Source organism: Pristiophorus japonicus, chromosome 11 (assembly GCF_044704955.1).
Source record: "Pristiophorus japonicus isolate sPriJap1 chromosome 11, sPriJap1.hap1, whole genome shotgun sequence".
Classification (NCBI taxonomy): Eukaryota; Metazoa; Chordata; class Chondrichthyes; family Pristiophoridae; genus Pristiophorus; species Pristiophorus japonicus.
This window is the reverse complement of record NC_091987.1, coordinates 11,811,623-11,883,711: the sequence shown is the minus strand read 5'-3', so window position 1 is coordinate 11,883,711 and position 72,089 is coordinate 11,811,623. Positions and strand designations below refer to the sequence as shown.

The window sequence follows — 72,089 nt, the reverse complement described above, 5'->3', positions numbered from 1 at the left end:
ATTCACTCAATATATTCAAAAAGGAGTTAGATGTAGTTCTTACTACTAGGGGGATCAAGGGGTATGGCGAGAAAGCAGGAATGGGGTACTGAAGTTGCATGTTCAGCCATGAACTCATTGAATGTCGGTGCAGGCTCGAAGGGCCGAATGGCCTACTCCTTCACCTATTTTCTATATTTCTATGTTTCTATACCTTGGTGAAAATGCTCAACTCCGGGAAATTGCGCTCCATGTCCAACGTCTGCCGGGCAAAATGGGAAGCATTATTACTTCCCTTAGATGGGTCTGTACAAATTGTACGAGACACGGGGGAGAACCCGGCAGAGGGCCTTTTATCCGTGGGTGAGCCTCATGAGTGCCAGTCACAGGAATGGGAGGACTCACCGGGGCACATAAGTGAGATTCCCCTTGAAAACCCCGAGCTGATCCTGTACGTGGATGGGTCCCGGAAATATATTCAGGGGACCCCGCATAAGGGATGGGTGGTGGTAGACGAGGCGCTAAACACGGTCCGAAAGGGAAGGTTAGACGGAGGACTATCAGCCCAAGTAGCTGAACTCACTGCCCTGACTGAAGCCCTCCAACTGGCCGAAGGCCGGCGGGCAAATATATATATGGATAGCCGCTATGCCTTCGGGGTAGTCCATGACTACCTGACTGCCTGGGCCAGGAGAGAGTTTGTCACTTCGGGCGGGGAGGCTATCAAACATGAGGGCCGAATCAGACTACTATTAGATGCCACCAGTAAACCCGCAGAGGCAGCAGTGATCAAGGTTAAGGCTCACCAGAAAGTAGTAAACAATGTCCAATGGGGCAATGAAGCAGAAGGTAAAGTGCCACAGGAAGCAAGTATATCCTTAGAAGTGCAGGAAGAAGTTGTTTGTAGTATCATTACCAGGGAAGATACAGACATTATGAGATTACATGCCGATGTAAGTGATGAAGAAAAGAAAGATTGGGGCACAACAGGAGGGAGCCAGGGTGACGACTTCGTATGGAGGAAAGATGGGAAGGTGATAGCCCCGGCTTGTATTAGACAAATGCTCATGGAACTACACCACGGCATCAATCATGTCGGACAGAACGTCATGATACCAAACATAACTGGGGACTGGTGGTGGCCAGGAATGGGACGGGACGTAGCTAAGTACTGACGGCAATGTATCACTTGTGCCCAGCACAACCCAGGAAAGGCCGTTAAGGTTAGAATGGCTCACCAACCACGACCAAGGGGGCCGTGGGAGTGTATACAGATAGACTTCACGGGACCTTTACCATCCTCAAGGGGCAAGAAATACTGTCTTGTAATAATAGATCAGTTTACGCGGTGGGCAGAAGCGTTCGCCACGCGAAACTGCACCGCAATCACGGTGGCCCGAATCTTGGCAGAGGAAGTAATCCCACGTTGGGGCATCCCTATCCAAATCGATTCTGACCAGGGAACCCATTTTACTGGACAAATAATGAAGGAGGTGTGTGCTATGTCGGGTATTAGACAGAAGTTTCATATCCCCTACCACCCGCAAAGCTGTGGGATGGTGGAACGTATGAACAGGACACTTAAAACAGCCCTAGCAAAGGTCATCCAAGAGACGGGACAAGCTTGGGCGGATTTACTACCCACAATCTTGATGAGACAACGGGCAATTTCTAACCGAGTGACGGGATTAACTCCATATCAGTTGATGCACCTGCCGGAAGGAATCATAACTGGGCGACCCGACGTAGGACCCCTGAGGGATCGGATTAGAAAGTACGTCTTGGAACTGAATAAGCAACTTAAGGAATTGAGGAAGGAAGTGAGGGAACGACAAGCAGGCAGAGATTAACAGAAGGAATTGGAGGACCAGGGGGAGGTCCCGCAGGTAGGCGCAATGGTCATGGTAAAATGTCTGCCAGGACGAACGGGGTTTGCTCCCCATTGGTCAGGCCCATTTGAAATCCTAATTAGTGGAGATACGTGCGCCTGCATAGCTATGGGTGGGGTTGGCCGATGGAAACATTGGTTTCAACTCAAAGCATATGAATCCAACGATCCCAGCACAAGTGAACAAAACAAATAACCCTGCCTTCATACACATTCTAGGAAACTGAAGGCGGACGCATCAGCAGAAAACGCCGGAAGAAATAAAGACGATCCAAGATGAATGTGTTACGCGATATTATGTGCAGTTTGCTTTTTTGTGTAATTGTAATATGTAGCCTAGTTAGGAATCAGGCCAGAGTACCCCCACGGACCAAGAGAGAGTTGTATGTGAACACCTTTTGTACATGTCATACACCTATGCCAAGAAAGCCAATGTTGCCAGCTGTTGGGTCTGTGCCCATGTCCCCACACACTCGGAGGAAGGAATCCCCCGACAATCAATCCCATTTAGTGACAATGAGACGGCCAGCTGGATGTTTGGAGTAAGAACAGGATCCACAGGCATTGGCTCTTATGCCATAGAGGCAGACGGCAGCACCATAATAAAACTTAAAAGTCATGGGTCTAATCCAGAACAGTGTAGTGGGTGGAGACGATCAACGTATAACGATTCCTATCTACCACCGTTCCTGAGAACAAGGTGTAAGGAGGGACAGGGAGGGGGGCTATGTCTCACAAGGCAGGGACGACCGGAAGATCCTATTGTGGGGTACAGTGACTGCACATATAGCCTTACCTTACCTGCTGAAGGGGGTAGGGTGACACTCCCGTCATTAAACGGTAACAGTGACTTTTCGGTCCAATGGGACCCCCAGCGATAAATAAGTATACACCCTGCAACGGGACTCATTTTGTGTACGGACACAGGGCCTACCCCTGGTTGCCCCGGGAATGGACCGGTTCTTGTTATCTGGCTTATATCGTACCCTACATCTATCACCTGGGTTCTCTGAAGGACCTCTATCAGAGAGCCAGACGAGCCATCACGGAGACTGAAAGATTCTGGGCCATTGCGTTTCCCTGGTATGGAGCGGGTAAATTGGCAAGGGAATCCATTAACATGGCTTCGGTCCTGGAACAGGTGGCCAATGATACAGCTGAAGCCCTAGTTAAGGTTAATGTAGAGCTGGTAGCCCTCCGCACAGCAGCTCTGCAAAATCGGATGGCCCTTGACTATGTGTTGGCAGAAAAAGGCGGAACCTGTGCCCTCATCGGGGTCGAATGTTGTCCACACATCCCAGATAGCTCGGGAGAAATTACCAATCTGGCAGAACGTATCCAAGAAGAGGTTAAAAAGCTTAAGCAACCACCAGCCTCCTCGTTGTGGGACTGGTTCTCAGGGTGGTTAGAATCTATGGGAACATCACTAATCCAAGGTCTGGTTACCTTTGTGGTGGTGGTAATAATGCTGTATTGCCTATATATGTTACTTAAATGTTGTATAAGCAAAACACTGTCATCTTTACTATCGAGCAGACCTGTAACCCAACCGCCCTCAAACTACGAGAACCTAGCGGTGTCTCAGAAGGTGGCGTACACACGCCCAAAACTCCTATATGATGAGGTTTTACAAGCAGCAGAATGAGGGGCGACAGGAGACGGGAACCTGGACCCCGGAGTGGAGACGCCGGAAGTCAGGAACCGGCACATCACATCACCAATTTCTGCATGAAGACCGGGTATAAGTTGGCCTAGAATTATGTATATGAAAAATTTCAGCCAAATGAGGGATTGAAGAGCTAATAGCGTTAGTGCGAAATTGCTGTGCTTCAGAAAATGTACTACATGCCAGAATGAGATAAGCAATTGTGAAAAGGTCACAAGACGCTGAGCAAGAAAGAAACCAGTCACACCAGACGCTGGCCGAAGATAAGGAAGTAAGCCGGCCAAAGATGAAACAAAACTCGTTGTGTAGACGCTTTTTGCAATGCCAGATGTAGAAGCAGTGACATGTGACCTTTGAGGTTTACGACTTTAAATGCTCATTTTTTTGTAAACCCAAATTGAGTTGTTGCCTGGTTGAGGGACCTACATACAACTCCCCTGGTACCTTGTATTAATAAACTGTGTGTGTTTTCAACTCTCTAACGTAGTCTCGGAGTAGATATATTTCTATCTCAGGGTTTTCCCCCAACATGACCAATATGTCGAGAAACTAACTAGAGGGCTGGCCATCCTAGACTGGGTGATGTGTAATGAGAAAGGACTAATTAGTAATCTTGTTGTGCGAGGCCCCTTGGGGAAGAGTGACCATAATATGGTAGAATTCCTTGTTAAGATGGAGAGTGATACAGTTAATTCAGAGACTAGGGTCCTGAACTTAAGGAAAGATAACTTCGATGGTATGAGATGTGAATTGGCTAGAATAGACTGGCAAATGATACTTAGAGGGCTGACGGTGGATAGGCAATGGCAAACATTTATAGATCACATGGATGAACTTCAACAATTGTATATCCCTGTCTGGAGTAAAAATAAAACGGGGAAGGTGACTCAACCATGGCTAACAAGGGAAATTAAGGATAGTGTTAACTCCAAGGAAGAGGCATATAAATTGGCCAGAAAAAGCAGCAAACCTGAGGACTGGGAGAAATTTAGAATTCAGCAGAGGAGGACAAAGGGTTTAATTAGGAGGGGGGAAATAGAGTATGAGAGGAAGCTTGCCGGGAACATAAAAACTGACTGCAAAAGCTTCTATAGATATGTGAAGAGAAAACGATTAGTGAAGACAAACGTAGGTCCCTTGCAGTCAGATTCAGGTGAATTTATAATGGGGAACAAAGAAACGGCAGACCAATTGAACAAATACTTTGGTTCTGTCTTCACGAAGGAAGACACAAATAACCTTCTGGAAGTACTAGGGGACCGAGAGTCGAGTGAGAAGGAGGAACTGAAGGATATCTTTATTAGTCAGGAAATGTTGTTAGGGAAATTGATAGGATTGAAGGCCGATAAATTCCTGGGGCATGATAGTCTGCATCCCAGAGTACTTAAGGAAGTGGCCCTAGAAATAGTGGATGCATTGGTGATCATTTATCAACAGTCTATCGACTCTGGATCAGTTCCTATGGACTGAAGGGTAGCTAATGTAACACCACTTTTTAAAAAAGGAGGAAGAGAGAAAATGGGTAATTATAGACTGGTTAGCCTGACATCAGTAGTGTGGAAAATGTTGGAATCAATTATTAAAGATGAAATAGCAGCGCATTTGGAAAGCAGTGACAGGATCAGTCCAAGTCAACATGGATTTATGAAAGGGAAATCATGCTTGACAAATCTTCTGGAATTTTTTGAGGATGTAACTAATAGAGTAGACAAGGGAGAACCAGTGGATGTGGTGTATTTGGACTTTCAAAAGGCTTTTGACAAGGTCCCAAACAAGAAATTGGTGTGCACAATTAAAGCACATGGTACTGGGGGTAATGTACTGACGTGGATAGAGAACTGGTTGGCAGACAGGAAGCAGAGAGTCGGGATAAACGGATCCTTTTCAGAATGGTAGGCAGTGACTAGTGGGGTGCCGCAGGGCTCAGTGCTGAGTCCCCAGCTCTTTACAATATACATTAATGATTTAGATGAAGGAATTGAGTGTAATATCTCCAAGTTTGGAGATGACACTAAACTGAGTGGCGGTGTGAGCTGTGAGGAGGACGCTAAGAGGCTGCAGGGTGACTTGGACAGGTTAGGTGAGTGGGCAAATGCATGACAGATGCAGTATAATGTGGATAAGTGTTTGGTTATCCACTTTGGGGAGCAAAAACACGAAGGCAGAATATTATCTGAATGGCGGCAGATTAGGAAAAGGGGAGGTGAAACGAGACCTGGGTCTCATGGTACATCAGTCATTGAAAGTTGGCATGCAGGTACAGCAGGCAGTGAAGAAGGCAAATGGTATGTTGGCCTTCATAGCTAGGGGTTTTGAGTATTGGAGCAGGGAAGTCTTACTGCAGTTGTACAGGGCCTTGATGAGGCCTCACCTGGAATATTGTGTTCAGTTTTGATCTCCTAATGTGAGGAAGGACGTTCTTGCTATTGAGGGAGTGCAGCGAAGGTTCGCCAGACTGATTCCCGGGATGGCAGGACTGACATATGAGGAGAGACTGGATCGACTGGGCCTTTATTCACTGGAGTTTAGAAGGATTAGAGGTGAACCTCATGGAAACATATAAAATTCTGATGGGACTGGAAGGTTAGATGCAGGAAGAATGTTCCCGACGTTGGGGAAGTCCAGACACAGTCTAAGGATAAGGGGTAAGCCATTTAGGACTGAGATGAGGAGAAACTTCTTCACTCAGAGAGTAGTTAACCTATGGAATTCACTACCGCAGAGAGTTGTTGATGCCAGTTCGTTGGATATATTCAAGAGGGAGTTAGATGTGGCCCTTACGGTTAAAGGACCAAAGGATATGGAGAGAAAGCAGGAAAGGGGTATTGAGGTGAATGATCAGCCATGATCATATTGAATAGTGGTGCAGGCTCGAAGGGCCGAATGGCCTACTCCTGCACCTATTTTCTATGTTTCTATGTTTCTCTTCTTAATTCAAAATCACTTAAATGCAGTTATCTGATCATTTAAATTTTTACACTCAATTCCCACTTTGCTGTGTTGCTTGCATTGCTTCATTCAAATTATCGAATCTCTTCAGCGCAAAACGTGACTGAATTATTAGAAGCAGACTGAACTGTAAAAAAACACTCACAGAACTGAATGGCTTTTTATTGGGAAAATAAAATTGAGGGAATGACATGATCTAGGGCTTCAAAACTGACCATTAGAATAGATGTTTTTTCAGAGTACTTTCTGTGTGCATGGAATGGATTTCCAGAAAGACAGTTAGAGTCCATTAACTACTTTAAGAAGAATTGGATCAGTAATTGTTTAAAATGAGTGTAACTCAAAGGTTGGATAGTGAACTGTCTCCTGAACAAATGATAAGTGAGCATTGTGAAATGGGCTCTCGGAGGTAGCTTCACACTTTGGAGGTAAAGAAAGAAAGTGATTGCATTTCTATAGCATCTTTCAAGACCTCAGGATATCCCAAAGCATTTTTGCAGCCAATGAAGTACTTTTGAAGTGCAATCACTGTTGTAATGTGAGAAACGCAGCAGCCAATCTTCACACAGCAAGGTCCCACAAACAGCAAAGAGATAATGATCAAATAATCTGATTTTTTATGTTCGTTGAGATAAATATTGGCTCGGACAGTGGTGACAACTCCATCGCTTTTCTTCAAAATAATTCCATGTACTCTTTCACATCCACCCGAGAGCACAGTTCGGGTCTCAGAAATGTCTCACCTGAAAGATGGGACCTCCAACAGTGCAGCACTTCCTCAGTACTGCACTGAAGTGTCAGCCAAGATTTTGCACTACAGGTCTCTGGAGTGGAGCTTGGATCCAAGGCCTTCTGACCCAGAGGCAAGAGTGCTACCCACTGATCCACAGCTCGCACCTTAGGTTGTATAACAACAACAACAACTTGTATTTATATAGCGCCTTTAACGTAGTGAAACGTCCCAAAGTGCTTCACAGGAGTATTATGAGATAGAAAATTTGACACCGAGCCGCTTAAGTAGAAATTAGTGCAAGTGATCAAAAACTTGGTCAAAGAGGTAGGTTTTAAGGAGCGTCTGGAAGGAGGAAAGAGAGGTAGAGAGGCGGAGAGGTTTAGGCAGGGAGTTCCAGAGCTTGGGGCCTAATCAACAGAAGGCACAGCCACCGATGTTTGATCAATTAAATAATCAGGGATTCTCAAGAGGGCAGAATTAGAGGAGCACAGACATCTCGGGATGGATTTGAAAATAAGGATGAGAATGAACTGGAAACCAACGTAGGTCAGAAAGCACAGGGGTGAGGGGGTGAGCGGGACTTGGTGCGAGTTAGGACATGGGCAGCCGAGTTTTGGATCACTTCTCGTTTACGTAGGATAGAATGTGGGAGGCCAGCCAGGAGTGTGTTGGAATAGTCAAGTCTAGAGTTAACAAGGACTTCAGCAGCAGATGAGCTGAGGCTAGGGCAGAGACAGGTGATGTTACGGAGGTGGAATTAGGCGGTCTTAGTTATGCTGCGGATATGTGGTTGAAAGCTCATTTCAGGGTCAAGTATGACACAATGTATAGTATTAGGCCAAGCTGAAGCTTATAAAGTATAAAGTTACCATCGATCCTTATTTTTCAATCTGCTCACTCTCTCCTATTATTACAATATAGCTGGTCAGGGAGCACAGACCTCCTTTCTCATTAGCTCAAGAGCGATGTACAGCCAGCAGTATAACCTGGGTCTGCCGGAGTCTAGGGATGGAATTTCTCTTCCCTCACCTGGGTGTAGTGGATGCAGCACTTAGAGGAAAATTGGGCGTGGCAGATCACACCTGGAGTAACCTGATCCTCTGAACATTTAAATGTAAATGGCCCAGGTCCCTTATGGCTGGGTAATGCCCCCTTCCCGCACCCCTTCGATTCTCCCCCAGATGTTGTACCCAGGCAATCTAACACATCCAAGTAACAGGAACAGGAAAATCTGCCTCTAGTTGTAATTGTCCAGTATTTGTCGTATAGCGTTACTACATTTGCCACATGAACATTAGTTACCAATCTGACCCTCAAAGACCTCCAATCAATAACCCGCCCTTTGCAAACCCACACCAGCTTGGAACCGTTACGTTTATCCTTGTTAAAACGCTCGTGACTTGTGTCATTTATAATGGACAACAGTGTTTTTCCCTCCAATAAATGTCAAGCTAACAGAGCTATAATTCTCAGGGCCAGGCCTCTGACTTTTGTTTTGTGCAGGATGCAGATCCCAGGAAGCTCTAGGAGCTTATCCAGTGCATTGACACACAATACAAACAGAACGGTTCGAGGTTTGAGCCCTGTTCTGTGCTGTGTTGCTTGTTCGCAGTCAAAATTGACACTCAGAACATTACACCCAGCTGCAATGTATAGGGAGAGAAAAATTGGTTAGGGCTCCCTGATTGAAAGAATGAAAGAATTTTCATTTATCGTGGATTTCACGATCTCAGGACCCCCCCCAAACAACTTCACAGCTAAAGAAGTATTTTTTGCAGCGTAGTCACTGTTGTAATGTAGGAAAAGCGGCAGCCAACTTGCACACAGCAAGATCCCACAAACAGCGTTGTGATAAGAACCGGATAATCTGGGGAGAACGCCCCTGTGTGCCTTCAAAATAATGTCACAGGATCTTTTACAGCCACCCGAGAGGGCAGATGGGGACTTCTATCCAAGTTGCCTCTCTGCTCCGTGTCTAGATGTCAGGTCAGGATTAGATTCACTGTGGCACTCAGACTGCAGTGAGGTATTGAAAGGTTTACTGGTGCTCATTAAGCCATCCCTCAGCTAGTGTTAAAGCCTTCAGAACAGAGGGTAGAGAAACTGAAATTGAAAACATCAGCTATTTCCCTAACTTCTGATTCTACTCCTGTATTTAATGAGCTGTGAACACCACAGGTCTTCCAAATCTATCCTCGTTTCCTTTAAGTGCTCTTAAATTATGTTCCACCTGCTCCTGTTGTCTTATGAATATTCCAGATCTTTAATGAGCCCTTAATTACTAATCTCTAATTTCTCCAAGATTTTCGCTGCTTCATGTGCGGCCTCTTCCCCAATTCCATCCTCTCTCTCCTTCTAACACCAGTTTCTCCCCTCTTATTCCCTCCTCTGAAGGGTATGACTTCTGTGGGATTCCGTCTCCACGAGAGTGAGTGCACTGTGATATATTCTTCACCACATCACTAACACAGGCATTACACAAGATGGCTCTAGCTGGAAACTGTCCCCATATGACCCACATGACCCTTTTATTATTATACATCAGCGCCATGTATGTATGCTTGGAGTTACTAGCCACCAGGTGGCGCCACTGTCGGAGGTCATTGGACCGTACGCACACGTGTGCGGCCCAGGTATAAAAGGCAAGCCATCATGTAATGTAATCACTTTGGGCCCTAATAAAACAGAGCCAGGTTTGTACCTGTGTTAGTTTACAGTATTCAGTCTATCGAGTTATTACATACATAACAATCAGGAGTTGCATTACCACAGGAGTCCACTGGGTTGAGCAGTAAGAACAAAAGAAATAGGAACAGGAGCAGGCCATTTAGCCCCTCGAGCCTGCTCCACCATTCAATAAGATCATGGCTGATCTGATCATGGACTCAGCTCCACTTCCCCGCCCGCACCCCATAACCCTTTACTCCCTTATCGCTCAAAAATCTGTCTATCTCCGCCTTAAATATATTCAATGACCCAGCCTCCACAGCTTTCTGGGGTAAAGAATTCTAAAGATTTACAACCCTCTGAGAGAAGAAATTCCTCCTCGTTTCAGTTTTAAATGGGCAACCCCTTATTCTTAAACTATGCCCTCTAGTTCTAGATTCCCCCACGAGGGGAAAACATCCTCTCCGTATCTGCCTTGTCGAGCCCCCTCAGAATCTTATATGTTTCAATAAGATCCCCTCTCATTCTTCTAAACTCCAATGAATAGAGGCCCAACCTGCTCAACCTTTCTTCCTAAGTCAACCCCTTCATCTCAGGAATCAACCTAGTGAACCTTCTCTGAACTGCCTCTATGACATACACCTCACCTGGACAGCCTTTCAGTGAATGCCAGGAGGTAGTTTATCCACGGAAATTATAGTATTGTATTGCTCACAGTTTCGGCGTCCTATTGACCCAGAGCTGAGCTCCCAACGCCGTATCCTCTCCATCACTAAGACCGCCTATATCCATCTCCGTAATATTACCCGTCTCCGCCCCTGCCTCAGCTCATCTGCTGCAAAAAACCTCAGCCATGCATTTGTTACCGCTATACTAGAATATTCCAATATTTTCCTGGCCGACCTGACACCTTGCACACTCTCCATAAATTTGAGCTCGTCCTAAACTCTGCTGCCCATATCCTAACTCGCACCAAATCCCGCTCACCCATCACCCCTGTGTTCGCTGACCTACATTGGCTCCCCATCTGGCAGTGCCATGATTTAAAAATTCTCATCCTTATTTTCAAATCCCTCCACGGCCCTATCTCTCATCATCATAGGCAGTCCCTCTGTTATATATGTGGACTTGTATTTACTCTGTACAGCCACCAGAGGGCTCATCCCCTGGAGTCCCAAGGGATCCCATAATCCCTTGGGAGCACAGGTATTTAAGGAGGCTTCACAGGTTGGAGAGGCGCTCTGGAGACCTGCAATAAAAGACTACGGTCACACTTTACTTTGAGCTCACAGTGTTCAGTCTGACTCTTTCTCCATACACAACACCCTCGAAATCGAGGAAGACTTGCTTCCATCTAAAAGTGTGTTCTTAGGTGACTGAACAGTCCAATACGGGAATTATAATCTCTGTCACAGGTGGGGCAGACAGTGGTTGAAGGAAAGGGTGGGTGGGACAGGTTTGCCGCACGCTCCTTCCGCTGCCTGCACTTGATTTCTGCATGCTCTCGGCGACGAGACTCGAGGTGCTCAGCACCCTCCCGGATTCTCTTCCCCCACTTAGGGCGGTCTTTGGCCAGGGACTTCCATGTGTCAGTGGGGATGTTGAACCTTATCAAGGAGGCTTGGAGGGTGCCCTTGAAACGCTTCCTCTGCCCACCTGGTGCTCGCTTGCCGTGTAGGAGTTCCGAGTAGAGCGCTTGCTTTGGGAGTCTCATGTCTGGCATGTGAACAATATGGCCTGCACAACGGAGCTGGTCGAGTGAAGTCAGTGCTTCAATGCTGGGGATGTTTGCCTGATCGAGAACATTAATGTTGGTGTGTCTGTCCTCCCAGGGAATTTGCAGGATCTTGCGGAGACATCGTTGGTGGTATTTCTCTAGCTGGGTCGCCGGACTCACCTTCCCTCCTCCCTTACCTCGGCCCAGGAGTTTCCGGATTCAGGATGTCGGAAAGATGTCCTCGGTCCCGAGGTTTTTGGATTTCGGACGCTCAACCTGTATAAGAAATATGAACAGGAGTAGGCCATTCGGCTCCTCGAGCCTGCTCTGCCATTCAACAAGATCATGGCTGATCTTCTACCTCAACTCCACTTTCCTGCACTATCCCCATATCCCTTGATTCCCTTAATATCCAAAGATCGATAGCTCTTTGCCTTAAATATACTCAATGACTGAGCCTCCGCAGTGCTCTGCGGTAGAGAATTTTAAAAATTCACCACCCTCTGAGTGAAGAAATTTCTCTTCCTCTCAATCCTAAATGGCCGACCCCTTATTCTGAGACTGCGATCCCTGGTTCTAGACTCCCCAGCCAGAGGAAACATCCTCCCTGCATCTACCTTGTCAAGCCCCTGTAAGAATGTTGTATGTTTCAATAAGATCACCTCTCATTTTTCTAAACTCCAGAGAATATAGGCCTAGTCTATGCAATCTCTCCTCATACGACAATCCCCCAATCCCAGGAATCAGTCTGGTGAACCTTCGCTGCACTCCCTCAATGGCAAGTATATCCTTCTTTAGGTAAGGAGACCAATACTGTACACAGTACTCCAGGTGCGGTCTCACTAGGGCCCGATGTAATTGTAGTAAGACGTCTTAATTCTTAGACTCAAATCCTCTTGTAATAAAGGCCAACATACCATTTGCTTTCCTAATTGCTTGCTGTACCTGCATGTTAACTTTCAGTGATTCGTATACAAGGATATCTAGGTCGCTCTGAACACCAACATTTCCTAATCTCTCACCATTTAAATAATACTCTGCTGTTCTATTTTTCCCACCAAAGTGGATAACGTCACATTTCTCCACATTATATTCCATTTGCCATGTTCTTGCCCACTCACTTAGCCTGCCTCTATCCCCTTGAAGCCTCTTTGCATCCTCCTCACAACTTACATTCCCACCTAGCTATCTATCGTCAGCAAACTTGGATATATTACATTTGGTCCCCTCATCCAAATCATTGATATAGATTGTAAGAGAGTGGGTGAGAATGTGGAACTCGCTACCACAGGGAGTGGTTGAGGCGAATAGTGTCGATATATTTAAGGGGAGGCTAGATAAACACATGAGGATGAAAGGAATAGAAGGATATGGTGATAGTGTGAGAACATTCAAGAAAGATAGAATAAAAGGAAAAGGAGGTGGGGTAGCATTGCTGGTTAAGGAGCAAATTAAGGCAATAGTTCGGAAGGACATTAGCTTGGATGATGTGGAATCTATATGGATAGAGCTGCAGAATACCAAAGGGCAAAAAACGTTAGTGGGAGTTGTGTACAGACCTCCAAACAGTAGTAGTGATGTTGGGGAGGGCATCAAACATGAAATTAGGGGTGCGTGCAATAAAGGTGCAGCAGTTATAATGGGTGACTTTAATATGCACATAGATTGGGTTAACCAAACTGGAAGCAATACGGTGGAGGAGGATTCCCTGGAGTGCATAAGGGATGGTTTTTTAGACCAATATGTCGAGGAACCAACTAGGGGGGAGGCCATCTTAGACTGGGTGTTGTGTAATGAGAGAGGATTAATTAGCAATCTCGTTGTGCGAGGTCCCTTGGGGAAGAGTGACCATAATATGGTGGAATTCTGCATTAGGATGGAGAATGAAACAGTTAATTCAGAGACCATGGTCCAGAACTTAAAGAAGGGTAACTTTGAAGGTATGAGGCGTGAATTGGCTAGGATAGATTGGCGAAGGATACTTAGGGGGTTGACTGTGGATGGGCAATGGCAGACATTTAGAGACCGCATGGATGAACTACAACAATTGTACATTCCTGTCTGGCGTAAAAATAAAAAAGGGAAGGTGGCTCAACCGTGGCTATCAAGGGAAATCAGGGATAGCATTAAAGCCAAGGAAGTGGCATACAAATTTGACTGAAATAGCAGCGAACCCGGGGACTGGGAGAAATTTAGAACTCAGCAGAGGAGGACAAAGGGTTTGATTAGGGCAGGGAAAATGGAGTACGAGAAGAAGCTTGCAGGGAACATTAAGACGGATTGCAAAAGTTTCTATAGATATGTAAAGAGAAAAAGGTTAGTAAAGACAAACGTAGGTCCCCTGCAGTCAGAATCAGGGGAAGTCATAACGGGAAACAAAGAAATGGCGGACCAATTGAACAAGTACTTTGGTTCGGTATTCACTGAGGAGGACACAAACAACCTTCCGGATACAAAAGGGGTCGGAGGGTCTAGTAAGGAGGAGGAACTGAGGGAAATCCTTATTAGTCGGGAAATTGTGTTGGGGAAATTGATGGGATTGAAGGCCGATAAATCCCCAGGGCCTGATGGACTGCATCCCAGAGTACTTAAGGAGGCGGCCTTGGAAATAGTGGATGCATTGACAGTCATTTTCCAACATTCCATTGACTCTGGATCAGTTCCTATGGAGTGGAGGGTAGCCAATGTAACCCCACTTTTTAAAAAAGGAGGGAGAGAGAAAACAGGGAATTATAGACCGGTCAGCTTGACATCGGTAGTGGGTAAAATGATGGAATCAATTATTAAGGATGTCATAGCAGTGCATTTGGAAAGAGGTAATATGATAGGTCCAAGTCAGCATGGATTTGTGAAAGGGAAATCATGCTTGACAAATCTTCTGGAATTTTTTGAGGATGTTTCCAGTAGAGTGGACAAGGGAGAACCAGTTGATGTGGTATATTTGGACTTTCAGAAGGCTTTTGACAAGGTCCCACACAAGAGATTAATGTGCAAAGTTAAAGCACATGGGATTGGGGGTAGTGTGCTGACATGGATTGAGAACTGGTTGTCAGACAGGAAGCAAAGAGTAGGAGTAAATGGGGACTTTTCAGAATGGCAGGCAGTGACTAGTGGGGTACCGCAAGGTTCTGTGCTGGGGCCCCAGCTGTTTACACTGTACATTAATGATTTAGACGAGGGGATTAAATGTAGTATCTCCAAATTTGCGGCTGACACTAAGTTGGGTGACAGTGTGAGCTGCGAGGAGGATGCTATGAGGCTGCAGAGCGACTTGGATAGGTTAGGTGAGTGGGCAAATGCATGGTAGATGAAGTATAATGTGGATAAATGTGAGGTTATCCACTTTGGTGGTAAAAACAGAGAGACAGACTATTATCTGAATGGTGACAGATTAGGAAAAGGGAAGGTGCAACGAGACCTGGGTGTCATGGTACATCAGTCATTGAAGGTTGGCATGCAGGTACAGCAGGTGGTTAGGAAAGCAAATGGAATGTTGGCCTTCATAGCGAGGGGTTTTGAGTACAGGGGCAGGGAGGTGTTGCTACAATTGTACAGGGCCTTGGTGAGGCCACACCTGGAGTATTGTGTACAGTTTTGGTCTCCTAACCTGAGGAAGGACATTCTTGCTATTGAGGGAGTGCAGCGAAGGTTCACCAGACTGATTCCCGGGATGGCGGGACTGACCTATCAAGAAAGACTGGATCAACTGGGCTTGTATTCACTGGAGTTCAGAAGAATGAGAGGGGACCTCATAGAAACGTTTAAAATTCTGACGGGGTTAGACAGGTTAGATGCAGGAAGAATGTTCCCAATGTTGGGGAAGTCCAGAACCAGGGGACACAGTCTAAGGATAAGGGGGACGCCATTTAGGACCGAGATGAGGAGGAATTTCTTCACCCAGAGATTGGTGAGCCTGTGGAATTCTCTACCACAGAAAGTTGTTGAGGCCAATTCACTAAATATATTCAAAAAGGAGTTAGATGAAGTCCTTACTACTAGGGGAATCAAGGGGTATGGTGAGAAAGCAGGAATGGGGTACTGAAGTTGCATGTTCAGCCATGAACTTATTGAATGGCGGTGCAGGCTAGAAGGGCCGAATGGCCTACTCCTGCACCTATTTTCTATGTTTCTATGTTTCTATGTTTCTATGAAGAGGGATGGGAGGAGGTTCCTGTGGAGCATAAACACCGGCACGGAGCGGTTGGGATGAATGGCCTGTGTCTGTGCTGCAAAATTCTACGTAATTCTATGCAATTCTAAAAGCTCTGAGTTTCAAAATGAAGTCAAGCAAAAAACCCGACAGAAGCTGCTCCCTGCGACTGCTTGGTAATTAACTGTAAGTGCTGATTGACGTCTCCAAGTGCAGGAGGCGATTTACTTGTTTTGAAGATTCATTCTGCAGATCAATAGGAGTCCATTTGAAGGAAGGAGGTGCCATTGAGTAAAATAAAAGCAGCTGCAGTCTCCTAATCCCAGCTCTCTCCCCATTTGTCTAAATTACACTTTAGTGCATCAATTTTAGGAAGAACACTTTAGCAGCACATCCACCTGCCTGGAAAGGAGATTCCAATTATTTCCTTTACCAGTACAACAATGCACTTCATATCCCTGAAAATCAATGCTGTTGAATTTTTGTAAAGGTGTGGAGCTGCACTCAGAGAATGCCAGGGAGGAGGGTGGGATCGGCAGTGCTGATATAGCGGAGACCCGCTTTTAACCTCCCCGCGCCTGGCGAGAATAGGATGTGCGCTGGAGGGGTTAAAATTGAGGCCGTGTGGTACCCTATCTGACTCACCAACCTGTTCTACCCTGACATCGTTTTCACCGGAAAGTTGGAAGTAGACAAGAAGCCCAAGAACAAGATCCTTGCTGCTCTGAGAGTAAGCTTCACAGGTCATGTAAAGGCCAAAGGTTGTAGCAACGGTTAGAGGCATGGGTAAAGATATAAATTACATTTAATCGAATGAAAATCTAATACATTATCATTAAGTGAGGTCATCCAAGATTCAGCCAGGATAGACTAATCACCCCAGAAGCTACAGTCAGTGCTGTTTGAGACCTCAGAGACCAGTGCCGGCTATACTTAGTCCTGCACCATTCGTCTTGCTCCTGTCAATGCTTCACTTATAGGTTCCATTTCCCTGACAGGGTAAGCTTTGAGTCAATACCTGCAGGAATTAAACACACCTGACTTTAATAAAAAAAGGCAACTTGGAGGAAATCCCTATCCCTTGTACCAGGGCTGTGCGTTTTGCATGCAGTGTCGTCTTTCGGATAAGACATTAAGAACCGAGACCCAGTCTGCCCTCTCAGGGGATCGCAAACATAGAACCATAGAAACATAGAAAATAGGTGCAGGAGTAGGCCATTCGGCCCTTCGAGTCTGCACCGCCATTCAATAAGATCATGGCTGATCATGCAACTTCAGTACCCCATTCCTGCTTTCTCTCCATACCCCTTGATCCCTTTAGCAGTAAGGCCCACATCTAACTCCCTTTTGAATATATCTAACGAACTGGCCTCAACAACTTTCTATGATAGAGAATTCCACAGGTTAACAACTTTGATTGAAGAAGTTTCTCTTCATCTCGGTCCTGAATGGCTTACCTCTTATCCTTAGACTGTGACCCTTGGTTCTGGACTTCCCCAACATCGGGAACATTCTTCCCGCATCTAACCTGTCCAATCCTGTCAGAATTTTGTATGTTTCTATGAGATCCCCTCTCATTCTGCTAAATTCCAGTGAACATAAGCCTAGTCGATCCAGTCTTTCTTCATATGTCAGTCCTGCCATCCCGGGAATCAGTCTGGTGAACCTTCACTGCACTCCCTCAATAGCAAGAACATCCTTCCTCAGATTCGGAGACCAAAACTGTACACAATATTCAAGGTGTGGCCCCACCAAGGCCCTGTACATCTGTAGTAAGACCTCCCTGCTCCTATACTCAAATCCTCTTGCTATGAAGGCCACCATCTCGTGACACCATGTTGAAGAGCAGGGGAGTTCTCCCCGGTGTCCTGGCCAATATTTATCCCTCAACCAACAGCACTAACAACAGATTATCTGGGCATGATCATGTTGCTGTCTGTGGGAGCTTGCTGTGCACAAATTGGCTGCCGCCTTTCCGAGATTGCAACAGTGACTACACTCCAAAAAGCACTTCATTGGTTGTAAAGCACTTTGGGATGTCCAGGGGTCATGAAACGTGCTGTAGAAAAGCAAGTATTTATTTTGTTTCTTTTCTAGTGACAATCCTCAGACTACGTTAATTCACTAACCACAGGAAATAATCTTGCACTATTTACACTTGAAAAATGGTTCATCATTTTGAAAACTTCTGTCTGATTCTCCATTATCCATTGGGATATTAGGCACAGACATGCATAATGTGCTGCCTGTGGTCACAAACCACTTTTACTTTGAGGGAGTGGAATCCCTTGTGATTGATAAATATTGCAGGGTGCCAATCGGGAGCACGGAAGACAATGTGCGGTGCGTGCAGTCAATGGCACCTTGCACCAAGCGAAGGTTTCCCTCCAGGGGAAGTGCTGTGTTCTCTCCTCCTGCTTCTCTGAGTCAATAAGGAAGGAGATGTCTTTTTCATGGTTGAGAGAGCCTGGATTATCTCCCCGATACATCGACGCTCTGCAATCTGCGAATGTCACTAATACATAAGAACATAGGAACATAAGAAATAGGAGCAGGAGTAGGCCATTTGACCCCTTGAGCCCGCTCCGCCATTCAATAAGATCATGGCTGATCTGATTCTGGCCTCAACTCCACTTCCCTGCCTGCTCCCCATAACCCCTTATCCCTTTATTGCTCAACAATCTTTCTATCTCCACCTTAAATATATTCAATGACCCAGCTTCCACAGCTCTCTGCAGCGGAGAATTCCATAGATTTACAACCCTCTGAGAGAAGAAATTTCTCCTCATCTTAGTTTTAAATGGACGGCCCCTTATTCTGAGGCTATGCCCCCTAGTTTTAGTTTCCCCTATGAGTGGAAATATCCTCTCTGCATCCACCTTGTCGAGCCCCCTCATAATCTTATACGTTTCGATAAGATCACCTCTCATTCTTCTGAACTCCAATGAGTATAGGCCCAACCTACTCAACCTTTCTTCATAAGTCAAACTCCTCATCTCCGGAATCAACTTATGAACCTTCTCTGAACAGCCTCCAATGTAGCCTGAAAGGAGCCCGTGGCATAGATTTTGAGGGCAATGATGACTTTAACATCCACTAGTGCAAGGCTCGAGTTGTGGCTGCAGCAGCTGACTTAGCTCGGTGACAAGCTCCTTGGTAAACGAAGGCGCCTCATACATTGATCCTCAGTGAAGTTGAAGAAGGAGAATCGCTCCCTGAAGACCCTCTGTGGATATGGCCTCCTACTGAGTGCCCTCGTCCTCCTCCCTCTTCCAGCAACTTGTCCTGCTCAGTGGTGCCTTCTTTCTTACCCCCAAACATTCGGTGCTGTGATATTCTATGTAACACTCTATTCTCGAAGGCAGCCTTATCGGGCCAACCAATATTGGAGAAGATAACAACTATCACAGGAGTGGAAGCAGCCAAATCTCTCTCTATGCAGGCAAATTGAACATTGAACAGTGCTTGAACTCTGCAAAACATAGCCAGACGTTAAACATAGCCAGAAAGACGTCATCATCATAGACGGTCCCTCGAACGAGAGTGACTTGCTTCCACATGAGTTCACAAATGTTTCAATGAAGGACCTGATGTTCCAGTCCTGAACTTCAATTGAAGGGGTGTATGATGCCTGTGCATGGATTTTTTTAATGTGAGGTGACTGTTGCACACCAGCCACCACACGGACTTGACAGAGCTAGGCCTTTATCCAGTGGCAAGGGTTAACCAAGACGACTGAAGACCTGCTCTGCTGCACGGACCTAATGCGCACACATATCGCAGTGTGGGCTGGCCCGTGCTGCCCCTGGGCCCTCGCCTCTTCTGGGCCCCGTACCCTCATTTGCCGCACCTCCGCCATGATCTCTCGCCGCTCCTCCGCCACAAACATTCGTCGCACGTCCGTCACGATCTCCCGGCGCTCCTCCACCACAAACATTTGCCGCACCTCCACCACGATCTCTCGCCGCTCCTCCGCCGCAAACATTTGCCGCACCTCCGCCACAATCCGCTAAAGCAGCGACTGTACATACTGCGTGATCCGTTTAAATATCGCTGAGGGGTGGGGGGGGGTGGTGGGGGGGGGGGCAGATGGGGCAGACCAATGTGCTGGTTACCGTCACGTTGTGTTGAACACGGTCAAGTCCGAGGGAAACCTCGCCAAAATAATTTTCTGCCTTGCTAACATTCTGCCACTGTGCGTTCCTCTTGTGAGCTCTACCTCCTGTGCCAAGATGGCGGGCGGGCACACTCACCATCGGAGGTACGGGCACCGATCTTGGACCCCATTTTTGTCCTTAGGCTGCCTGATAAATAGGCACTATGTGGCCTAATATCATAGAATCAAAGAATGATAAAGAGGGTTGCAAATCTGTGGAATTCGCTGCCTCAGAGAGCTGTGAAAGCTGGGAATTTAATAAATTTAAAACAGTGATAGACAGTTCCTTAACCGATAAGGGGATAATGGATTATGGGGAGCGGGCAGGGAAGTGGACCTGAGTCCATAATCGGATCAGCCAAGATCATATTAAATGGCGGAGCAGGCTCGAGGGGCCGTATGGCCTACTCCTGCTCCTATTTCTTATGTTCTTATGTTATGTAAATAAAGAAACATTTGCACTTATGTAGTACATTTCATGGCTACTGGATGTCTCAAAGCGCATTACAACCAATGACGTACTTTTTTGAAGTGTAGTCTGTTGTAATGGTGGAACGCAGCACAGCAAGCTCCCGCAAACAGCAAAGTGATAATGACCAGATAATCTGTTTTAGTGCTATTGATTGAGGGATAAATATTGGCCAGACAGTTGAGGAGGATTCTAGCGAATCTGGCACTAAGCTTATGGTCTACAGGGCTGTAGTGATACCTGCCCTCCTGTACGGCTCAGAGACGTGGGCCAGAGACAGTAAACACCTCAAATCGCTGGATAACTATCACCAATGATGTCTCCTGCAAATCCCCTGGGAGGACAGACGCACCCACGTTAGCATCCTCGATCAGGCCAACATCCCCAGCATCGAAGCACTGACCACACTCGATCAGCTCCATTGGACGGGCCACATTGTTCGCATGCCTGACACAAGACTCCCAAAGCAAGCGCTCTACTCGGAACTCCTACATGGCAAGTGAGCCCCAGGTGGGCAGAGGAAACATTTCAAGGACACCCTCAAAGCCTCCTTGATAAAATGCAACATCCCCACCGACACCTGGGAGTCCCTGGCCAAAGACCGCCCTAAGTGGAGAAAAAGCATCCGAGAGGGCACTGAGCACCTCGAGTCTCATCACCAAGAGCGTGCAGAAAACAAGCACAGGCAGCGGAAGGAGCGTGCGACAAACCAGACTCCCCACCCACCCTTTCCTTCAACCACTGTCTGTCCCACCTGTGACAGAGATTGTAATTCCCGTATTTGACTGCACAGTCACCTGAAAACTCACTTTTAGAATGGAAGCAAGTCTTCCTCGATTTCGAAGGACTGCCTATGATGATGAATATTGGTCAGGACACCGGAGATAACTCCCCTGCTCTTCTTCAAAATAGTGCCATGGAATGTTTTACATCCAACTGAGAGAGCTGTAAGGTTCTGCAAAACCAACCACAGAGACATGTGGCAGGGAGAATGGGAAGATGCCATGTTTAAAATGACCAACTGCAGCCAACAGCCTGTAAACCGCGGAAGATGATAGGACTCTGGCCACCCTGTACAGTAACAGACAGTGTTGCAGGGGCACAAAACCGGACGGGGGATGAGCCAGCTACCGTAAGGGGGAAGAGTATACATTCGGTTCTTCCAGGAAAATGGATACAAGGCAACTTTATATTTCAAAAGGACATTTCTCCAGCTTTTCATGTAAAACCCTCACAGAAGAGGCAACATGTCCAGGCAAAACCCCCCAGTAATACACAAGGCAACACAAAGGGTATCAGTTTGAATAATTAAACAAAGGCCCACAGGTCTGATGCAATCATTTTGGCCAGCCCAGACAGAGTGGCACCTCTGTCGAGATAGTGAACAATCATCTTCATTCACCCCATCAGCGAGCGACAGGATACAGGAGGTGTGGCTAATCTCCCATTCCAGACAGATCGATACACATCGAACTGCCATTCACACCCCATTTTATTTAAGGAAGACCCAAGACAATGACATGCAGTTTTGGCACAAAGATGAACGGACTATAAGAAAAGCTGCAAAAACACACAAGGAGGTTGGAGTTTGGAGGTTGGAGGTTGGAGTCAGCTTTTTGCAATGAATTGCAGAGTTGAGTTAAGAAGGTGGGAGTCAGTTTTCATTGTGGTTGAGTTGAATTAAAGGGGAGTTGAGTCAGCTCTTCACAGGGCCCTCGCTCTGGGGAAGGTGTGCTTAACTCCAGCAGCTTTTTGCTTAGGAGCCAACCGAGAGGCAAATAGAAGAAACCGACGCAACATCGAGGAGGAAAACCGAACCAACCAACAACGTAAAACCCACCCCAGAGGGACCCCGAGCTGAAATAAGTGCCCCCAGAACCCCGCAGGTGATAGGATTGTGAGTACAGCCCAAACTCCCTCACAGACACAATTTAGGATAGGAATTGGTAAGAAGGGTGGAAGTGGGAGGTGGGGTTTGTGTGTGAGTGGAATGTTTCAACCTCTCATTTTCCCCTTCCCTGTTGCGAGAATTTTTCGTGTTGTTGAGTGAGATTGTGCCATTACTGCTAGTTACGACCTCTTCCTATGCCCTCTATCTTGGTGTTTACTATTCTAAATAAACAACATTAGCCATTCTGCACTCTTACCCACTGTGTCTGGTGCCTCGTTGCTCACCCATCCTCATAAATCGCACGTACAGAACCCCAGGGGAGTGTGGATTCGAACCCACACCCCAAGCCCCCCTTACAGAGCAGACAGGGCCTCGGTTTAAAATCTCATTTGAAAGACCCCCTCAGTATGTCTCATACTGAAATACAGCATCTCCGACAGTGCAGCACTCCCTCAGTACTGCACTGGAGTGTCAGCCTAGATTTTAGTGCTCAAGTCCCTGGAATGGGACTTGAACCCACAACCTTCTGTCTCAGAGGTGAGGGTGCTGCCCACCTAGCCACGGCTGATATAGCAATAGGGAAGCCATTCGGCCCATCATGCCTGTGCTGGCTCTTTAGTAGCTCTATCCAATTGATCCTACTCCCCTACTCTTTCCCCCTAGCCCTGTCAATTTTTTCCCTTCAAATTTCTAGAACAATATTATTATGTTTATACTGTACCTATGAATGACTCCACGAGGCAATGTGCTGTACTCAAACTGTAGTGACCTTGGTCCTTTATTCCTAACTCCAGAGTGAGGCACAAGCATGGTGGCTCCCCTTTTATACAGCCCCTGCCACCAGGGCAGGAAACCCCGGTCTCCACCAGTTGCACCCTCTAGTGGTGCCAGCATAGTACATACACAGTGTAAACCTTATTGATAGTACATCAGGTAAACAAGTCTCCATCTTATGCAACTATTCAATGACTACACAGAGAGTATATCTATAGTCTGCATATATAACATTGATATGATCTTGGTGCAGAATAAAACTGTCATCACAATGACATCTCGTCTCTATCACTGAAATCGTTACTTACAAATGTGGCAACATGTCCTCAACATACTTGTTCCTTCAACATTACCCAATCAGCAGGCACTGGCAAACAGCACCATTAGAAGCACAGAGATTTGCTTTGATGCAGTAAATGAGATGTTGTAATGGAGTATTGCGTATGGGACATTGACTCTGATTGTTCCATCAATGGTCTTCTTTGCACCCCATCAACTTGCTGGCATATTTCCATTTATCGGTGTGAACAGCAAATGTATACAAAAATGATCAGTTAATGGCAGTACCTCTGTTCAAATGAGGTCTATTCACTACAGACCATCGTCCTGCCATATCATCAGGCATCAATGCAGCTCTTTTCGAAATGCTTCTTGTATTCATGCGCTGTTTCTGACAGAATTTTTGTCCAACAATCAGTTTTTTTGGCCATTAAATGTGGACAAGTTTCTGGGGGCTCTCGACATGTAAACTAATAATAATTAAAAAAAAGAAAGGGGGATAAATTCCGTTGCGCCCCTGTAGGGGGCGGTATCACTGGCGAGACTTTATGCCAGGCGCAGGAGTCTCGCCTCTCGCCAGAAATTGGGGTTACTGCCCCCCGAAAGGAAGTGGAGCGCAAAGTAATGCACTCCACTGCCTTTCTGGGGCGCGAGCGGGACGGATACGTGGGGAGCGGGGCGCAGCGCTGCGCACTGGGCCGCGTATGGCTGCCGCGTAGGAGGGGCTCTTCCCGTCATTAAAGGGAAGGGCCCAAGCTGCAAACTCTGCGTTGTAAAAATGGTCCACCCTGGACCGCCGGGGAGCGGGGGTGCCGTGCTGTGCCGGGCTGACCGATCGCGGCACGGACCCCGCGTTCAAAGCGCCAAATGGGGCGCAGCATAAAATCGGCTCTTTTTTTTTAAAAGTCAATGCACCGCTCCTTTAAGTATCAGCCCGCGAGTGGATGTCTGCCCGGTTCACATCCCCTGTCTGTCGCTGCCATCGCCCGGCGCAGTTTTAGGGGGTGCGAAATCCACTTTAGGATCCGGGACGATAATGAGACGCTGCGGGGTGCTACCTTTTACCACCGCAGCGGAATTTAGCTGTAGTCATTAGAGGTGCCAAGGCGAAAAGCCGTTTGCGCCCCATTAGTACCTCCCGCACCCACCCCCCCCCCCCCCCCCCGGGGGTGCTAACAGGAGACGCAAACAATCCTAATTTCTTTGCCAAAGACTTGCATTTATATAGCGCCTTTAATGACCGCCAGATGTAACAAAGAAGTACTATTTTCTTTGGAGTGTAGTCACTGTTGTAATGAAGGAAACGCGGCAGCCAATTTGAACACCACAAGCTCCCACAAACAGCATTGTGATAATGACCAGATAATCTGTTTTTGTGATGTTGATTGAGGGGTAAATATTGGCCCCAGGACACCGGGGATAACTCCCCTGCTCTTCTTCGAAATAGTGCCGTGGGATCTTTTACATCCACTTGAGAGAGCAGAGGGGGCCTCGGTTTAATGCCTAATCCAAAGTAGGCACCTCCGACAGTGCAGCTGTCCCTCAGCACTGCACTGGAGTGTCAGCCTAGATTTTTCAAGTCTCTGGAGTGGGACTTGAACCTTCAACCTTCGGATTCAGTAGCTACCCACTGAGCCACAGCTGACATTCTGCTACTCAGCATAAGTTTAAAAACTGATTAATGTATGAACCACCTTTGCTCTGTCTTCAGCCTCCCCTTCTTTAACCCAGGTCCTTAAACACATTGTTGCCTCGTAGATCCATGGCCATCTCTCACGCAACTTCTTGGGCTGAAAATTCTCGCCTCACCAGGTGCGTACGAAGTGTGCACGAACCCAGCGAGGCCTCGCAAAAAACGGCTTTTCCGATCTGTCAAAATTTCTTTAGACAGACTACGCGTCCCTGGGAGAAGGACATACGCGCGGGAGAGAGTGGGCTATTTGCCCAACTCATGCCCAGCGAATATCCTTCAAACTTCTACGCCTGGTAAAAGCAAACATATAGCCTACTTTTACCAGTGTAACACTTTTAAAACATAGAAAAATGTAATTTAATTATTCATTTTTATGTTAAAAACCTTGTTCATTAAGGTACGTTTATTTAGAACCCAATTAAAACACATTAAAAAAAATTCCAAAAAATATATTTTTTTCTAAAACATTTAATTACATTTAATTTCAATTAATTTTAACTAAGTGAGGTGTTTTTTTTAATTTATTGTGCTGTGTTTCGGTGTTTTAGGGGGTTATTCTCATTGATAGTAATGGGAACTCATACAAATGAAGTTCCCATTATTCTTAGGCAGTCCCTCGGAGTCGAGGATGACTTGCTTCCACACTAAAAGTCAGTTCTCAGGTGACTGATGTGTCCAATGTGGGACCTACAGTGGCTGCAGGGACGGGCGGGTGGGGTGCTTGGGTTGTCATGGGTTTGCCCTTGGCTCCGCTTGCTCCCGGCAAAGAGACTCGAGATGTTCGGCACATTCCCAGATGCTTTTCCTCCACTTTGGCGATCTTGGGCCAGGGATTCTCAGGTGTCGGTGGGGATGTTGCACTTTATCGAGGAGGTTTTGAGGGTGTCCTTGAAACATTTGCTCTGCCCATCTGGGGCTCACTTGCCGTGTCGGAGCTCTGAGTAGAGCACTTATTTTGTGAGTCTAGTATTGGGCATGCAGACGATGTGGCCCGTCAATCAGAGCTGATCGAGCGTGGTCAATGCTTCGATGCTGGAGATGTTGGGTTGAGCGCGAACACTGATGTTGGTGCGCCTATCCTGCCATGGATTTGCAGGATCTTGTGGAGGCAACATGGGTGGTCCTTCTCCAGTGCTTTGAGGTGCCTGCTGTACATAGTCCATGTCTCTGAAGCATATACGAAGGCGGGTATCACTACTGCTCTGTAGACCATGAGCTTGGTGCCAGGTTTGAGGCCCTAATCTTCAAACACTCTCTTCCTCAGGCGACCGAAGACTGCGCTGGTGCACTGAAGGCGGTGTTGGACTTTGTCATCGATGTCTGCCCTTGTTGACAGTAGGTTCCCGAGGTATGGAAAATGGTCCATGTTATCCAAGGCCTCATCGTGGATTTTGATAATCAGGGCAGTACTGTGTGGCAGGGGCAGGTTGGTAGATTATCTTTGTTTTATGGATGTTTAGTGTAAGGCCCATACTCTTGTACGCTTTGGTGAAGGTGTTGATGATGGTTTGGAATTCGGCCTCCGAGTGTGCGTAAATGCCTCCTGTAATTCAATGACAGAGGATGGGATGACCTTGGATCTGGACTGGAGGTGATGAAGGTTGAACAGTTTCCCATTTGTGCTGTAGATTGGCTCCACTCCAACGGGGAGCTTACTGAGGGTGAGATGGAGCATTGCAGCAAGGAAGATTGTGAAGAGCATTGGTGCGATGACACAGCTTTGCTTTACCCCAGTCTGTACGTGAATTGGGTCTGTGGTGGATCCGTTGTTCCGGATCACGGCTTGCATGCCATCGTGGAGCAGGCGAGGATGGTGACAAACTTTTGAGGGCAGCCGAATTTGAGGCGGATGCTCCATAGTCCCTCACGGTTGACAGAGTCGAGGCCTTTGTGAGGTCAAAGAAGGCTATGTATAGAGGTTGGTGCTGCTCCCTGCATTTCGCTTGAATTTGACGCGTGGTGAAGATCATGTCCATTGTGCGCCTTCGTGGGTGGAATCCGCATTGCGACTCTGGGAGGAGCTCTTCAGCCACTGGGAGAAGGCGATTGAGAAGGTAGACAAAAAGCAGGAAACTATAGACCAGTTAGCCTAACATCTGTGGTTATGAAAATGTTGGAGTCCATTATTAAAGAAGCAGTAGCAGGACATTTGGAAAAGCAAAACTTGGTCAGGCAGAGACGGCATGGATTTATGAAGGAGAAGTCATGTTTGACAAATTGCTGGAGTTCTTTGAGGAAGTAACGAACAGGGTGGATAAAGGGGAACCAGTGGATGTTGTGTATTTGGACTTCCAGAAGGCATTTGACAAGGTGCCACATAAAAGGTTACTGCACAAGATAAAAGTTCACGGGGTTGGGGGTAATATAGTAGCATGGATAGAGGATTGGCTAACTAACAGAGAACAGAGAGTCGGGATAAATGGTTCGTTCTCTGGTTGGCAACCAGTAACTAGTGGGGTGCTGCAGGGATCAGTGCTGGGAACCCAACTATTTAAAATCTATATTAACGACTTGGAGATGGGATTGAGTGTAACATAACCAAGTTTGCTGACGATACAAAGATGGGAGGAAAAGGAATGTATGAGGAGGACACAAAAAATCTGCAGAAGGATATAGATAGGCTAAGTGAGTGGGCAAAAATTTGTCAGATGGTGTATAATGTTGGAAAGTGTGAAGTCATGCATTTTGGCAGAAAAAAATCAAAGAGCAAGTTATTATTTAAATGGAGAAAGATTGCAAAGTGCCGCAGTACAGCGGGACCTGGGGGTACTTGTGCATGAAACACAAAAGGATAGTATGCAGGTACAGCAAGTGATCAGGAAGGCCAATGATATCTTGGCCTTTATTGCAAAGGGGATGGAGTATAAAAGCAGGGAAGTCTTGCTACAGCTATACAAGGCCACACCTGGAATACTGTGTGCAGTTTTGGTTTCCATATTTACGAAAGGATATACTTGCTTTGGAGGCAGTTCAGAGAAGGTTCACTAGGTTCATTCCGGCGATGAGGGGGTTGACTTATGAGGAAAGACTGAGTAGGTTGGAACTCTACTCATTGGAGAGGTGATCTTATCGAAACATATAAGATTATGAGGGGGCTTGACAAGGTGGATGCAGAGAAGATGTTTCCACTGATGGGGGAGACTAGAACTAGGGGGCATGATCTTAGAATAAGGGGCCGCCCATTTAAAACAGAGATGAGGAGAAATTTCTTCTCTCAGAGGACTGTGGAATTCACTACCTCAGAGAGCTGTGGAAGCTGGGACATTGAATAATACAGAAATAGACAGTTTCTTAAATGATAAGGGGAGAAGGTGTTATTGAATGGCAGAACAGGCTTGAGGGGCTGTATGGCCTACTCCTGTTCCTATTTCTTATGTTCTTATGTTCTTATGACTTTTCCTGTGGCAGACAGCAGGGAGACTTGTCTGTACTTACCGCAATCAGACATTATTATCAATGAGAATGCTACCCGGTGATTGGTGGTCCAGGCCTACGTGGTTGCAACATAGACATCCGATTGCGGAAGACAGATCCCCGCACGCTGTGCAGCGAATGAAGGCCTCAGACCGGAATCGTATGTTGCTCTGGGACTTATTTCAGGTCGGATGCCTCTGTACGAAGGAAGCCTCCGACTTCAATTTCCCCCCACCCCCCCTTGTTTCCATCCCTCCAATCAGAGTTCCAGTTCTTCCACGGCACCGAATCAGTCCGAACCAAAGTTACAAACAAAATGATTTTATTCATGGTGCATTATCCCTCCTCCTCCTTGACCTCTGCCTTCTACACAGCCAAACAATAGGGAATTCAGGAGAAACCACTTTACCCGGAGTGTGGTCGGGATGTGGAACTGGCTAACACATGGAGTAGTTGAGGGGAACAGCATAGATGCCTTTAAGAGGAAGCTAGATAAACACGTGAGAATGAAATATTGATGGGGTTCGATGAAGAGGAGTGGGGAGGAGGCTTGCGTGGAGCATAAACACCGGCACGGACCAGTTGGGCAGAAAGCCTCAGTCTGTGCTGTACATACTTTCTGATACACTTGATCCCATACAACACATTTTCTCTGTTGTCCTGCTTAGTGGGGCTGTTCCACTCTAACCTTGTAGTCAGAACACATCTAGCATTGTCTTCTCTTTACACCTCCATTGCATTCCCTCTTGAGTTCTCCAAGGATCTATCCTTGGCTCCTTCCTCTTCCTCATCTATATCTGAACGGTCAGCTTCCACATGTAAGAAAGACTTGCATTAATAGAGCAACCACCAAATGCCCCGAAGCACTTTACAGCCAATGAAGTACTTTTTGAAGTGTAGTCACTGTTACAATGTAGGAAACGCGGCAGCCAATTTGCGCACAGCAAGCTCCCACATACAGCAATGTGATAATGACCAAGAGAATCTGTTTTACTGGTGTCGGTTGAGGGAGGAATATTGGCCCTAGGACACCGAGGATAACTCCCCTGCTCTTCTCTGAAATATTACCATGGGATCTTTAAAGTCCACTTGAGAGAGCAGACGGGGCCTCGGTTTAACGTTTCATCTGAAAGACTCCATCAGCACTGCACTGGAGTGTCAGCCTGCATTTTGTGTTCAAGTTTCTGGAGTGGGACTTGAACCCACAACCTTCTGACTCAGATGTAAGGGTGTTGATACTGATTAAATCCAGAATGACCACGTAGCTTGACCTCTGTGCTGTCAGACTGCTTGTCTGACACACGGTCATGAGCCGTAACTTCCTCCTAAACATTGGGAAGATCAAAGTCATTGTATTCCGTCCCTCCCACAAACTTGGCATCCTTGCCACTGACTCCTCCTTGGCCACTGTCTCTGGCGGAACCAGACTGTTCACTACCGTGGCACCCTGTTTGACCCCACACTGAGTTTCTGACCCCATATTCTCTCTATTGCTCGATCGCCTACAGCACTGCCCCATCCCAGCCCCTATATTAGCCAACCGCTGCTGAAACCCTTTTCATACCTTTCTCATTTACAGAATTGATTATTCCACAGCTCACCTAACCGGCCTCCCACTCTCTACCCACCATAAACCTGAGCTCATCCAAAACTCTGCGACCCATACTTCGATCCCTCTCTTCGATCCCTCTCATCCATCACAGTTATCCTCATTGACCTACGTTGGCTCAGTTCTCCAACATCTCACATTCTCATCCCTTGGTGTATATCTATCCATGTAACCTTGTTTAGCCCTGCTACGCCTCCCCACCGCTGCACTCTCCATTCCTCTGACTCAGCCTCTTGTGCATCCTGCCTCCCTTCACCAAACTAAACAGCAGTCATGCCTTCAGCTCCACTCTGGAATTCCTTCCTCCTGCCTCTCCACCTGCTCCTTTTTCCTTAAAGCCCCAGCTAAGCTTTTTGTTGCGTCTCTCGAAATCTTGCCTTCTTTGCTTCAGTGTCCATTTTCCATTACTCTTCTGTAACAGGCCTTGGGGCATTTTTCTATTCTATATAAATGCTAGTTGAAGCTGTAGGACCAACGTGATTTAAAAAATGCTGCGTGTCTGATTTAACTTTTCTATCCAGTCCTCGTTAACTGATTCTTTCCAAGGACCTCAATACACCAACAGCTACTTGCATTTATATTGCGCCTTTAACGGAGGAAACCATCCCAAGGCATTTCACAAGAACGATATCGATAAAAACATTTTTTGACACTGAGCCACAGAAGGAGATATGAGGACAGGTGACCTAAAACTTGGTCAAACAGGTAGGTTCTAAGGAGTGTCTTAAAGGAAGAAAGAGAGAGGTAGAGACGCGGAGAGATTTAGAAGGGAATTCCAGAGTTTAGGGCCCAGGTAGCTGAAGGCACGGCCGCCAATGGTGGAATGAAGAAATTCGGGGATGTGCAAGAGGCCAGAATTGGAGCAGTGCAGAGATCTTGGAGGGCTGCAGGGCTGGAAAAAAATTACAGAGTTAGGGCTCAATTTTCCCCAATGCCGTTTTTTTGCGTATTACAAAAGTTACGCATGTATCTTTTTGCCCCGACTACTCCAAAAAAATAACTTGCAAGTTTCTCCGTTCTAATTTTTAAAATTGGTGCCATGCAGCCAATTAGCTTCAGGGGCTGGAACCTAACATCTGAGACCCTTCTGCGCATGCATGAAAAAAAAAGGCGATTTTTACGTGACTGCTATTGGTGTGCATGCGCAGTACAGCTCCCAGTCTGCATTCGGCCATTTTTAAAGAGCCAGTTGTGCGTGAGAACTTTAATTCTCAGTGGAAAAATCGGAACTGCAATATGCAACGCAGCTCAAGGACCAAGAATTTCTCACAGGACGAAATGGAGGCCTTTGTTACTGTGATTGAGGCCAGATGGCAGGAGCTGGCCACCACAGAGGTCACATAAAAGTTTCACCAAAAGAAATGAAGAAACACTGGAACCAACTTGCAGAAGATTACTGTGCAATGGTGACCACCCTAGGTCTGGAGGCCAGTGCAAAAAGAAGAGGCAGGACCTTGGTCAAGTAGTTAGTGTAAGTAATATTTTCATTTATTCACTGGAATTGCAATTGTAAATGTGACCATCTGTATGTCCCACCCAACAGAAAGACACCCTCTCTAAAAAGTTATATTTTCATCTTTGCAGAGGAAGATGGCACACAACAAAAGGGAAAGAACTCGAACAGGAGGAGGCCCGGCAAATCTGCACCCACTGACACACTTGGAAGAGAGGGTCGCTGCTTTGAAGGGTCCTGCCTGGAGAAAAGCAACCACCACTGCACAAGCTGGGCCCACACTCGAGGGAGAGGTTAAATCCTGCAAATTCCAGTCTGGCTCTGCTACATGTTAAGTACTGCGTGGGCTAGCCTTGCTTCGGTTCATGGGGATGTCTCCGTCAGCTACGCTTCAGTTGATGCAATGTGCTATCATTCATCGTGGTCCTTCAAATGAGCCTGCGGCCTGCGCTGTGTGAGACTACTCATACCACCCACCCTGCCCCCTCCTCTGCTGCTAACCATTTGTCTGTTCTGTTATATTTTGCAGAACTTGAGGCCAACTCTGACGAGACTGAAACCGATGCAGAAGAAGATTCAGACACAGATGAGCCTGGAGGAGAACATCTTCCAATCCCACCTTCCAGACCAAGAGCATGGGGGTGAGGGGGAGGGGGAGGGGGAGGATGAAGCCCTCACTCTTATACTCACTCTGGAGGAGGTGCAGGTGCCGCCCGTTGAGGTGACAGGCCCTTTCCTGAGTGGTATGAGTGTTGGGACATTCGATGGTTTCACACAGTCCGAGGCTACGGGTCCCAGAGGGATGCAGCGAGCCACACCCATCTGCATCGCCCCTCTCTTTTGTGAAAACAGACGCAAAATATTCATTAAGAACCATACCCACATCTTCTGCCTCCACACACCGATTGCCCTCATGGTCTCAAATAGGCCCTACCCTTTCTTTAATTACCCTCTTGCTCTTAATATAGTTGTAAAACATCTTTGGGTTTTTCTTGATTTTACTTGCCAAGAATTGTTCATGCTCTCTCTTTGCTTTCCTAATATCCTTTTTGATCTCACCCCTGGACGTTCTATACTCCTCGAGAGATTCTGCAGTATTTAGCCCTCAATATCTGTCATAAGCTTCCCTTTTTTAAAAATCCTACCCTGTATGTTCCTAGTCATCCAGGGGGCTCTAGAATTGTTAGTCCCACCCTTTTATCTTTAAGGGTACATGTTTGGCCTGAGCCCTCCGGATCACCTCTTTGAATGTCTCCCACTGCTCAGACACTGGTTTACCTTCAAATAGCTGTTTCCAGTCCACTATGGCCAAATCACCTCTCAGCTTAGCAAATTTGGCTTTTCCCCAATTTAGAACTTTTATTCCTGGTCGCACCTAGTCCTTTTCCATAACTACCTTAAATCTAACTGAATTATGGTCACTCGCACCTAAATGCTCTCCCACTGATACCCCTTCCACCTGCCCAGCTTCATTCCCGAGAACTAAATCCAGAACCGCCCCCTCCCATGTTGGGCTTGCTACACGCTGGCTAAAAAAGTTCTTTTGAATGCATTTTAGGAATTCTGCGCCCTCTATATCCTTCACACTAATGTTGTCCCAGTTAATATTATGATAATCATTCTTTTATGTAGTCATTCTTCTGAGCATATAGTACAGCAGCCACTTGCCGAATGCAGATATGTGTTGCATGTTGAGAAATGGCGCACACATCCCCAGTTGTGGCCTTGAATGATCCAGATGCATAGAATGAAAGTGCAGCGGTAACCTTTACTTCAACTGACAAAGCAGTCCCCCTGACACTTCTAGGTTGCAGGTCTGCTTTTACCAACGCACAGATCTCAGTTACTACTTCTTTGCGGAAACGCAGCCTTCTCACAAAGTCTGGATCACTCAGGTGCAGGTATGAACGCCTGTCTCGATATACCCGAGGTGGGTAAGGCCTCCTTCCCATCATCCTATGTGCTCTGAGGTTCCTCATGCGATGATGTCGAATCAATCATCTCCTCCGCAGCATCGTCATGCAGAAGGCTTGCACAAGGTGTGGCATCGTCAATATTGCTCCCATAATTAAATTTTAGCTTTGCAAGAAGCTCAAAACAGCAGGACAAAGGATTTAAACCTTCTTTCCTCTCTCTCTCCCAAAGGTCGACACCCTAGTATGGTCCACACCCTGGTCTGCGTATGCGCAATAGGCTTGCTTAGAACGGCAAGCTAGGCATTCAATCAAGACATTTGGGGCAACGAAGTCTAATGCAATTTGTTAATTTTGGATTTTTTTTCAAAGTACCACCTCACCACCAACTGAACATCTCCTCACCGGGCTCGAGGGTCGGCCGGCAGAATCGCTCCCTCGCCCAGAGACGGCCTCGGTGTCCACCAGCCCACTGCCCCTCCACCCCCACCCCTGGCTTCTTTCGCAGCTGCTGTATGTATAAGGGTTGTCATCCCTTCAGTTCGGCTTCCACCGCAACTCCCCCGCCTCCACCTCCTCGAGCCCGGTGACGAGAGGGTCAGTGTTGGCGTGGTACTTTGAAAAAAATCAAAAATTAAAGAATTGCACTAGACTTCCATTTTCTTCCTTTTGACTTTGAAAAAATTAAGTTTTATGATGCATATTCTTTGCTTCCTTGTCACTCCTTCCAAAACTTTGCATAAAAATAACGGTGTCCTTCTGTCCCGCCTTTTTAATGTGCGCTGGTTTTTCTTCAGTGCCCAGAAGGTTTTTTTTGGGAGTGGTCACACACGCCGTCCTAGGACAAACGTAAGTTGACCAAACTTGCTTAAATTTGGAAAACTGGCGCAGAGATCAGGATACGACGCAAAAAAAATACTAACCTAAAAAAATTGTGACTGAGCTACGCTGGGGAACAAACTTTGGGGAAACTTGGATATTTTAATTTACTCCCAAAAAAAACGGCGGGGCCAAAAAAATGGCGCAGGTAACTGGGAAAATTGAGCCCATAGGGAGGGGCAAGGTCAAGGAAGGATTTGAAAACAAGGATGAGAATTTTAAAATCGAGGCATTGCTGGATCGGGAGCCAATGCAGCACAGGTGTGATGGGTGAGTAAGACTTGGTGCCTTTGAGAAGAAACTGAAAGCTTGTCGATGGTATATAGAAACATGGAAACATAGAAAATAGGTGCAGGAGCAGGCCATTCGGCCCTTCGAGCCTGCACCACCATTCAATATGATCATGGCTGATCATGCAACTTCAGTACCCCATTCCTGCTTTCTCTCCATACCCCTTGATCCCTTTAGCCATAAGGGGATGCAGGGAATCTCCGCAGAGGCAAAGAAAGGTATGTTTGCCTTTAATATAGTGCCTTCCAGGTTCCCTGGACTCCCAAAGTGTTGCAACGCCTATGGATTACTTTTGAAGCCTCGTCACTTGTTATGTGGGTAAACGCGGAGGTTAATTTCCACACAGGAAGGATCCCACAAAAAGGAGTGAGATATTCTACCAAAAAGCCAGCACAGGCACGATGGACCGAATGGCCGTCTTCTGTGCTGTATCGTTCTATGATTCTATGAATGATCAGTTGCCAGTTAATTCGTTTTAATGGTGTTGTCTGAATGACTAAAGATGGCCAGGACACTGGGAGGATTCCTTGATCCTCTTTGAAATATTGCCGTGGGATCTTTACATATCCACCTAAACAATGTATCTTCTAAACGACAGTGCCTTAGAAAATGCTCCACAATCTTCAATACTCAAATAAAGAGTCCGCATAGATCAGATGCTCAAATTCTAGAGTTTAAACTCAGCCTTCTGCCTTAGAAACAAGAATTGCTCTTCGAATGAGCCGGTGCAGACTCGATGGGTCGAATGACCTCCTGCGCTGTGCTATTCTATGATTCTATAAGAATTCTACCAGTGAGCCAAGCACAAAAAACCCCACTAAAGTTATTTCATCAGTCAAAGCAGTAAGGTAGAAATAACTCATGCCCAATGTTTATACTAAATGCCTTTAAAAGCAACATTTAAAACTGGTCTAGAAGATCAATATTAAGTTGCACATTAAGTATTAGAAGCAATTTTCTCTCTGAATATAATGACGGTCTTTAATACTGATGGTAGTTATGGTTCAATTCACAATGAATTGGCGGAGTGATACATAATCACACTGTCAATACAATAGCTATCGATGATGAGCAAATGGTTGATCAATACAATATTGACAGGCATGTTAACTTTGCTTTTTGTGTGAATTGTAAGAGAGAGTGTCCTTTCGACTCTCAGTTGCAATGGGCTATCAGAGAGAATTGCAATCTAAAGGGTGCATGAGTTGTTTGCATTCCAGTCATGGAGCTTTCACATCGAAAAGAAAAAATCTCCCTCATCAATTTGCTACCAATTTCCTAAATCACAGGGTTAGGCTTTTGTATATCGAATGAGTTGAAATTTGACAGTTTTGGGGCCTTTACCTTGTGAGTGCTGTGTAAATCAAAACAGCAAATTGCAATGTGCATCTTATTTAAGAAGTCTAATCGTCTGATTGAGAAATTGATGTAGAATTGGTGAGGCTGTATGGTTTAATGTCGATAGTCCAGCTGTTAAAAACTGAGTTGACTCATGCCTGGTACTGTGCAGCTTAGAGGTTATTTTCATCGCTGAGAAAGTTGGTTGAAGAGCAAAGGTCTGTGGCTCAGTGGGTAGCACTTTCACTTCTGAGTAAGAAGGTTGTTGGTTTGAATCCCGCTCCAGAGACTACAGCACAAGATCCAGGCCGACACTCCAGTGCAGTACTGAGGGAGTGTTGCACTGTTAGAGGTGTCGTCTTTCAGATGAGACATCAAACCGAGGCCTCACCTGCCCTCTCAGGTGGGTGTAAAAAATCCTGTGATAATATTTCAAAGAGCAGGGAGTTGTCCCTAGTGTCCTGGTCAATATTTGTCCCTCAGCCAACATCACTAAAAAAAATACATGATCTGGTCATTTACCTCATTGCTGTTTGTGAGACTTTGTCATAGTGCTGCATTTACAACAGTGGCTACACTTCAAAAACTTTAATTGGCTGTAAGGCACTTTGGATCCTCCTAAGGTTGTAAAAGGTGCTATGTAAATGCAAGTCTCCCTTTCTTTCGATAGATAGTGCCATGGTTGTACAAAATAGGTTAAAAGATGAGGTAAATGGTTATATGTTGAGAAGCTTGAGTATTAAGAGCTGTACGCTGCAGGAGGAGGGAGAAAGCAATGATTTTGAGTAGAAAATAGCGTGATAACTCTTGATTTCAACACAGCCAAGTTTACAGGGAGTAGTGAGAGTAAGTTGGATGACTATTTGAAGCTTAGAAAGAATGAGAGAAGGTGGTTCAGAGGAGCACCGAGTATAGTGGTGCAGGTAAAATAGATAGAGACAAAACAAAGGAGAAAGAGCTGAGGCTTTAGGTGAGAAGCACTGATCATCAGATTGCTTTTTCTTATTGGAGTGTGAGAGAATTAGTAAAAGAGCCTTCCTAGATATGTGAGCAGTATTCAAGTCTTGGGAATTCCAGGACTTTATAGAGAGTTAAGAATCATCGAAGAAAAGTGATGTTTTTGGAGCGAAGGAAGAGGCCAATCCTACTCGAGAGAGTTTCGGCAATGGGAGAAATGTGGTAGTTGTGGGAGACATGAAAACAATTATATCTTCAAATATCTGAAATGATCAATTCACTCCTGTCTGTGCATGTCTCAGTCCGCTATATACACAATACATCTGGCAATTGAACACGTGTCTCAGTCCTCTACATTTACAATTCCCATGGAAACAGAAGAAGGGGAGCAAAATAGACCGTGCAGTCCATCATGTTGGTCCAAAAAACCAATAGCCCTTAATTTTCCACCAGCCTTCAATCTTTATCCAATCCTACATGTTTCCACATTATCTGACTCCACTACCTCCCTCGTCAGTCTGCTCTAAACATTCATCACCTTCTGTGTAAAGTAATTCGATCAAAACTCTCTGGCCACCTCCTTCCTTCTAAATTGGAGCCCATGTCCTCTGATTGTGGAGCTTGTGGCAATTTTATTGGGGTTCAACTGATCTACCCTCAAGAGTGTTGAATACTTGAATATTACCCCTGAGACCTACTCTTCTTCAATCCCACAATCTTCACGCTCATCCCGTAGCTTAGTTTGGTTACCCTTTCTCTGAGATGCCTCCAATGCCCCGATATCTTTGCTGTAGTACAGAGGTCAGAGTTGCACACAGCACTCTAACTGTGGCCATACCAGTGCTTCTCCTCCTCCCTGCCCTTAATTTGGTATATTCTGCAATCTCAGATGCAACATAAGAACATAAGAAGTAGGAGCAGGAGTAGGCCATTTGGCCCCTCGAGCCTGCTTCGCCATTCAATAAGATCATGGCTGATCTGATCTTTGCCTCAACTCCACTTCCCTGCCCGCTCCCTATAACCTTTGACTCCCTTACCATTCAAAAACCTGTTTATCTCCACCTTAAATATATTCAATGACCCAGCCTCCACAATTCTCTGGGGCAGAGAATTCCAAAGTTTCACAACCTCTGAGAGAAGAAATTCCTCTCTATTTCCATTTTAAATGGGCGACCTCTTATTCTGAAATTATGCCCCCAGGTTCTAGATTCCCCCACGAGGGGAAACATCCTCTCTGCATCCACCCTGTCAAGCCCCCTCAGAATCTGATAGTTTTGTTTCTGTCTGCAACTCGAAACCATTGAACTGCACTGCAAACAGCAATGGCCTTGCACTGATCTCTCGGGGAACCCCTGGTAGTGAGCCTTTACCATACCTCTCAACCGTTCCATTTTAACCAAGACACTCCTGACATTCGACATGTCCACAGTGGCATGTAAGCTGGCAAAGCCTTCTCTTTAGCCAATTGTGCAGAAAACTGTGCTTCCCTCTCCCCTGCCCTTAGCCCTATGTAAGGTTTACACACTTTCAAAGGCACAGGAAGAGGCCACAAACTAAAAATGATTTTGAACAATCTTTTGGGACTGTCTGGGCAAGGGAGGAAAAGGCGATAGGTGGTGACTCATCACCGATTAAAAACAATCTCTGCGATCAAGAGCCTGACCCGTTTATGCATCAAAACAAACGGATTGATACAATCCCACCGAGGAGCCCCTGGATTGATTGGCCGGAGGGGGAAAACAGTTCCCTCTAGAGACTACAAGTCTGCAAGAAACCAGGACAACAAAGGATCCCACAAGGCATGCATTTTTGGAGAACGGGGCACTTAAGATAAGGAGTTATCTTTTGCCCTGTCGACTCCGTGTGCAAATTGTGGACATCCAGGCCCATCACCGCAGTTAGTCAAACGGATTACCACAAACAACGGAACCGATCCAGACACATTAATGGAAACCCCAGCTCAGTGGGATATTTATTGATAAAATGGATACATATACACGAGCTGGGAGCAGCCCGGGGCGAACGAAAAGGAATGGACGAACACAGAAGAAACTGAAGAGAAGAGAACAACCAGAAGAGGGAACACCGAAGAGGAACAACCGGTGACGGAACCAACGACCACGAACCTACATTCTACGGTTACAGCAACTAACTGGACGGGTGATTGTAGGTCTTCGGTCAATTCTCTCATTGAAGTCGTGCTCTGTAATTTTTAGTTCGTTTTTGCGTAATAAAACTGACAGTTGGGTTAAGCCTGAACTTTGTGTCACATGTAATCCTTTTCTGTAATTCCCGAGGTCTACGAATCAAGGAACATCCTGAACCTACCCCCCAACCTTAATCCGGGCTTGAATTCCCAACAACCAGCTTCAAAAGGAATCCTCCACCCCAGCAATGAGCCGGCACTCTGCCTCAAATTAATCTGACGCTCTACTTACCAGTGTAGAGATGAGTGCTTCTTGCCAGAATGATTGAGGAAGGACATTAAAGAAATTCCCACACAGTTAACCGTCAGGAACAGAACTAATTGGGGGAGGGGGGGAACTCATTAGTTAAGCGGAGAGACTGGCAATAAATACTTAGCGCTGTTGCAAAATGACCAGCATTAGAGAGAGTGAGAATGAGATGGCTTTCGAAATAGTGGTCAGGTTGGGAGAGTGTTTTAAAATGAGGACTTTGGACATATATTGCTTTGTGATTTACAGCTTCCACCCTCTGCCATTTGTTTTGCTGAAACGCATCATTTATTTTATGGCAATGCACCTAATGGAATATAAGAGGCAATCCACAGCTCCCAACAGGAACAGAGCCCGCAGGGAGCGAGTGTCCGTCCTTTAAAATGAGTGCCCAGACAATCACAGCTCAGGTACCCCTGATTTCCCGTGATGTGCACCCGACAGCTGTCACTCCATGCTGGGAGCCCCGAATCAGCCCTGCCTGAGTCGCTGGAAACATTCTCACAGAATTTTACATCATCGTCATCATCATCATCATCATAGGCAGTCCCTCGAAATCGAGGAAGACTTGCTTCCACTCTAAAAGTGAGTTCTCAGGTGACTGAACAGTCCAATACAGGAATTACAGTCTCTGTCACAGACAGTGGTTGGAGGAAAGAATGGGTGGGGAGTCTGGTTTGCCGCACGCTCCTTCCGCTGCCTGCGCTTATTTTCTGCACGCTCTCGGTGACAAGACTCGAGGTGCTCAGCACCCTCCCGGATGCTCTTCCTCCACTTAGGGCGGTTTTTGGCCAGGGACTCCCAGGTGTCGGTGGGGATGTCGCACTTTATCAGGGAGGGCTTTGAGGGTGTCCTTGAAATGTTTTCTCTGCCCACCTGGGGCTCATTTGCCGTGTAGGAGTTCCGAGTAGAGCGTTTGCTTTGGGAGTTTCGTGTCGGGCATGCGGATGATGTGGCCTGCCCAATGGGGCTGATCGAGTGTGGTCAGTGCTTCGATGCTGGGGATGTTAGCCTGAGCGAGAACACTGACGTTGGTGCGCCTGTCCTCCCAGGGGATTGCATAGCACAGAAGGAAGCCATGCGGCCCATCATGCCTGTGCCGGCTCTTTGGAAGAGCGATCCAATTAGTCCCACTCCCCCGGGCTTTCCCCACAGCCTTCATGAATGGGATACAGTTCCATTGATACTGACTTCCATCGGAACAAACGAAGAAAGACCAAAATCAAGTTCGCCTTCTACCATCCTGGGATTCGCACGATACAACGATAGTGGAATTGTTGACTAACCATAACAATAAATCTCTAGCACTCAGTCTACACCAGTCTACAACAGACCCAGACATGAGGAGAGGGAACCCCCAGTGGTGGGGAGCTTTGGAAACCACAGGTCTGAAGCTTCGATTTTTCACTGCCTTTCGTTATTTCACCCAATCAGCCATTCCTCGTGCGCAAACCTTGACAATTAAATACTTGACCATGATGGAAGGAGGTTGTATCCTGTCCTCAGCCAATGCTCTTACATCCCTACAATTCCCAACACACATTGTTGGATAGGAAGCAGGAACAGGAAATCCTGTCTGATTTATTTTTCCTTCCCTGGATCAGGAAAACTAAGACCAGTTCGAGCACCCCAACTGAGGTCAGTTAATTCAACCCAGAGCAGGAATCAAATCCCGAACCTTCCTAGTTGGAAAGGCTCAGCACGTTTAGAGCATTGGGGATAGGAATAGGCCATTCAGCCCCTTGAGGCTGAGATCGGTAGATTTTTGTTTGATAATGTTATCAAGGGATGTGGAGGAAAGGCAGGTAAATGGAGTTGAGGTACAGGACAACCATGATCCAATTGAACAGCGGAACAGGCTCAAGCGGCTGAATTTTTAAAATCCGTTCCTGGGATGTGGGCGTCGCTGGCAAAGCCGGCATTTATTGCCCATCCCTAATTGCCCCTTGGGAAGGTGGTGAGCCACCTTCTTGAACCGCTGCAGTCCGTGTGGTGAAGGTGCTCCCACAGTATTGTTAGGGAGGGAGTTCCAGGATTCTGACCCAGCGACGATGAAGGAACAGCGATATATTTCCAAGTCACAGTCTAAGGATAAGGGGTAAGCCATTTAGGACCGAGATGAGGAGAAACTTCTTCACTCAGAGAATTGTGAACCTGTGGAATTCTCTACCACAGAAAGTTGTTGAGGCCAGTTTGTTAGATATATTCAAAAGGGATTTAGATATGGCCCTTACGGCTAAAGGGATCAAGGGGTATGGAGAGAAAGCAGGAATAGGGTACTGAGGTGCATGATCAGCCATGATCATATTGAATGGTGGTGCAGGCTCGAAGGGCCGAATGGCCTACTCCTGCACCTATTTTCTATGTTTCTATGTTTCTATGTGTGTGGCTTGGAGGAGAACTGGCACGTGATGGTGTTCCCATGCGCCTGCTGCCCTTGTCCTAGGGGGTAGAGGTTGCGGGTTTGGGAGGTGCTGATGAAGAAGCCTTGGCGAGTTGGTGCAGTGCATCTTGTAGATGGTACACACTGCAGCCACGGTGTGCTGGTGATGGAGGGAGGGAATGTTTAAGGTGGTGGATGGGGTGCTAATCAAGCTACTTTGTCAGAGTGTGCTCCCATTGAGCCAAGGTACGAAGGGACATGGATCAAAGACGGATAAATGGGGTTGGGGTACAGATCAGTCATCATGTGATTGAATGGTGGAACCAGCTCGAGGGGCTGAATGGCCTCCTCCTGTTCCTGGTTCCTAAAACTGGCAGACTGAATGGCTCCCTATTACAGGAGCCGCCCAAATTTTTAAAATTTCACTGAGCAGAAAATTACAGGCTGGCATGCACAGAAATGGAAAAACCCAGTCAGGAACTACAGGAGTGAAAACAGGAGGAAAGAATGATGGCATGATACAGCATGGCAGCAGGCCATTCGGCCCATCGTGCCTGTTTGAAAGAGCTATCCAATTAGTCCCACACCCCCTGCTCTTTCCCCACAGCCCTGCACATTGTTGCTTTACAAATAAATAGCCCTTTTGAATATATGTATCCAATTCCCTTTTGAAGGTTACTATTGAATCTGCTCCCACCGCCCTTTCAGGCAGAGCGTTCCCGATCACAACAACGCGCTGTGTAAAAAATATTCATCTCCCCTCTGGCTTTTTTTTGGTCCATTATCTTAAATCTGTGTCCTCTGGCTACCGACCCCACTGCCAGTGTAAACAGTTTCTCCCCATCTACTCTATCAAAACCTCCTCCTCATTTTGAAAGAAAAAAGAAAGGCGTGAATTTATATAGCGCCTGGACGGCTCGAAGCGCTTTACAGCCAATGAAGTACTTTTGGAGTGTAGGTGCTGTTGTAATGTGGGAATAAATACGGAAAAATGTAGGAACAGGAATAAAGTAATTTTAAAAAAAGCAAAGTTTTTCTCTGCAGACAGTGCTGAGCTGTAGGGGAGGTACTGCAAGTGCTCCTTGCTATGAGTTTGCAGGAGTGCTGAAGACTGGCATTGGGTGGATGGCTGATGATGGTCTATGATGCTCGCAGCTTGTCTCCTGTATAAAAACAGCAGCCCCGGAGCACAGCAGCCTGGGTGCTTGCAAGGGGGAGGAGAGGAGTGAAAGAGGAGGAGGAGGAGGAGGACAGAGAAGGACAGAGAGAGCCGGAGTGCAGGCTGTTCTGGGTGTGCGGAATCGGCGGTAACTTGCGCCTCCTGCTCTGCGCCGCTCACTCTCTTCCTGCGGATTCTGCCTTTGCGACTTATCCGCGCGGAGCCCTTAATTTGCGGTGCATTTGTTGCGCCCACCTTGAGTTTGCATTGAATCCTTATGTTTTTGCAGGACCGCTAATTTGCATTACGCCTTTATTGCGGGAACCCTGGTTTAAAATTGCATCTCTTTTTGCGGGAACCCTGCATTGCATTGCACTTTTATTGTTGCAAAGAGCCCTAATTTAGCGGTAGACTTTTTTTTTCTGCTGGTACCTTGAATTGCATTACACCTTTTTTTTTGCGGAGTTTCTCCGAGTAGCACTGCGCCCCATATTGCACCCCCCTTTCCTCCGCTGCCCCGATGCTACCGCTCCAGGCGCTGGTCAGTCGGATGCTGATGTTGATGCTGAGCGGATTCCTGGCCATTGGTTCCGGAACCCGGGTCTTGAGTGGTGAGTACTGTCCCATTCTCATCCCTTTACGCTGTGTGTGTGTGTGTGCGCACGGTGTGAGGTAAAGTGAGGTTAGAGTAACACAGCACAGGACAATGCTTATCTGTAACATTAAAATGTTCATTTTAGTGTGTGTTTGTTACTCTCTGTGCATATGTTTGTAATTCCATCCATATGATTTACTCTGGGGTAGGCCATCCTTAAAGTCAGCCCTGGCTTAGTGGGCAGCACTCACTCTCTCGCCTCTGGGTCAGAAGGTTGTGGGTTCAAGTCCCACTCCAGAGACTTCAGCACATCAATCCAGGCTGGCACTCCAGTGCAGTTCTGAGGGAGTGCTGCACTGTTGGATGAGACGTTAAACTGAGACCCCGCCTGCTCTCTCAAGTGGGCGTAAAAGATCCCACTATTTCGAAGAAGTTCTCCCTTTTGCCTTGGCCAATATTTATCGCTCAATCAACATCACTAAGATAGATGATCTGGTTATTATCGCATTGCTGTTTGTGGGAACTTGCTGTGTGCAGATTGGCTGCTGAGTTTTCCTGCATTAAAACAGTGACTACACTTCGAAAGTACTTCATTGGCTGTAAAGCGCTGTAAGATGTCCTGGGCTTGTGAAAAGTGCTGGATAAATGCAAGTTCTCTCTTTATTGCTGTGATATCATTGCTGGGTCTTACTGCAGTTGTACAGGGCCTTGGTGAGGCCCCACCTGGAATATTGTGTACAGTTTTGGTCTCCTAATCTGAGGAAGGACATTCTTGCTATTGAGAGAGTGCAGCGAAGGTTCACCAGACTGATGCCCGGGATGGCAGGACTGACATATAAAGAAAGACTGGATCGACTAGGCTTATATTCACTGGAATTTAGAAGAATACGAGGGGATCTCATAGAAACATATAAAATTCTGACGGGATTGGACAGGCTAGATGCAGGAAGAATGTTCTCGATGTTGGGGAAGTCCAGAACCAGGGGTCACAGTCTAAGGATAAGGGGTAAGCCATTTAGGAGCAAGATGAAGAGAAACTTCTTCACTCAGAGTTGTTAACCTGTGAAATTCCCTACCACAGAAAGTTGTTGAGGCCAGTTCATTAGATGTATCCAAAAGGGAGTTAGATGTGGCCCTTATGGCTAAAGGGATCAAGTGGTATGAAGAGAAAGCAGGAATGGGGTGCTGAAGTTGCATGATCAGCCATGATCATATTGAATGGTGGTGCTGGCTCAAAGGGCCGAATGGCCTGCTCCTGCACCTGCTTTCTATGTTTCTATGTTTCTACAATGTAACTTACCTGGTCAGCAACGCAATTGGAAAATCTCGGGCGTGTCATCATCATCATAGGCGGTCCCTCGTATCGAGGATGACTTGCTTCCACACTGAAAAGGGATGAGTTCACAGGTGTTTGAATGAAAGACCAAATATTCCTGGTCCTGAACTACATCCTGAAGGGTGGAAGATGTCTGTGCGTTGATTTTTTTAACACGTGGTGGTCGTTGCACACGGGCTTGACAGAGCTAGGTCTTGGTCCAGTGGCAAGGATTAACCAGGATGACTGGAGACCTGCTCTGTTACACGCACGTAGTACGCACACATATCGCAGTGTGGGCTGGCCCGTGCTGCCCCTGGGCCCTCGCCTCTTCTGGGCCCCAAACTCTCGCCACTCCTGGGTCCCGATCGCGTCGCTTTACGATCACTCGCCGCTCCCTCGCTCCAACCTCGCCGCTCGTGCTGTACCTTCCTGCGCTCCAATCTCGGGCATGCACCCGGAATATTGCTCCCTATGTGTATTGTCCCTCATGGTGTGTGTATGTATTTACATATGTATGTAGATCTATGAGTGTGCGGATCGCCCTCTCTGTACGTCTGTCTGGGGTAATTTGAGCCTAACCGCATTTCTCTTTGTGTGTCACTCTTACTCTTTATATGTGTGCGTTTCTCTCTCTGTGACACTATCTGGGTATGTCTATCTTACTCTATATGTGTGTGTGTTTCTCTGTGACACTATCTGGGTGTGTCTATTTTACTCTATATGTGTGCGTTTCTCTCTGTGACACTATCTGGGTATGTCTATCTTACTCTATATGTGTGTGTGTTTCTCTGTGACACTATCTGGGTGTGTCTATATTACACGATATGTGTGCATTTCTCTCTCTGTGACACTATCTGGGTGTGTCTATATGACTCTATATGTGTGCGTTTCTCTCTCTGTGACACTATCTGGCTGTGTCTATCTTACTCTGTATATGTGTGCGTTTCTCTGTGACACTATCTGGGTGTGTCTATATTACTCTGTGTGTGTGTTTCTGTCTCTGTGACACTATCTGGTATGTCTATCTTACTCTATATATGTGTGCGTTTCTCTGTGACACTATCTGGGTGTCTATCTTACTATATATGTGCGCGTTTCTCTCTATGTTACTATCTGGGTATCTATCTTACTATATATGTGTGCGTTTCTCTCTCTGTCACTGTCTGAGTGTGTCTATATTACTATAGGTGTGCACATTTCTCTGTCCCTGTGGGTATGTGTGTACGAGTATCTCTATCTTACAATATATGTGCACAGTTCTCTCTCTATCACCCATATCTCTATCTTTGTCTCTGTCTTGCTGTCTATTTTCTGTGTGATAAACGTTACAAGTCTCACTCCATCTAACCCCAGACAGTCCCCGGTTACCCGCATGGCTCACTTCTCTTGTTTTCTCCTGCTTTGGCTCTCGTTCCCTTCCTGGTTTATTTTTTGTTCGCGAAAAGTACACTCTGCCGTAAAACAGCTCTACAATCCACCCCCCCACCTCCCCCCTCACCCCCACTCCTTTATTCTCAGGAGACCTCTCCCAATGGGGAACTACAGCTGGTTGGATCAGGAGTGTAATTTATAACCTTGCCCGTCACAAATCACTGACATGCCAAGCCTTTCTGCTGAAAAGAAAAAATGTTCTCCACTGTCAGTGTGACTTATGAGGGGAACATAATATCGGCTTAAAATCATCGTAATTTGACATGAGTTCACATTTAGATATATCTAGATGTGTCATTTTCTGTTGGCAATTAAAAAAAAATTCTAGTCACTGGATAAAGCACTTTAACAATTTGACATTTATATTGCAGTGTTCCTGACTTTACAGTGCTTTAATGGCTAGTTCTGAGCGGGGTAATTATGGAGTTGGCTGCGGTACACAATATAATTTATCCTGAAATATATCACGTCATATTTACCAGTATTTACAATAAAGCTGGGCCATACCGATGGCGGACATCCGCGGTTCAGTAATTGTGCTCACGCATCCTCCATTTCCATCGCTCCACTATCGGCGGTCAGGCCTTCTGCTGGCTCGACCCCAAGCTCTGGAATTCCCTCCCTAAACCTCGCCGCCTCGCTACCTCTCCCTCCCTCTCTTTTAAGAGGCTCCTTAAAACATACCTCTTTGACCAAGCTTTTGATCGCCTGCCCTAATTTCTCTTAATGTGGCAAGATGTCAAATTTTGTTTGATAACGCTCCTGTGAAGTGCTTTGGGACGTTTTACTGCATTAAATTGGGCTATATAAATGCAAGTTGCTGTTGTTGGCCACTTCTTGAGCCACTTAAGTAAGTTTTGGTCACCTTACTTAAGGAAGGATATACTAGCTTTGGAGGGGGTACAGAGACGATTCACTTGGCTGATTCCGGAGATGAGGGGGTTACCTTATGATGATAGATTGAGTAGACTGGGTCTTTACTCGTTGGAGTTCAGAAGGATGAGGGGTGATCTTATAGAAACATTTAAAATCATGAAAGGGATAGACAAGATAGAGGCAGAGAGGTTGTTTCCACTGGTCGGGGAGACTAGAACTAGGGGGCACAGCCTCAAAATACGGAGGAGCCAATTTAAAACCGAGTTGAGAAGGAATTTCTTCTCCCAGAGGGTTGTGAATCTGTGGAATTCTCTGCCCAAGGAAGCAGTTGAGGCGAGCTCATTGAATATATTCAAATCACAGATAGATAGATTTTTAACCAATAAGGGAATTAAGGGTTACGGGGAGCGGGCGGGTAAGTGGAGCTGAGTCCACGGCCAGATCAGCCATGATCTTGTTGAATGGCGGAGCAGGCTCGAGGGGCTAGATGGCCTACTCCTGTTCCTAATTCTTATGTTCTTATGTTCTTATGTCACTGCAGTTAGTCTCAGTGTGCCTGGGCTAAGGAATTGAAAATCAGCCTGGGTCCCTGCTCCTGTTGCAAAGAGCCATGTGTTTCCTACAACTGTACAGGGCGTTGGTGAGACCACACCTGGAGTACTGCGTACAGTTTTGGTCTCATTGTTTAAGAAAGGATATACTTGCATTGGAGGCAGATTAGAGAAGGTTCACGAGGTTGATTCCTGAGATGAAGAGGTTGTCTTATGAAGAAAAGTTGAGCAGGTTGGGCCTATACTCATTGGAGTTTACAAGAATGAGAGGTGATCTTATTGAAACGTATAAGATTCTGAGGGGGCTTGACAGGGTCGATGCAGAGAGGATGTTTCCCTTCCTGTGGGAATCTAGAATTAGGGGTCGCCCATTTAAGGTGGAGATGAGGAGGAATTCCTTCTCTTAGAGAGTCGTGAATCTTTGGAATTCTCTGCCCCAGAGACCTGTGGAGGCTGGGTCATTGAATATATTTAAGTTGGGGATAGACAAATTTTTGAACTACAGGGGAGTCAAGGGTTATGGGGAGAGGGCAGGAAAGTGGAGTTGAAGCCATGATCTTATTGAATGGCGGAGCAGGCTCGAGGGACCAAATGGCCTACTCCATCCTGCTTCTATTTCTTTTGTTCTTATGTTATCGAGGGCAAGATTGGGGGTCGGTACAGATTTCTCCCATTCATCCTGGTGTCTGCCCGGGACTCCAGAAAATGGTTCTCTAAAGTCCTTTAGGGAAGGAAATCTGCCATCCTTACCCGGTCTGGCCCTATATTTGAACCCGGTCCCCCCAGGCATGCAATAAAGGTGCAGCAGTTATAATGGGTAACTTTAATATGCACATAGATTGGGCTAACCAAACTGGAAGCAATACGGTGGAGGAGGATTTCCTGGAGTGCATAAGGGATGGTTTTCGAGACCAATATGCCGAGGAACCAACTAGGGGGGAGGCCATCTTAGACTGGGTGTTGTGTGATGAGAGAGGATTAATTAACAATCTTGTTGTGCGAGGCCCCTTGGGGAAGAGTGACCATAATATGGTGGAATTCTGCATTAGGATAGAGAATGAAACAGTTAATTCAGAGACCATGGTCCAGAACTTAAAGAAGGCTAACTTTGAAGGTATGAGGTGTGAATTGGCTAGGATAGATTGGCAAATGATACTTAAGGGGTTGACTGTGGATGGGCAATGGCAGACATTTAGAGACTGCATGGATGAACTACAACAATTGTACATTCCTGTCTAGCATAAAAATAAAAAAGGGAAGGTGGTTCAACCGTGTCTATCAAAGGAAATTAGGGATAGTATTAAAGCCAAGGAAGTGGCATACAAATTGGCCAGAAATAGCAGCGAACCCGGGGACTGGGAGAAATTTAGAACTCAGCAGAGGAGGACAAAGGGAAAATGGAGTACTAGAAGAAGCTTGCAGGGAACATTAAGACGGATTGCAAAAGTTTCTATAGATATGTAAAGAGAAAAAGGTTAGTAAAGACAAACGTAGGTCCCCTGCAGTCAGAATCAGGGGAAGTCATAACGGGAAACAAAGAAATGGCAGACCAATTGAACAAGTACTTTGGTTCGGTATTCACTAAGGAGGACACAAACAACCTTCCGGATATAAAAGGGGTCAGAGGGTCTAGTAAGGAGGAGGAACTGAGGGAAATCCTAATTAGTCAGGAAATTGTGTTGGGGAAATTGATGGCCGATAAATCCCCAGGGCCTGATGGACTGCATCCCAGAGTACTTAAGGAGGTGGCCTTGGAAATAGCGGATGCATTGACAGTCATTTTCCAACATTCCATTGACTCTGGATCAGTTCCTATGGAGTGGATGGTAACCAACGTAACCCCACTTTTTAAAAAAGAAGGGAGAGAGAAAACAGGGAATTATAGACCGGTCAGCCTGACATCGGTAGTGGGTAAAATGATGGAATCAATTATTAAGGATGTCATAGCAGTGCATTTGGAAAGAGGTGACATGATAGGTCCAAGTCAGCATGGATTTGTGAAAGGGAAATCATGCTTGACAAATCTTCTGGAATTTTTTAAGGATGTTTCCAGTAGAGTGAACAAGGGAGAACCAGTTGATGTGGTATATTTGGACTTTCAGAAGGCTTTCGACAAGGTCCCACACAAGAGATTAATGTGCAAAGTTAAAGCACATGGGAGTGGGGGTAGTGTGCTGACATGGATTGAGAACTGGTTGTCAGACAGGAAGCAAAGAGTAGGAGTAAATGGGGACTTTTCAGAATGGCAGACAGTGACTAGTGGGGTACCGCAAGGTTCTGTGCTGGGGCCCCAGCTGTTTACACTGTACATTAATGATTTAGATGAGGGGATTAAATGTAGTATCTCCAAATTTGCGGATGACACTAAGTTGGGTGGCAGTGTGAGCCGCGAGGAGGATGCTATGAGGCTACAGAGCGACTTGGATAGGTTAGGTGAGTGGGCAAATGCATGGCAGATGAAGTATAATGTGGATAAATGTGAGGTTATCCACTTTGGTGGTAAAAACAGAGAGACAGACTATTATCTGAATGGTGACAGATTAGGAAAAGGGGAGATGCAACGAGACCTGGGTGTCATGGTACATCAGTCATTGAAGGTTGGCATGCAGGTACAGCAGGCGGTTAAAAAAGCAAATGGCATGTTGGCCTTCATAGCGAGGGGATTTGAGTACAGGGGCAGGGAGGTGTTACTACAGTTGTACAGGGCCTTGGTGAGGCCACACCTGGAGTATTGTGTACAGTTTTGGTCTCCTATCCTGAGGAAGGACATTCTTGCTATTGAGGGAGTGCAGCGAAGGTTCACCAGACTAATTCCCGGGATGGCGGGACTGACCTATCAAGAAAGACTGGATCAACTGGGCTTGTATTCACTGGAGTTCAGAAGAATGAGAGGGGACCTCATAGAAACGTTTAAAATTCTGACGGGGTTAGACAGGTTAGATGCAGGAAGAATGTTCCCAATGTTGGGGAAGTCCAGAACCAGGGGACACAGTCTGAGGATAAGGGGTAAGCCATTTAGGACCGAGATGAGGAGAAACTTCTTCACCCAGAGAGTGGTGAGCCTGTGGAATTCTCTACCACAGAAAGTTGTTGAGGCCAATTCACTAAATATATTCAAAAAGGAGTTAGATGAAGTCCTTACTACTAGGGGGATCAAGGGGTATGGCGAGAAAGCAGGAATGGGGTACTGAAGTTGCATGTTCAGCCATGAACTCATTGAATGGCGGTGCAGGCTAGAAGGGCCGAATGGCCTACTCCTGCACCTATTTTCTATGTTTCTATGTTTCTATGTTTCTATGTTGTTGACTTCCTAACTGCCCTCTGAAGCAGCGTAGTGAACCACTCAGCCGTATCAAACTGCTACGGACACGAGCGGCAGCAGTCCACGAGGAAGGCCGGCCACCAGTGGACCCTCTAAGCTGCGAGTTTGTGACCGCGCAGTAATCCGCACGTTCCCGCGCATGCGCAGAGATTTAATGGGCCGCACATTGAAATAGACAATCTGCGCACATTAAACCACACCTCAACGGGAACATTCCCGACCACCACCACCTTCTCGTGCCAGGCAGGGATGGGCAATAAATGCCGAACCATTGCCAGCGACGCCAACATCCCGATAATAAACATACAGAAAGGACAACCCTGCCCACAGTTGCCAACACTCACCTGGGCTCACACATGAAAAGCAACCATTGGGATGAGGCACTGCAATGTTGATAGCACCTGAAACAAAACCATCAGGACAGGAGAAACAAACTGGGGGGGAAACAACCAGAAAGCGCTGGTTAAAGAGGTGACTGTCCCAAAGCGCTTTACAGCTAATGAAGTACTTTTGGAATGTAGTCACTGTTGTAATGTAGAACACATGGCAGCCAATTTGCGCACAGCAAGCTCCCACAAACACAATGTGATAATGACCAGATCATCTGTTTTTAGTGATGTTGGTTGAGGGATAAATATTGGCCAAAACACCGGGGAGAACTCCCCCTGCTCTTCTTCGAAATAGTGCCGTGGGATCTTTTACGTCCAGATGGGGCCCCGGTTTAACGTTTCATTCAAAAGACGGCATCTCCGTCAGTGCGGCATTCCCTCAGCACTGCACTGAAATATCAGATTATATACTCAAGTTTCCAGAGTGGGGCAGCAAGCCATAACCTTTTGACTCAGAAGGTGAGAACCTACCTGATGCCTAAAACCTACCTCTTTGACCAAGCTTTTAGTCACTCCTCTTAATCAACCTTCCCTCCAGGAGGAGTCACATCAGGTCACAGCTTTCCTGGGCGAGTGATCAGGTTCCTGCTGCTGATTGCAATCCAGTTAGTCTTGCTGGAAGGTGCATGTTAAGTGCAGACAGGGTAGCTATGATGCCGGCTGCGGTACACGTAATCATTTATCGTGAAATATAGCACGTTCTATTTACCATTAATGCTATACGGAAGAGCTGGGCCATACCGATGGGGAAGATCCCCAGTTCAATTCTCGGCTTGTGTTGAGTTAGCTGATCGCAACCAGAACTGCATAACACCGAGAGAGTGAAAGGGAAAGTAAAGACAGGACAGGATAGGGCTTGGTGCAATAGCCTGCAAACACTTGCGGTTTAGACTTGGACATGGACATATAAGAGGGCCAGATTCAGAGTAAAGCTCCCTCTACACTGTCCCATCAAACACTCCCAGGGAAATTACAGCATGGGGTTAGATACAGAGTAAAGCTCTCTCTACACTGCCCCATCAAACACTCCCAGGGCAGGTACAGCACGGGGTTAGATACAGAGTAAAGCTCTCTACACTGTCCCATCAAACACTCCCAGGGCAGGTACAGCACGGGGTTAGATACAGAGTAAAGCTCCCTCTACACTGTCCCATCAAACACTCCCAGGCAGGTACAGCATGGGGTTAGATACAGAGTAAAGCTCTCTCTACACTGTCCCATCAAACATTCCCAGGGCAGGTACAGCATGGGGTTAGATACAGAGTAAAGCTCCCTCTACACTGTCCCATCAAACACTCCCAGGGCAGGTACAGCACGGGGTTACATATAGAGTAAAGCTCCCTCTACACTGTCCCATCACACACTCCCAGGGCAGGTACAGCATGGGTTAGATACAGAGTAAAGCTCCCTCTACACTGTTCCATCAAACACTCCCAGGGAAGTTACAGCACGGGTTAGATACAGAGTAAAGCTCCCTTTACACTGTCCCATCAAACATTATGTGAGATGGCACAGGGCTAAATCCATATTGCAGCAAAGACTGGCATCTTCAAAAGCTGAAGGAAGAAAATGGGGAAGGGAAACTGGAAGCTATGAATGGAGACATGCACTGCCACCTGTAGGCTCGCATAGGCAAACATAGCCGAATTAACTCTGGTAACATCACAGGAAGAAAGAATTTTCATTTATACAGCTCTTTCATGACCTCAGGGCCTCCGACCAAAGCACTTTACAGTCAATGAAGTAGTATTTGAAGTGTAGGAACTGTTGTAATGTGGTAGCCAATTTATGCACAGCAAGCTCCCACAAACTACAATGTGATAATGATCAAATAATATATTTTAGTGATGTTAGTTGAGGGATAAATATTGGCCAGGACACTTGGCGAACTTTATTCGAAATCGTGCCCACCTGAGAGGGCAGACGGGACCTCGGTTTAATGTCTCATCTGAAAGATGGCGCCTCTGACAGTGCAGCACTCCCTCAGCAGTGCACGGGAGCGTCAGCTTAGGTTTATGTGCTCAAGTCTCTGGAGTGAGACTTGAACCCACAACCTTCTGACTCAGGCGAGTGTGCTACCCACTGAGCCCGGGCTGACACCAGCATCGCAGGAACAGCATTTATTTTCTGCCGTGCTCTGCGAGGACGCTCAAGAGGTGGGAATTGTCTTTCTTGCAGGTCAGACGGTGTGCTACGGTGGCCCAGAGTACCCCTGCTACAAGATCGCCTACTTCCAGGACCTGAGCCGGCGCATCGGATTCGAGGAGGCGAGTCAGGCCTGCGAGATGGACGGGGGCGGTCTGGTCAGCATCCGATCAGCCAGCGAGCAAAGACTGATCGAGAACCTGTTGCAGGACCTGACCAAGTCGGGCTCTGGGCTCTCGGACGGAGACTTCTGGATGGGCCTGAGGCGCAGTGGCGAGGGTCAGACTCACAACACCTTCAGTGGCTGTCCTGACCTCTACAGGTGGACTGACGGAAGTGCAGCAAAGTTCAGGTAAGAGCATCCTGCTCGATCAGGATCGGAGTGTCTTAACCTGTAGCACCTCACCTTGCATAGTTATTGCCGGTCAATCAGTGCCTGAAAGAGGTGAGCTGCTTATATGATAGAATCTTGAAGCACAGCAGGAGGCCATTCGGCCCATCGTGGCTATGCTGGAGGAGTGATCCAATTAGTCCCACTGCCCCCCGCTCTTTCTCCACAGGCCAGCAACTTTCTCCTTTTCAAGTATTTATCCAATTCCTTTTTGAAAGTCACCACTGAACCTGCTTCCACCGACCTTTCAGGCATCCCGATCACAGCAACTAGCTGCGTTTATAAAAAAAGGGCTAAAAATGTGGTAGCGCCCCGTTTGGTGGGCGGTAACAGCCGCGAGGCGGGAGTTCCTACGCCAGGCACGGAAGTCCCGCCCCCGCGAGCTATATTGGGCTTACCGCCCCCGAGAGGAAGTGCAGAGCAAAATCTCACTCTGCAGTTCCTGTCGGGGGTGGGACCAGGACGCGGATTTTCCAGAGGGTGGGACACACAGCGCTGGCATGTCATCATCACAGGCAGTCCCTCGTATCGAGGATGAGTTGCTTCCAAACCAAAAAGGGATGAGCTCACAGGTGTTTCAATGAAGGACATAATATTCCAGATCCCGAACTGCACCCTGAAGGGTGGAAGATGCCTGTGCGTGGATTTTTTTAACATGGGGGGGGCCGTTGCACACCAGCCACCACACGGGCTCGACAGAGCGAGGTCTTGGTCCAGTGGCAAGGGTTAACCAGGACGATTGGCCACCACACGGGCTTGACAGAGCGAGGTCTTGGTCCAGTGGCAAGGGTTAACCAGGACGACTGGAGACCAGCTCTGCTGCACAGACCTAGTGCGCACACGTATCGCAGTGTGGGCTGGGCCCGTGCTGCCCCTGGGGCCCTCGCCTCTCCTGGGCCCCGATCACAGCCCTCTACAGACTCTTGCCGTTCCTTCGCCCCTCCTGCTGTGCCTGCCCGCACTGCAATCAGCGACCTGCAGCAGCACGCGCTGCTCCCTGCAGTGGTATGCCGGCGCACGTTGCTCCCTCCAATGGCCCCGGCCTGCTGATGGTCTTGCAGGCCGGGTACCTGCCAACTTCCATTAAATGGGTCGGACCGAGCTGCCGACTCGACAGGGGGTAACCGGGGGTAACGGGGTACCAGCGGCAGCAGCCTCGGCACGCAAGCGGAGTGCCGGTGCTGCCAGATCGCGGCACGGACCCCGCCATCCACAAAGACGCTGGCCGCCAATGATAAGCCGGCCATTTTTAAATTTTTCACCACCCCGCCTCTCCTGTAATTTTCGCCCCGCGAGCGACCTACAGCCCGACCGATACCCAGTCCGTGAAATTGTCACTGCCATCGCCCGCGGCAGGTTCACGCAGCGATACCGAATTTTCGTTCCGGAGCAGAAACAGGTCACTGCAGGCGGTGATGGCGTCACCAGCGTCCTGGGGCACTAACGGTTCGCTCGGCCGCTAACCTGCCGCCGAATTTCACAAGAGGCGCTATTTCCGCCGCACCCGCCGAAAAGTCGTTTGCGCCTCGTCAGCGCCCCCTAGGGAGGCACAAATGACCCGAATTTTTACTGTTTGAAGTCTTCTCATTGCCCCACTGGTTACTAATTTATCTTAAATCGTGTCCTCTGATTACCGACCTCCTGCCAGTGGAAACAGCTTCTCCTTATTTAATCTATCGATACCCCCTCAAAATCCCAAGCAGGTAGCACGTGCTGAGTTAGGGCTCGGTGAAATCAGCCCGATCCCCGACCTTCTGTTCACCCACTGGCAGAAGTCGCAGACTGCAAGAGAACATTTGGTGTAAGGTTGTTCTGGTGATGTGAAAGTGGGGACCCAGCTCACAGATCTCACCGAGTCTGAATCCATCAATCTATCGGCATGAGAGCAGCCACAGGTGGGTGTAACATTTACACAGAGTTGGCGGGTTCCGATGGAGGATGCATGGGTTGGAGGTCTGGATCGGAGGGCTATAGATGCTCAGTTGTTGAGTATATTCAAGGCAGAGATCGATAGATTTTTAGACTGTAAGGGATATGGGGTTCGGGCGGGGAAGTGGCGTTGAGGTCGATGATCAGCCATGATCTTATTGAATGGCGGAGCAGGCTCGAGGGGCCGAATGGCCTACTCCTGCTCCTATTTCTTATGTGCTTAAAAATTGTCGTTTTTAAAAGAAAAAAACACTTTTGTCTATTGGTCAAAAAAAAATACCCAACCTGGTTAAAAAGATTGACTCACAAGTGGAGCATCATCCAATGGGTTAATGAGGAGCCTGTTCGCTTTCTGATTGGCTGCGAGAAGGCGGGTCACCGCGAGGATGGACGTGTCGACCAATGGCGGGATTGCGGGGGCGGGGCGGTGGGAGGCAGGAGGTCATGTGATGGCACCTCCAGGAATATCCCCAACCAGAGTTGGCAACCCCTTTTGTGTCCCCGGGGCTGCAGTTTGGCCGTGCCTGAATGACAGGCCTCATTGCCCGAGATGCTGCCATGACATTTTACCAATAAGAATGCAGGCACTGCCCTCTGGTGGTGAGTGTTGGATATGTCAGCACTGTGCAGTGAGAGAACAAGGTCCTTTATAGTGTATGTTCATTGCCCAGCTTCATATAAATAGCCCCTTCACATCTTAATAGGCAAATAGAGGCTTCTGGTGATCTCGCGGATTTTACTTTACATTTAGAAAAAATATCCATTGCTGTTGCGATTTCAGTTTTAGCTTTTTGTGATATTTTTAAAAACGTATTCACGAGATGTGGCATCGCTGGCAAGGCCAGCATTTATTGCCCATTCCTAATTACCCTTGAGTGGCTTACTCGGCAATTTAAGAGTCAACCACATCAATGTGGGTCTGGAGTCACATGTAGGCCAGATTGGGTAAGATTCCCTTCCCTAAAGGACACTCAAGAACATATGAACATAAGAATTAGGAACAGGAGTAGGCCATCTAGCCCCTCGAGCCTGCTCCGCCATTCAACAAGATCATGGCTGATCTGGCCGTGGACTCAGCTCCACTTACCCGCCCGCTCCCCGTAACCCTTAATTCCCTTATTGGTTAAAAATCTATCTATCTGTAATTTGAATACATTCAATGAGCTAGCCTCAACTGTTTCCCTGGGCAGAGAATTCCACAGATTCACAACCCTCTGGGGGAAGAAATTCCTTCTCAACTCGGTTTTAAATTGGCTCCCCCGTATTTTGAGGCTGTGCCCCCTAGTTCTAGTCTCCCCGACCAGTGGAAACAACCTCTCTGCCTCTATCTTGTCTATCCCTTTCATTAATTTAAATGTTTCTATCAGATCACCCCTCATCCTTCTGAACTCCAACGAGTAAAGACCCAGTCTACTCAAACTATCATTATAAGGTAACCCCCTCATCTCCAGAATCAGCCGAGTGAATCGTCTCTGTTCCCCCTCCAAAGCTAGTATATCCTTCCTTAAGTAAGGTGACCAGAACTGCATGCAGTATTCCAGGTGCGGCCTCACCAATACCCTATACAGTTGCAGCAGGACCTCCCTGCTTTTGTACTCCATCCCTCTCGCAATGAAGGCCAACATTCCATTCGCCTTCCTGATTACCTGCTGCACCTGCAAACTAACTTTTTGGGATTCATGCACAAGGACCCCCCAGGTCCCTCTGCACTGCAGCATGTTGTAATTTCTCCCCACTCAAATAATATTCCCTTTTACTGTTTTTTTTTCCAAGGTGGATGACCTCACATTTTCCGACATTGTATTCCATCTGCCAAACCTTAGCCCATTCGCTTAACCTATCTAAATCTCTTTGCAGCCTCTCTGTATTCTCTACACAACCCGCTTTCCCACTAACCTTTGTGTCATCTGCAACTTTTGTTACACTACACTCTGTCCCCTCTGTCCCCACCACTCGTGATGGGTTGTTACGACAATCTGGTAGTTTCACGGTCACCGTTAATGATTCTAGCTTATCTCAGATTTAATGAACTGGATTCAAATTCCCCATCTGTCGTGGTGGGATTTGAACTCTCGTCCTCGGATCATTAGGCCCGGCCACCAGATTACTAGTCCAGTAACATAACCACTATTCCTTATAGAGGACCCCACAGTACAACCTGAAGGATCAAACCTTCCTCGCAAACAGTGGGCAACCATCAACCTCCTCAGAACTGGTCATGGTGGATGCTGCCTCCTTCTCCACCGGTGGAAGATTAAAGCATCCCCATCATGTGACTGTGGAGCTCCGAATCAGACCCTGGAGCACATCATCGAGCTCTGCCCTCAGGGGGAATTCGCAGGCAGCCTACAAGATATCCACACTGTTACACTGGGAGCTTTGGCCTGGATATCCGACTTAGATAGCGATGTTTGATTTGTTTTGCTTCTACCATACAGCAGAAGAAGAAGCGGACTATGCTACTGTTAATCAAAAATGTAAAGGTTATGCGATGGCACGGTCGGGTTTCAAAAGCCCGTAGATTGTAAGATCGAGGGAGGTGAGGAATTTTCACAGTTCTGAAGTCCGCGGAAAGAATGAGTCGGAGTCGGAGACGGTGCAATGAATTTTGTAGCATGTAGGGAGGAGTTTGGGATGAATGGGAAGAAAAGTCCAGAGCAAAACTGGTCGAGTAGAATCGCTAAAATAGAGAGAGTGACAAGAAAGATTGTGAGGGAGCGAGAGAGAGGTCGGAGGCTAGTGGTGAGAGGGAAGCATCCTCGATTTAGAATATAAGAACATAAGAAATAGGAGCAGAAGTAGGTAATTTGGCCCCTCGAGCCTGCTCCGCCATTCAATAAGATCATGGCTGATCTGAGTCCAGTCCAACTCATTATTAGACCAGAGTCCTGTCCAAGAGTCAGAGGGAATTTTAAGAGGAACCTTAAGAACATAAGAACATAAGAAATAGGAGCAGGAGTAGGCCATTTGGCCCCTCGAGCCTGCTCCGCCATTCAATAAGATCATGGCTGATCTGAGTCCAGTCCAACTCATTATTAGACCAGAGTCCTGTCCAAGAGTCAGAGGGAATTTTAAGAGGAACCTTAAGAACATAAGAACATAAGAAATAGGAGCAGGAGTAGGCCATTTGGCCCCTCGAGCCTGCTCCGCCATTCAATAAGATCATGGCTGATCTGATCATCGACTCAGCTCCATTTCCCTGCCCGCTCTCCATAACCCTTCACTCCCTTATTGCTCAAAAATCTGTCTATCTCCGCCTTAACTATATTCAATGACCCAGCCTCCACAGCTATCTGGGGCAGAGAATTCCACAGATTTACAACCCTCTGATTTACAGAGATTTACAACCCTCATTTCAGTTTTAAACAGGCGGCCCCTTATTCTGAGACTATATCCCCTAGTTTTAGTTTCCCCTATGAATGGAAATATCCTCTCTGCATCCACCTTGTCGAGTTCCCTCATTATCTTATATGTTTCAATAAGATCATCTCTCATTCTTCTGAACTCCAATGTGTATAGGCCCAATCTGCTCAACCTATCTTCATAAGTCAACCCCCTCATCTCCGGAATCAACCGAGTGAACCTTCTCTGAACAGCCTCCAATGCAAGTATATCCTTCCTTAAATACGGAGACCAAAACTGTACGCAGTACTCCAGGTGTGGCCTCACCAATACCCTGTACAGTTGTAGCAGGACTTCTCTGCTTTTATACTCTATCCCCCTTGCAATCAAGGCCAACATTCCATTTGCCTTCCTGATTATCTCTGCAGCCACTTCTTTTAAGACCTGAGGATGTAAGCCATCAGGTCCAGGGGACTTGTCCGCCTTTAGTCCCATTATTTTACCAAGTACTACTTCATTACTCCCTCCCTATAGCCCCATTTTTCCCATATTATACATTGCCTTTCGCAACCTTGGGACGTCCCAAAGCGCTTCACAGCCAAGTAAGTATTTTTGGAGTGTAGTCATTGTTGTAATGTAGGAAACGCCGCAGCCAATTTGTGCTCAGCAATGTGATAATGACGAGATTTTTTTATGGTGTTGTTGGTTGAGGGATAAATATTGGCCAGGAAACCGGGGAGAACTCCCCTACTGTTCTTCGAAATGGTGCTACGGGAGTAGTATGCAATTCTTGGGCTTCATGAAGAGTGAAGAGATTTTGTGGTTGCTCTTCTGACCTACCTGGAGGCGAGTTGCAGAACCGTGATCTGCCCACTGAGTTAGTGAAGGTGTCTGGGCCGCGGACACCCAAAGAAAGGGGGGAGAAATGACTGTGCAAAGGGGGAAGCGTGGTTACTGTTTGCCGTGGCCCAGTGAGGGAATGCTTTGCTCAGTGTGACTCTAAGCCACATAGACCAGTATGGATTGGGTGAAATGATCGCTCTGAGGTAGTTGACCTCAACTAGGGATGCACTTGAAGCAGGACAGTTGGTTTCCAAACCCCTGGGGCTAATTGGGGATAGCATCAAGGAGTGGTCCAGCTCCCGATCGGAGTCCACCATTCCCTGTTGGGAAGACACTGGGGAGAATCTTGGTCAATCCTCAACAAGGCCCCTATGCTTAGCAACATAGGAACAGGATAACAATTGATAAGGAGGAGGTACTAGAAAGGCTGTCTGTACTCAAAGTTGATAAGTTACCAGGAGCAGATGGTATACATCCTCGGACGTTGAGAGAGGTTAAGCAGGAATTCGCAGAAGTACATGGCATAATCTTCTAATCCTCCTTGGATACAGGGCTGCTGCCAGAGGACTGGAGAATTGCAAATGTTACACCCTCGTTCAAAAAAGGGTGTAAGGATAAACCCAGCAACTACAGGCCAGTCAGTTTAACCTCGGCAGTGGGGAAGCCTTTAGAAATGATAATCAGGGACAAAATTAACAGTCATTTGGGCAAGTATGGATTAATTAAGGAAAGTCAGCAGGGATTTGTTAATGACAAATTGTATTTATCTAACTTGATCGAGTTTTTTGATGAGGTAATAGAGAGAGTTAATGAGGACAATGTGGTTGACGTGGTTTACATGGATTTCCAAAAGGTGTTCGACAAAGTGCCACATAATAGGCTTGCCAGCAAAGTTGAAGGCCATGGAATAAAAGGAACAGTCCAGCATGGATACGGGATTGGCTAAGTGACAGGTGAACGGTTGTTTTTCGGACTGGAGGAAGGTATACAGTGTTGTTCCCCAGGGGTGGGTACTAGGTAGGACCACTGCTTTTCTTGATATATATCAATGACTTGGATGTGGGTGTACAGGGCACAATTTCAAAATTTGCAGAGGAAACAAAACTTAGAAGTACAGTGAACAGTGAGGAGGTTAGTGATAGACTTCAAGAGAACATAGACAGGCTGGAATGGGCGGATACATGGCAGATAAATTTAACGCAGAAAAGTGTGAAGTGATATATTTTGGTAGGAAGAATGATGAGAGGCAATATAAACTAAAGGGTACAATCCTAAAGGGGGTACAGGGACAGAGAGGCCTGGGGGTGTATGTGCACACATTGTTAAAGGTGGCAGGGCAGGTTTAGAAATCGGTTAAAAAAGCTTACGGGATCCTGGGCTTCATAAATAGAGACATCGAATACAAAAGGAAGGAAGTTATGATGAACCTGTATAAAACACTGGTTCGGCCTCAACTGGAGTATTGTGTCCAATTCTGGGCACCGCACTTTAGGACGGATGTGAAGGCCTTAGAGAGGGTGCGGAAAAGATTTAAGAGAATGATTCCAGTGGATAGACTAGAGAAGCTGGGGTTGTTCTCCATAGAGCAGAGAAGGTTGAGAGGTGATTTGACGGAGATGTTAAAAATCATGAGGGGTCTAAACAGAGTAGACAGAGAGAAACTCCCATTGGCGGAAGGGTGGAGAACCAGAGGCCGCAGATTTAAGGTGATTGACCGAAGAACCAAAGGCGACATGAGGAAAAACATTTTTACGCAGCGAGTGGTTAGGATCTGGAATGCACGGCCTGAAAGAGTGGTGGAGGCAGATTCAACTGTGGCTTTCCAAGGGAGTTGGATAAGTACCTGAAGAGAAAAAGAGGGAGTGGGACTAGCTGAGGTGCTCTTGCAGAGTGCCGGCACGGGGTTTGATGGGCCAAATGGCCTCATGCTGTGCTGTAACCATTCTATGATTCTAGGTGGAGGCCATTCAGTCCTTCGAGCCTGTTCCGCCCTTCAATGAGGTGATGGTTGACATGTATCTTAACTCCAGCTACCTGCCTTGGTTCCGTAACCCTTTGCCTAACAAAAATCAATCAATCTCAGTTTTGAAATTTTCAATTGAGCCCCAGCCTCGGCAACTTTTTGGGAGGAGAGTTCCAGAATTCCACGACCATTTGTGCAGAGAAGTGCTTCTTGACAGCACCCCTAAGGTGATGCCCCCTTGTTCTGGACTTCCCCCACCAGAGTCAATACTTTGTCTACTCTAGCCACACCTTTGATCATCTTAAACCCTACCATTAGATCACCACTTAATCTTCTATACTCAAGACAATAGGCCTAGTCTATGCGACTTGTCCTTATAATTGATACTCTTTAATCCCCAGTATTATTCTGGTGCGAAAATCAAACTATCCTTGCTTGAAGAATTGGAACATCAACAGGAGTCAGCCCCTCAAGTCTGTCCGCCATTCAATGAGATTATGGCTGATCTGTATCTTAACTCCATCTATCCGCCTTGGTTCCATGCTCTTTTATACCCTTGATTTGCAAAAATCTATCGCTCTCCAAGTTTAAAATGATTAATTGAGCCAGCATCTAATGCTTCTTGTGGGAGAGAGTTCCACACCCCCACCACCCTTTGTGTGAAGAAGTGGTTCTTACCTTCACTCCTGAATGGCCTGGCTGTGATAGTCACTTGGGCGAGGTCAGGAAACTGGCTGATGACTCTGCACCACACATGAGGGCAGTAGGGGGAAAACCCCCATGAAGATTTAACCGGCAATCATTGATTTGTTCCCTTCGTCCCTTTCCGCCACCCTAGGAACTGGTATACGGACGAGCCTTCTTGTGGCAGTGAGGCGTGCGTGGTGATGTACCACCAGCTGACGGCTCAGCCTGGGCTGGGCGGCCCCTACCTCTACCAGTGGAACGACGACCGCTGCAACATGAAGCACAACTTCATCTGCAAGTACGCCTCAGGTACGAGTGGCCTGCCATACTGAAGCTACTGTAGGGGGCGCCATCGTGGGAGTAGCTGGCCGTCCCCCTCCGCCTGTCGTGCGCAGAGCGATACGACGTTTTACGACTTCTGATATCGATAAATGTGCGACATACGCACTCAATTGACGGACAGGAGAAGACCAGTGGTTCTCCTCATGTAGGCAGCCAATTTGTATACAGCAAGCTCCCACAAACAGCAATGTGATAATGATCAGATAATGTGTCTTTTAGTGATGTTTATTTGAGGGATGAATATTCGCGGGGGCATCTGCTCTTTGAACTAGTGTTACGGGATTTTTTACGTCCACCTGAGAGAGCAGACGGGGCCTCGATTTAATGTCTCATCTGAAAGACGACATCTCCGACGGTGCAGTGCTCCCTCAGCTCTGCACTGGGAGTGTCAGCCTGGATTTCTGTGCTCCAGTTTATGGAGTGCTGTAACCAGGCATGTGTTGTCTCAGATAGTGCTTTGTTGCAATGACTCTCTCCCTCCTCCTTCCAAACACATACACCATCAATGTCAAGGCTACAGAAACAACTCCTTGCTCCATTAGCAGGAGTCAAAATAGATTCTTGCTGTCGAGCGGTCATTAACTAGTTCCCCATGCTGACTGTGAATTAAACGTTTGAGGCAGTATCCCTGAGAGAGGTTTTTAATGTGGAAAAAATGCTGTGATTTTTTTGCAGCCTTGTGACTTTATGCAGTTGATGGAGTGATGTTGCATGTTAACATGCTTTCCTTGTTGACAGGAACCATCTTGAGTAATGAATTAGGGGACCGCATGGAGCCAGATTACAGTAAGTGAAATGTAACCATTTAACCACGTTCAGTTACTTTATTCAGTCACAGACATTTGCTAACAGAAGTTCCAGCCTCTGATAGCTGATCAACATCTCTAGCTTGTTGTACAGGTACCATTCTGTGATAGCTGGTCTATAGTCTCTCTCTAGCTTGTTATACAAATACCATTCTGCGATAGCTGGCCTATAGTCTATCCTGGGCTTGTTATACAGGTACCATTCTGTGATAGCTGGTCTATAGTCTATCTCTAGCTTGTTAAACAAGTACCATTCTGCGATAGCTGGTCTATAGTCTATCCTGGGCTTGTTAAACAAGTACCATTATGTAATAACTGGTCTATAGTCTATCTCTAGCTTATTATACAGATACCATTCTGTGATAGCTGGTCTATAGTCTATCTCTAGCTTATTATACAGGTATCATTATGTGATAGCTGGTCTATAGTCTATCTCTAGCTTATTATACAGGCACCATTTTGTGATAGCTGGTCTATAGTCTATCCTGGGCTTGTTATACAAATACCATTCTGCGATAGCTGGCCTATAGTCTATCCTGGGCTTGTTATACAGGTACCATTCTGTGATAGCTGGTCTATAGTCTATCCTGGGCTTGTTAAACAAGTACCATTATGTAATAACTGGTCTATAGTCTATCTCTAGCTTATTATACAGATACCATTCTGTGATAGCTGGTCTATAGTCTATCCTGGGCTTGTTATACAGGTACCATTATGTAATAGCTGGTCTATAGTCTATCTCTAGCTTATTATACAGGCACCATTCTGTGATAGCTGGTCTATAGTCTATCCTGGGCTTGTTATACAGGTACCATTATGTAATAGCTGGTCTACAGTCTATCTCTAGCTTGTTATACAGGTACCATTCTGTGATAGCTTGTCTATAGTCTATCCTGGGCTTGTTATACAGGTACCATTCTGTGATAGCTGGTCTACAGTCTATCCTGGGCTTGTTATACAGGTACCATTCTGTGATAGCTTGTCTATAGTCTATCCTGGGCTTGTTATACAGGTACCATTCTGTGATAGCTAGTCTATAGTCTATCTCTAGCTTATTATACAGGTACCATTCTGTGATAGCTGGTCTACAGCCTATCTTGGGCTTGCAATACCCAGGCACTTTCCTCACTGCGGGTTCTTGATTCCAGTGTCTCCTCCCCCATCCCATTCCATAGCCGCAGTGTCAATCGATTTAATCTGCATCCTTTGTAGCCCACACTACTCAGATAAAGATTTGTGTGACCTCTTGGGTAAAATAACCCTACACGCTATTAACCTCCCATTTACAGGGCGAAGACAGTGGGGGGAAATTGTGGTCGGAGGATTTCCCGATTAAAATGTTGTAAAAATACCTGGTGGTCCCGGAGGAACCTTCATTTGCGGTCGGAGGCCTTCATTCGACACGCAGTGTACGGGGAGATGATTTTCCCATACGTACGGATATGCTGGAGTCACATGGGCCTGGACCACCAATCACCAGGCAGTATTCTCATTGATAATACCTGTAATGGGAACTCCAATTTTTCAAGTTCCCATTACTACCAATGAGAATATCCCCCTAGAACACTGAAACACAACATAGTAAATAAATCAAACACCTCACATATTTAAAATTATTTGAAATTAAAGTTAATTAAATGTTTTTAAAAATATATATATGTTTTTGAATTTTTTTAATGTTTTAATAGGGTGTAAAATAAACTTTTATGATTATTATTATGATTAAATGAGTATGATTAAATGTAATTTTTATACGTTTTAAAACTCCTACGCTGGCAAAAGTAAGCTATGTGCCTGCTTTCACCAGGCGTAAGAGTTTAAAGGACATTCGTTGGGCATGAGTTGGGCAAATAGCCCAATCTCTCCCGCGCAGATGTCCTTCTCCTGGGGATGTGGAGGGTCTGTCAAGAGGCCTCGCCGGTTCCGTGCGCACTTTGTACAGACCCAGCGAAGCTGGAATTTCAGGCCCTATATCTTGGTAACGAGGAAGTCCAGCTATTGGACACTCATAGCTTGAAATTATCCGGTGTGATATTTGTAATAAAGCGTGACAGTGTTTGCATGAAACGATTCTGTCCAATAATTTAACAAACACATTTATTTTAAATGGGTTAATACCAACACTAACTACAACTTGTATTTATATAGTGCCTTTAACATAATAAAACGTCCCACAGCACTTCACAGGAGCGTTATCAAACAAACTTTGACACTGAACCGCGTAAGGAGATGTTAGGATAGGTGACCAAAGGCTTGGTCAAAGAGGTAGGTTTTAAGGAGCATCAAGGGGGAGAGAGAGAGGTAGAGAGGAGGAGAGGTTTAAGGGGGGAGTTCCAGAGCTTAGGGCCTTGGCTACTGAAGGCACGGCCACCAATGGCGGATGATGGAAATCGGGGACGCACAAGTGCAAGGACTGAAACGGAGATCTTCCCTATCGGTACGACCTGGCTCTTTATTGTCCCAGTACTGGTAAATATATCAACAACAACAACAACAACAACTTGCATTTATCTAGTGCCTTTAATGTCCCAAGGCCCTTCACCCAAGTGTAATCAGGTTGTCCTGCTCCACAAGGTCACAATCCCAAATTACTGGGACAGGGCGTCTTGAGTGGTCAAGGGCATTGTCGCCTACAAGGGGCGCTTCGGAGACACACGTCTCCCGAACCGCACTCGAAAGGCACAGGGGCCCACAGCAGTTCCTCCTGTAGGCCATCCTGAGGCCCCATTTCCAGGCCAAAGAATCTGCTGCAAAGAAAACTCTTCTGCTGTAAAGGCAGCCATTTGCGGTCACAGGAAAAGGAGTCAATCCCCTCCAGGATCAGTGAGCCTTGTTGAGCGAGCTGCTGAGGTTCTTTCCAGAGGCACCAGCAGGACTTGTTGCAAGCTCTCTGCTGGCAAGAGTTCCACTGAGACCATATAAGGTTGGAATAAGCAAAATTCCTGGGGTAGCCCAGGAACTCCACCAGACACATCCCCTCGATGAAGGGTGCGGGGAGGGAGGGAGGGGACGGAGGTGAAATTGGAAGACCCTCTCTCTGGACAACTTCAGGACCTAAGAAATGATACGGTAGTATAGCGTTATGCTGCTGGACTAATAATTTAGAGAGCATGAGTTCAAATCCCACCATGGCAGTTTGAGAATTTGAATTTAGTTGAAAAGGAAAATAAATCTGGAAATAAAAAGCGGGTAGCAGTAAAAGTGACCATGAAGCTGTTGGATTGTCATTAAAAAAAATACTGGTCCACTAATGTCTTTCAGGAAGGAAAGCTGATGTCCCTAAACAGTCTGGGCCTACATGTGACTCCAGTCCTACGCTCGGGTTGCCAACTCTGGTTGGATGCATTCTTGGAGGTTTGATCATCTGACCTCGCATCGACCCGCCCCCACTCTTCCTCCGTTGATCTCCTAAACCTCGTGAATTATCACCGTCCCTCACCAATCAAAGGCAAATAGACTCCTCCTTTACCCGATTGGATGCACCTTGACTGTCAAAGTACCCTTTTTGCTTCCAATCTCCCATAATTTTATAACGAATAAATAAATTCAAAGAGAAACACTTTTTTTTTGTTTAAGGGCCCGATGATGTTATTCCCGTGTTTACTCACAGCAGTTGTCCCGGATATTGATCTCTTAATTCCTGGAGACTCCAGGGTAATCCTGGAGGGTTGGCAACCCCGGCTTCAGTCTTCACTGCCATCCTGAAGCGGCCGAACAAACCACTCTAGTTGTATCAAGAAGTAGGCGGCTCACCACCACCTTCTCAGGTCAAGTAGGGATAGGCAATAAATGCCGGCCTTGCCGGTGATGCCCACATCCTGATAAACAAAGTAAAAAAAAAAAATGCTGCTGGATCCGGATTCTGTCCGGTTTGTTACCGAGTTCTGGTTCGGCCCAGACCAGAATTTCAGTTCTGTTGTGTCGTCCAGGGAACTGATTTTTAGAGACTCTTCATTTTGCAATCGAGAGTTCCTGCTTGAAATAATATAGAAAATAAGTGCAGGAATACACCATTCAGCCCTTGGAGCCTGCACCACCATTCAATATGATCATGGCTGATCATTCACCTCAGTACCCCATTCCTGCTTTCTCTCCATACCCCTTGGTCCCTTTAGCCGTAAGGGCCACAACTAACTCCCTTTTGAATATATCTAATGAACTGGCCTCAACAATTTTCTGTGGTAGAGAACTCCACAGGTTCACAACTCTGAGTGAAGAAGTTTCTCCTTATCCTTAAATGGCTTACCCCTTATCCTGAGACTGTGACCCCTGGTTCTGGACTTCCCCAACATCGGGAATATTTTTCCTGCATCTAACCTGTCCAGTCCTGGCGGAATTTTATATGTTTCTATGAGATCCCCTCTCATCCTTCTAAATTCCATTGAATATAAGATCCAGTCTTTCTTCATATGTCAGTCCTGCCATCCGGGGAATCAGTCTGGTGAACCTTTGCTGCACTCCCTCAATAGCAAGAATGTCCTTCCTCAGATTAGGAGACCAAAACTGTACACAATGTGTAAAAACATAAGCGAGAATGATTCTAATCTTCCCCAGTTTCAGAAAACGTGTCCACGGTGCCAGAAGTCAAAGTCCACCCACCCAGTAATTCCGCCGATGACCGGCACCACATGGTCGTGACAGAATCATCAGGTAATTTCTGCCGTCGGTAACTGTGTGGTTAGAATTGTTTTTTTTCTCGCGAGTTTAGACGTCAGTGGGGTGAAAGTTCGCCTGGGCCTTTGTTCCACCTCAACGGAAGGAGGGCCTAAGGCTGCCTGAAATTGGGCCTAATTTCAATTATTTGGGCCATCCTTTTGACAGATTTTTGAATGATAAGGGAGTCGAGGATTATGGGTAGCAGGTGGGAAAGTGGAGTTGAGGCCAAGATCAGATCAGCCATGATCTCATTGAATGACGGAGCAGGCTCGAGGGGCCAAATGGCCTACTCCTGCTTCTATTTCTTGTCTTATCTTATCTCTCTGGGAGCGGTGTAAAACTATTGCCGATTTACTATCACCCATGTTACACTATCTCACAAAGTCAGAATCTGTCCCCCAACGGAATGGGAAATCATGGAAATAGATCTTTGCCCCGACTGCTGTGTAGGGTGATATATCGGAACCATAGCCCCCACTTGTTCACTTGTTCCATGGACACAGGGTGATGATAGAGAATTCAAGCTCTGCAGCCTGGCTGCAGTTTTGAGAAAACACAGACCACATTGCATTAAGTCATAATTAACTTGACATTTTAGGACCTTGGGTAGCGAGCCAATTAAAGGTTAACAGACTATCAATTGAGCCAATAAGGTCAAAGAAGGCGAGTTCTTTTCTGTAAATTGAACCAGGTATAAGTACAGCCATTTTGGCCATGTGGTCTCAGAAGGACAAAGGCCTGGCTTAAAGCCAAGAGGCTTGTTGCTGCTGCCAGAATAAAGTTACATTAAAACTACAATTGAAGTTCATATTTCATTGGAAATTAAGAGATCTAACAGTGAGCAGCAGTTATCTTTCCGGATCATAAATGGAAAGGGTTTCAGTGCTGAACCTCGGCCAACCTTAGGGGGCAAGGGGTTTAATTGAGGTATGCCCCACGCACACACACACATTTAGCTTGGTTAGGGGCTCCCCTACCTGCCCCCCCCCCCCTACCGCCCCAAGGACTACGTTAGTAAATGCATTGTCCAGTGTGGAATTTGGTCACAAAGATCGGGAGGGTTCAATCTCTGGTCTGTTGTGAGTTGGCTGGTCAGAGTCTGGGCGCTGGTCGAGGGGGAGTGTAACTGGCCTCGGCCCCTTTGTGCGAGAGAAGGGAAGAAACCATCCGGGGGGGTTTGCACCCGATTACTATCCAGTGACCCTTGCTGGTAAGTGTCCACGTGCAGACATCGGGGCTCGGTCCATCTAGTCCCTGCTGTCGAGCACCCTGCGGATAGACTCCGTCCAGCCTCCCACGTGGAGAGTAAAATCTCGAGTGAGGGCTGACAGTGCCTGAGGAACGTTGTCTCGGCAACAAATTAGCATCATCAGTCGAGTTCAGGGGCGGGGGGAGGGGGTGGCGGGGACAAGAAAGAACTTGGCTCGTCCGTAATCTTGTCGATCCCACGGCCTGAAGGGATTTCTTGACCCAGTGCCCTTGTTTTCCAGGAATAATGCCAAACGTGGTGTACGTCATCATTCCCACAATCCCCCTGCTGTTGTTGCTGGTGGTTGCCCTGGCAACCTGCTGTATCCAAATGTTGAGCAGAAGGTAGGTGAGCTATGTTGGTTTATAACTACCTCACTGGTGCTGCGCATCTTGGGTCCTGGGTGGATGTGGGGGGAGGGGGTGTAAGGGGCTTTAAAACATCTGCGGGAGGATCCGATTACATTCTGGTGTAAGTCTGTTTACTTGAAAGACTTGTCCTCCTACAGCGTGTTTCATGCCCACCAGACATTTCAAAGCGCTTTTCAGCCAATGAAGTACTTTTTGAAGTGCAGTCGCTGTTGTAATGTCGGAAACTTGGCAGCCAATTTGCGCACAGCAGGCTCCCACAAACACAAACGTGACAATGACCAGACAACCTGTTTTAGTGATGAGATAAATATTGGCCAGCACACCCGGGGAGAACACCCCTGCCCTTCTTCGAAATAGCGCCATGGGATCTTTTTCGCCCACCTGAGAGAGCAGACGGGGCCCAGGTTTAACGTCCCATCTGAAAGACGGCACCTCCGACAGTGCAGCGCTCCCTCAGCACTGCATTGGAGTGGCAGCCTAGATTTGACATCTCTCCCGATTTTCATTTTGATGGACTTCGATGGAAATAAAAATCAGGGGAGATTTAAATCGCACAAAGTCAAAATTACCCCCAGAGGGAGGAGGAGCTGTGGAACTCTAGATTTGAGATACCCAGCATCGGAGTCAGGCACTCCCAAACCAGGTTTAGCACACCTAGGTGCAGAGTAAGAGTACATCTGCCCCATTGTGACAGCCCCAACTTCAGAAGGGCTCCTGCTATTGGACCAGTGTGAACTTTAACACCACAGCATGCGCGCTATCTGTTTAAGAATAACGTTACCAATGTTGCGCCCATTCTGTGACAAATGGTGTGATACGTTTTGTGCCATGGGCCTCGGATCTAAATTAAGAGTGCCCAGCTTCATTGCAGCCGATAGCCAGGGAAAGAACATTTCTTTTTTGTTGGTCGTGGCTGAATCAATCCCCAGTCCCAGAGGTGAAAGTGCGGTGTGCTAAGCCACGAGAGTTGGTCCATAATCTTTTCGATGAGGATGGGATTTGCTCTATTTTGACTCTTCTTGTGTCAGCTGTGTCTCAGGGGGTAGCACTCTCTCACCTCTGAGTCAGAAGGCTGTGGGTTCAAGTCCCACTCCAGAGACTTGACCACATAAATCTAGGCTGATATTCCCAGTGCAGTGCTGAGGGAGCGCTGCACTGTCGGAGGTGCAGTCTTTCGGATGAGACATTAAACCGAGGCCCCATCTGCTCTCTCAGGTGGATGTAAAAGATCCCATGACAATATCCCCGGTGTCCTGGGGCCAATATTTATCCCTCAACCATCATCACTAAAACAGCTTATCTGGTCATTAACACATTGCTGTTTGTGGGAGCTTGCTGCGCGCAAATTGGCTGCTGTGTTTCCTACATTACAACAGTGATTACACTCCAAAAGTACTTCATTGGCTGTAAAGCGCTTTGGGACGTCTGGTGGTCGTGAAAGGTGCTATATAAATGCAAGTCTTTTTTTTCTCTTAACTTCTCACTGATAGGTGCTTTTCAATGCTGCTGAGATGAGGAACCATGCAATGTAGTGATAGCTGGTTGCTACTCGGTGCTCACCTCAGTGACCTAGACTTGGCTTCCTAGTATGGGACATCGCTATAGAAAACAGACGTGCTGTCTCGTTAACAAACGCTTTCTTTTCCTTCATTGCTCTCAGCAAAGACCGATCAAAGAGCAGCCCGAACCAGTCGACTCTCTGGATATCCCCAGCTCCGACAAAAGAGAACCAGGCCCACGTTTAGCAACCCGCAGGCCGGACTCAACCCGGGGGGGAAGGAGACGAGTAGCGACCATAGCAACATGCTCACCCAATCCCAACCGTCCGACAAGCTGGCTTACAGACCTCCGGGAGAATGCGCGCGCTGGGAAGGCAAGTTTGATTGAAAAAGGGTCGAGGAACATTCAACCAGACCATCAAAAGAAATGGAAAATAGAAAAAATCCCCCCCCCCCTTCCTCTTGTCAACGTTTCATTTTGTTGCTGTGCTCAGGCTGGACTTCAGGGAAAGGCGGAAGAG

At 46.8% G+C, this 72,089-nt stretch overlaps 1 protein-coding gene across 1 annotated transcript; it reads left to right on the top strand.

The window, feature by feature from the left end:
- The first annotated feature begins 19,981 nt into the window (after window positions 1-19,981).
- On the top strand, window positions 19,982-71,814 carry chodl (chondrolectin). The gene is made up of 10 exons (XM_070892674.1): window positions 19,982-20,010; window positions 26,572-26,815; window positions 32,017-32,208; window positions 48,421-48,451; window positions 53,524-53,842; window positions 62,797-62,954; window positions 63,726-63,773; window positions 68,348-68,443; window positions 69,940-70,042; window positions 71,730-71,814. The coding sequence occupies exons 1-10, from the start codon at window positions 19,982-19,984 to the stop codon at window positions 71,812-71,814; spliced, it is 1,305 nt and encodes a 434-aa protein (XP_070748775.1).
- Window positions 71,815-72,089: the final 275 nt, after the last annotated feature.

Bases quoted from the DNA above. Each gene is read 5' to 3' on its own strand.
- chodl (XM_070892674.1), top strand. From the start codon at position 19,982: ATGGCGGGCGGGCACACTCACCATCGGAG. The intron at 48,452-53,523 runs GTAACTTTAATA...TCTTTCTTGCAG, and splicing joins AGGTGCAGCAGTTATAATGG to GTCAGACGGTGTGCTACGGT. The intron at 63,774-68,347 runs GTAAGTGAAATG...AATCTTCCCCAG, and splicing joins CCGCATGGAGCCAGATTACA to TTTCAGAAAACGTGTCCACG.